Source organism: Dermacentor variabilis, chromosome 7 (assembly GCF_050947875.1).
Source record: "Dermacentor variabilis isolate Ectoservices chromosome 7, ASM5094787v1, whole genome shotgun sequence".
NCBI classification, from domain to species: domain Eukaryota; kingdom Metazoa; phylum Arthropoda; class Arachnida; order Ixodida; family Ixodidae; genus Dermacentor; species Dermacentor variabilis.
This window is the reverse complement of record NC_134574.1, coordinates 25,819,852-25,891,940: the sequence shown is the minus strand read 5'-3', so window position 1 is coordinate 25,891,940 and position 72,089 is coordinate 25,819,852. Positions and strand designations below refer to the sequence as shown.

The 72,089-nt window shown below is 44.9% G+C and overlaps 1 protein-coding gene across 1 annotated transcript; it reads left to right on the top strand.

Annotated features, from left to right (window-relative positions):
* Nucleotides 1–13,378: 13,378 nt before the first annotated feature.
* On the top strand, nt 13,379–60,947 carry Atg7 (Autophagy-related 7). The gene is made up of 4 exons (XM_075698329.1): nt 13,379–13,943; nt 38,872–39,163; nt 55,903–56,439; nt 56,799–60,947. Exons 1-4 carry the CDS (start codon nt 13,715–13,717, stop codon nt 57,757–57,759), a joined length of 2,019 nt encoding a protein of 672 aa, XP_075554444.1. The 5' UTR covers nt 13,379–13,714; the 3' UTR covers nt 57,760–60,947.
* Nucleotides 60,948–72,089: the final 11,142 nt, after the last annotated feature.

The window sequence follows — 72,089 nt, the reverse complement described above, 5'->3', positions numbered from 1 at the left end:
TCATTGCACATTTATGGTGACCAAATGCATATGTATCTCAAACTTTTTTATTGTACAGGTGAGAGACGACAAAATCTGGAAGCACCACTAGTGGCACCTGCTACAGAGCAGCCTCAACGAGTGGCTGCTTTTATCGAAGACGGTGAATGTACTTGCAACATTGTTAATTGAACGAAATTTTGATGTGAACCTATTTTAATTATACTTATTGTTGTCTGTGTCCCATTTGCTGCTTTAACACCAGATTTGCCTATGCCAGACACCTTAGACGATACGAAAGGATGCCAGGACGGCAACTTTGTGGCCACATCTGATGGACGTGTGAGTATGGTTGTTGCTCTCCTATACCACAAATTTATCGTTAGCACCCAAATTCAAATAAAACTTCAGATGGATGTTTTGAGCTCTTCACATGGATGTGTTATAAGCAGCAGTTGCCTCTAGTGCTGTAATACTAGTTGACGCTGTATATAGCAATAAACACCTCTTTTTCGCTTTCTTCCCCTTGTCTGGTGGAATTTTCGTCATGCCTGAGCAAGCGGAAAAACTGTTCAGAAATAAAAAGCCAAGCATCCTTGTGAGAGACACAGCCCAGGTGATCTGGGGCAATGAACTATTGGCAAAAAGAAGTGTCAGCGGCAGACTCGCGCCACCAAAAAGTGGCAGCAGCGAGCAGCCATCCAAGCAGCTGACGCCTGCAAAGGTGGAGGTTGTTTATGGTAGGTACTTATTGCTTAAGGTTTGTTGAAGAGTATGCATTTTTCCAGCTGATCACTGTGATCATCTTTTGAGATATATTATTTTCATTGTAGATTGTCTGTGGCACTGGGGTCAGATACACAGCCAGGACATCGGCGCTGCGGAGCGTGCTCTGCCAAGGACCCTCAGTGAAAAAATTCAAGATGTAAAAAGAAAACTTCGCCTTCCACACTGAGAAAGTGCTGTCAAGTAGAGTACCACTGTAAATATTTTTAAATATACGTACATTGACTGCTGGAGTTTAGTCCTCTATGCATATGGGTCAGTGATTGCTCAAAACAACCAGCTATATGCCCTTCTCCTTGGAAGAAAAGCACTGTATGGAAGTGTGAAACGTAATCGATCCTGTTAAACTTTCTTTCCAGTGCAGAACTCGGCTTGATTTAATTCTGTCTGCCAGAAGGACATTTGCAGCTCGGTAGCTGAGACTCCAAGTGGAAATTGCTTCATTTTCAGCTGGAAACGGCTTCTATTCCAGTTATTACAGGAACCCTTTCAAGCTAGATTGAGAGCATTCTCTGGGTGGAACAGGGACACTTTCCAGCTGTAATAGGAGCACTTTCCAGCTGGAAAGAGGAGCAATTTCCTGCTGGAAGAGGAGCAAGTTCCAGCTGGATCAGAAGTTCCAATCCCGGCTGGAAAGAGTCATTTCCAACTGGAACATTTTCCAGCTGGGAAGGATTTCCGGTTCAATAATACAACTGGAACTGGAAATTTTTTCCATCTGGGCAGTCATCGTTACCGGCGGCCTTTCAGCCACTTGAGTTTAACCGCGGTTGCCTTCTAGCCATATTTTCAATATATGCGGCCCGGGCTCCACCACGGTCGTTCCTGATCCCACAGAAACATCTGTGTACGAGGTACATCGCCAAACGCGCGAGAAAGCTACGATCCGCTACGACATAGCTGGCTGCTTCACATACTTTAGCGCCTAAGCAGCCGAGCGTAAACTAACTCGACCCCACTCCGCTTGCCGAAGCGCCTAGGGACACACGCCTACAACACGCGCGAAGAAACCTCCTGCGTAGTATCTAGGCAGGGCCATATATTCAAGGAGCAAAGCCCCTAGATTTTGTCTCTCGCGCCCGCTCTTACAGGCGCCTGCGCACGAAGGGCTGACGATCCCTCAAATGAACGTCTCGTATCATTCCCACCATTTTGTAGGAAACTCTATGATTCCCACCATAGAGTTTTTGTAGGAAACTCTATGATTCCCACTATGCATTCCCATGATGGTTGAACGATCGCAGCGCCAGATTTCCTTCTAGGTATATCAAGGGTATACTAATATGAAACTCTATGGTCACACCTAACGACAGCTCGCCTTAAACTAATATAAGCATATGCTATTGTGATCTGCAAACAGTGAATGGGGTTGTTGTACTTTTTTTGTTACCTGCGCTGCGGTCTTCTTTTATTTTTCTTTCCGGCGATATATGGAACTTATTAAATCTATCTGAGTGTTCCGGAGTCATCATCGTCATCGTCACATGCCCGGTGGCATATCGCGTGCGTCTAATTGTCGTACAAAATGCCTCACGTGACCTGATCCTAGGTGCCTAGGGACAGGATCGTTTAGGGACTTTTGAGAAGGCATGATGGTTGCGCCGAGCGACGCCGTGGCGTGTTCGTTCTCGGCGTGATCGTTCAGCGGCTCGCGCGGACCGCGCGTTGTTCAACGTTGCTTATGTGATTGTGCTTGCGTTGCTTGTGTGTTGGTTGTAGGTATGTACTTAGCGGAAAAGTCGCGAGTAGTGGTGGTGCGACAGTGCGGCTTTCGCCATCTGTGCTTTCGCCTCGGTGAGCTCTAGCAGTACAGAATCTGCGTTGTGTGACCCGTGCTTCCTTGACAATTGAAATGTCGAAGTGGCCTAGCGCCTCGGCAGCGAAGTTCTGCGAACCGCGATGCCGTGGCGTGCGTTGAATCTCCGGCCCACGCCGACCGCTGGTCGTGTGTCTCCGCAGTGGGTTCAGTATTTGTTGGCTAAAAGTCGCGCAGTCGTAGTGGTGTGGCATGTCGGCTTTAAGTCTCGATGAACTCTGGTGGTGTGAGATCCGTATTTCTGAAGAATTCAGTGGTGCTGACGATTGATATATTCAAATGGCGTGGCCCCTCGGCAATGCAATTTGCGAACCGGCGCTCTGCAGCAGCGTCGTCGTGTTCGCCCCTTTTCGGCAGCGTCATCACATCGCACATGCACTTAATTTTACTTGACGGGACTCGTAGGCGAAGGTATTGCACGTGTTTTTCGCCACGACTTACGTAAGCAATATAATGCTTAAGGTGGTGTTTGCTCGCAACTGTTCACGCGTCCTTGAAATAGGGCAGCGCATGTTTTCAATCGTGTTCAGCGCTAGTGCGACAATTATCGCGTAGTGCTGTGAACATAACGGAGCTTTAGTGATGTCACATGATCTGCCAGAATTCCACGAAATGCAGAGTAGATGTTTAATATTATTCGTACTAAGGGCGCGATAAGCACAGTGAGGTGGAGCTTAATACTGTGCCCTGTAATCTTCAGCTGCATTTGCGCCCGTTTTTCGCGCTCTTAGTTTTAGCAACGGGACGCAGGGTTTGGTGCAAAGTTGGGACGAATGAATGTGTATATACGTCTGCAATAACTTCACCGCAACAAATTTGTTACCCTGAACATACTGCCCCGCCCGCTTTACTATAATCTCAGGTGCTCTCGAACTCTCTATTTGCCGGTATTTTTATTTTCACGTGCTGAATGGCCCTACCGCAATACATATATATAGTGAGGTGAAGCTGGTTAATGTTGCCAAATGCTTTGACAGTGTCAGATGTAACAGTTATAGAATGACATGGCCAATACAACAGCTCACACCTTCACTTTAACAATTCTATTAGGACTGTCAAACTAATCTTGCAGCACAGAAAAGCAACGTAAACACCTCAAGAGTTGATTAGCAAGTAATACTGGAAAGTTCAAGTCTAGTGACCAAGGGTGTGGTGAAGTGCTTTAAACATTCAACCAACACACCTTAAGTGCTTAAAAATTTCTAGCATATTGATGCAGGCTGATCAGACTTACTTTGATATTGGTTGTTTTACAATGAAAATAATAGTACTGCATAAGAGGACGCAAGCGACTTGTGTGCTGCTTGGTTATGCAAACCAGATGGGTGCCAGAAATACCCAAACATGGTGCTTGTTTACACACGCTGCTTGCGTCCACTAATCTAAAGCTCTCTAATGTCAGCAGTATAAAGAGAGGCTGTAAAAATATGGCTTTGAATTTCACAACTCCAATTTTGTTTCTTCTGTACTTGTACAACCTATGGTTTCGTGACAGCATCTGCCTAGCTCATTGCCACATTTGCGACAAAAGCAGTGATGATTCAGTCAGAGTTGCCTGTCCTAATATTACTCCAATAATTCTTTAAACAGCTCATTTTTTAAGCCCGAAGCATGTCATGCCCAACTACAAAATTAACCACGCAATAATCTACTAGAAGTGGCTAAAGAATCAGCAGTCTTCTGAAGTCATCTTGATTTGCAGCTGCTAAAATTGGCCATTATTGAATTAGGGCAAGGAAGAAACAGCTTGAATAAACATATGTCTCATCAGAAAGTTGCGGTGGTGTGCTGCAGGCTAAAAGCCGTTTTGGCATTGGTCTACCTCTGTCCCAAAACCAGGCACCACAGCCAAGGCGACTTCACTTGGCTTTGACAGCTTCAAATTCACTTTCACAAGCACGTGATACTCAGTCGAGGTGAGCTCAATGCACATCACCCACACTGGGGATGCAAAGACATATGGCCAAGAGGACGCCACCTTGATGAAGCAGACACCACAGACCTCGAATTAACAAATGACGCCAACTATCCCAACTGGTATACCCTCCATTCAAACCAGAAGGGCAGTACACTTACCTAGCATGGGCAACTAGGGCCTTCATCCAGAGTGTCGATGCGACTCTGCCCCAAGAGGCAGCGACCATTATGTGATATAATACTTGATGTAGGGGTGAAAATATGCCGCATATAAAAATCGGGGTTTCAGGCTGGGACCATTTCCGTGATGCACTTGAGTGTGCAGAATGTGAAGGTGTTAAAGAATCGCTAGAAACACGCATCCTTTACACACTGCAAAGAGCGACATGCTAACTAGAGCTTACTGGGCGCGTCATTTAAAAATATAGGCCTCAGTAAGCTGTAACACATTCTTGGCTATAACAGGATGCACCAGATACTGTAATACTATTGAAAACATGCTGCTCGATTTTCAGTGCACATCTGAGAAATTTGAGGAACAAGCTGCAGATGTTATCCCCGACCACCTCGCAGTGACTGACCGTCACCTGAGTTGTACGCACCTTAATGACCACTTGCCAAGGAAGGAATGGAAAGCCTCTATTTACGATGGCAGAACCTGTTGTTGCTCTCGAGCATGTCAAAACTTAAAGTGCACATGGCAAAGATGGAGTCATTTTTCAGATGTTGAGGAATCTTGCCGAAACAAGGAAGCAAGCACTATTGCTTGTAATCAATGAAATCTGGAATATTGGAATTCCCCACAGAGTGGAAACACTTGGTCATGATGCCACTACTAAAACCAGGCAAGAAACCTGACACCATAGACAACCTTTGATCAGTCTCACTCACATTGACAGTGTGCATATTGACTGAAGGAATGTGCCTCGCGAGCCTGAACCAGCATCTGGGAAAGACAAGACGATTTCCACCTGTGCCAGATTGGTTTCTGACCTAAGGTTGACATGTGCCACAATAGCCTCTTTCTGCATCAAACCATCGCCAATGCCAGCCGCTTTGGAGGAAAGATGTATGGGTTCTTAATCACAGTCCAACCAAGAAGGATGTTGAGCACAGTCTGCAATGAGGAGGTACTGGTGGCCTTTCGTGAAGCCTGCCCAGTCATTAGTGTTGCGAAAGCCTCTTATGCAACCATATGTTTGAATATGAAGTTATAGTAAACAGCCAAAGACTTTTACCAACTGCACAGGTGGAAATGCAGGTAAAACCCGCACCAGCACACTTGGTTGCAGGAGTGATTCGCTGATGAGGTAAGAAGGTGACTTAACAGTTGGTGATAAGGTACATCGAATGCAGGTATGCACAGTATGTATACATACTGTTAGGCTGAAATAGATTAATTTTCTCCAAAGCAATATCAAAAGCTCAATTTTGTTTAGGATGCCACTCGTGCTTTAGGCAAGTGTGGACATCATCATCATCAGTCTGGTTACACCCACTGCAGCGCAAAGGCCTCTCCCATACTTCTCCAACTACCCTGGTCATGTACTAATTGTGGCCATGTTGGTTCTGCAAATTTCTTAACCTCATCCGCCCACCCAACTTTCTGCCGCCCTCTGCTACGCTTCCCTTCCTAGCAGTGTGGACAGGGTTATATAAAGCGGCATAGGCAAATGATACAACTGGATACAGTTGTTATGCATAATATTTTTTCATGGACTAAATTCTTGCTCCTTGAACTCATTCGAGATCATTAACTGTAGCACCAAAGTAGTGGAACACTACCGAACAAAGGCATGTAGCGTGCACATCTCGATTCTTCTTATGCCAGACTTCTTTTTTACACCAATAGCTGCTATGGGCCAACTCCCCTGGTTCTGATGTCTACTGGTGTTGTCACTCTAATTCCCAAATTTATTGCTAGAATATTGCAGATAAAGTTCTCATTGTGATGTGTGGATTCAAACATATGATCAAAAGATTGGCAGTCCACAATTCTACATTTCAGCCACTCTGCTAAAGGTACAGTCGTGGCGAATACTGATCCTGGAGAGTGCGATCTAGCCAACAGGTGCCATGATTGGCTAATACCTGTTCAATGTCTGCGTGCTGTATATAGAGCTGGCGTCCACGCCTTCAAATTCTTACTCATCACTTTCCCCACTTGTGAAGGCAGTGCTATGTTAATTTTTCTTCTTACATGTAATGACAGTGATTGGGTGCATCTGCTTTATTCTAGTGCTTGGCTTCTCAGATTTACTGGATGGGGCTGGTTGATGGGGCAGAGCGCGAGACCTAGCAATGGGTAGCTCAAATATAGATTTGAGAAAACCAAATTAATTCAGCAGTAAGAAGCTAAAGGGTTGTTTTTCTAGAGACCAGAGACCAAGTCTGGATGTGAAAGAGGAGGAAGAAAACTAGTCTTTCCACTTCAACACTGGGAGGCACAACTCCCACTTATTTTACTTCTTTAAAGGAGATTACTGACTTGCACTGGCAAGTGTTCACTTCAACAAACACCGAATGAAGCAAGCTTCCTGCGCATATTTCACCATTTATTGCATCACTTTCACAGTATGAGTGAAACTCCAATTTTCGTTATGCCACAACTTGCCCAATCTTGTGTTTTGCAGTAGCATGTTAGCAGTGCTATTAAGGCACTTACATATTCGTGAATAGTAGTAGAGAAAAAAAAGTAAGAAAACAGTGGCTTTTTGTGCATCGACTATGCATGCACCTGGTGCTCTCATGTCCATTTTTTCCGCTATCTGCTAAACCATTCTAAACAAGAAAAGCTCATACACAATTATTGTGCAGAGTCAGACAACTAAACCAGTATCCTTGGTAAGCAAGGTTTATTTATTTGGTGACATTTTCTGTGGCCCTGCTATTGGGCTTTCTTTTCATCCTTTCCCGCTGTGCAGATTCATTAAGAAATGACAAGACAGTTTGACAATTTTAATCATTGAAATACTTAGTGAAACCTTTTTTGGGGTTGTTTTTCCTTGCTTTCAGACTCTGCACATTGCCTTTTAAGGCATGTTTTAAGTGTTTCTTTTTTTTATGGAGAGGGCATGTTAACATCTTTTACACCATGTCAATTATGTGGTGCCATAGTGTGTTCTTGGATGGAGTCTTGCCCTTTCATTCAGTACAATATGTCGTTTTTTGTGTCGTAGGCCGTTTTACATGTGAGTATGGGTGTAGCATTTCGCTAAGTTTTGCCTCTGTCACCCAAGCTTGCTACCCACTGCTGTTGGCATGTGACACACATGTGACTTTTGTTCAATAAAAGGAAGTCTGTCACTTATCCTGTGCACTGGTTGTCTTTTTGAATTACAATTTGTTGCCTATATTAGTTCTTTTGTTGTACTCAGATTAGGAATGGCTATCACAGTTGACATCATTTAATCATATTGCACACAATGTAGATGATATGTACTTGCAATATATGGCCACCATAAATAGAAGTTAATTCAAGAATAGTGCCTTTGCATGGTGGGGCAGCCATGAATTGTAGCTATAAGTTACCAGCACTGCAAGTAGCACTGTTTGTGCAGAATATAGTTCAACTCTACTACTTTCAAACATCATTGTTTTTATCTGCGTTTGTATAGCTCCAGTTCCTGTGAACAACACGCATCTGGCGGAAGAGTGGCTTGCACCTGCAGTGGGGCCCAATGAATAGCCAAATTTCTGCCTGTTTTCATGTTATTAGCATATTAGTTGAGGCAGTCGTTCTCATAGTAAACTGTTTGCGCAGTGTAGAAGCCACTGCGGGTGTCAGGATCTTGTACACATCTTCAGCTTTGCAGGGGACACAGCATCTGGCACATAGTTTGTCACAGGCCATGTTTTTGGGGCAAGTTGGGTTTACTCACTTGCAAAGAGAGAACCAAGCTTGTTGGATATGAATTAAACCGCCTGTACACTCGGTGGCCTTCTTCATTGTGTGTGACATATATGGTTATAGCTACCCTTGCTTTATGCACTTCTTGTCCGGCAACAGTTTTAATTTTGAAACACTCAGGATAGCTTTCAGCAAGCTGGATAGGAATAGCACTGAAAAACCAGCAGATGTTAATTTCCGCACTTGTCATGCGAAGCTTCCTACAGTATGATGAGGACGGAAATTAATGAAGGTGTTCCTCAAGGCCTTCTAGCTTGTCATGAGTTTGGAGCAACGTGATGTATAGCACTTTTCTGATCGCATACTATAGGTTCAGCAGGTGTGGCCATCGTTGAAGTGCAGTGCAACGTCAAGAAAACAGATATCTATGAGCAGCACACTGGTAAAGGAGACGCTGGGAAAACTAGTGGGAAGCCTGTTGAACATCTAATTGACCAAGTTGCTGGCTTCATCAGGCAAACTGTGATAAAGAGAAGGAAGTCAACACATCAGAAGGTTTTTGCGTATAGACACTGCTAAGGTTCTCAGGCACATCTCTTGTAACACGCCAACAAATCTTAGTGCGCAGGTTATGCATGACCAACTACATATGCCTTCTGTTTGGACAAAGAACTGCTCATTGTAACTGATGAAGACGGAGTGGACAAAAAAAACGGCAGCTCCACTAATCTGGTTTCACTGGTATCAGCAGTGCTTTGTAAGTATGCATCGCCATACTCCCCACTGCCTTCTTGGTTGACATCAGCATGGACCGGCTTGAGGCAAGAGACATCTTTACAAGCTAAAAATGCATGCATGCATGGAGAGCACATTGTGTCCAAAAAGTAGGCACTTCACAGGGGCACTGGAGAAGAAACAGATTATTGACAGTGGCCAAAGGCAAGCTTATCTGCTACTAAACACCCAACACTGTTGCCATGTGACACCTCTGAAACAATCCTTCTGAAAGAAGAAATCACCCTTGTGCATCCATAAAGGGGGCGGATAGGCAAAGCCCCTTCAGCAATGCTGCCAGCTTCAAAAGGCCCACTTGGCACATCCTGAATGCTTCCTTCTTAGACTTTGCTGGGTGCAAGCATTCTACTGTCCAAAAGTTGTCATTGAGAGCACTGTTGGCTTGGTGGCAATACAGTTCAGAAGCGATTGCAAGAAACCTTTCTTCCGAGTTGGTCTGGAGGCTCATGGTGCTCACAAAGCGACACCATGAGACAAGCAAGGTGACCGGATGCCTGCAAGCCCTTGTTCGTGTATCACACTGTTCTGTTAGTAGCAGCCATCAGATCTGAAACCAACAAGCTCAAGTTCAGCACTCGTGTGGTTACTGTGGAGGATCCATAATAAAAAGCACAAAACAGAAAACTGAAGGGAAAGGATAAGGCGCCATTATACACCTAGTATTGCTGCAGCCCACCCCCTTCTATTTTGTCTGGTCATGCTACATTTTTTTCTATAGATAGGCATGAACTTATCCTGTGCACACCTTACTGCAGAGAGCATAGGTGATGTTCCCAATCGGTGTCCGATTTTTATATACACTATATGCTGGCTCAAAGAGGCTCGAAACACTGCAATGGAAGCTTCTAATAGAAAAGGTGCCTGGAAGAAAAAAAAGCTGTTCTGCAACCATCTTGGCAACATCTTGTCCCCTTAATAAAAATTGTGCTTCTGTATAAACTTCAGCCCTCCAGTTTAGAGTAAAGTACCAGTGCACTTATGAACAACGAATCAATTCTCAAAGAGCATGTGCAGTCCAGCCAGAAGCATAGGTATGAATCCGCATTGTGCGCCTGCATTGAAGGTGAATTATGCATTACAAAATGACGAATGTACCTTAGTAAGCTTCCCTGCAATATGAATTTGTAATGTACAAACAATTGTCAATTAAGCTTACCAAGAGCACAGATGCACTTGCAAATTATATCACAATTGAAAATAATGAGCAAACCTATGTGCCCTTTCCACTATTAGTATGCTTTACTGCACGATGCTTATTTCCACCTCTGTATTGCGGTGTAGCAAGCTACGAAAGAAACGTTGCATAATTGAGCTTTTTAAGATTACCTTTTTTGCAATACACCTATGTTCTGCGGTGAAGCCTACGCAATGTACTGCGTTGAAGCATACTAAAAGTGGAAAGGGGCCACTGTCACTGGACATAAAAAGAGTTCTTTAATTATACCCTATGATTATACACTCGCGCAACCGCCGCCTCTCAGGTCGCCTGAGTGGACATACTATGCTGGGTGATAGCGGCCCCCTCCCACTTTTAGTATCCTTTACCGCGTAACTAAAATGCACTGCGGCGAAGAAGCAGTACATTTGTATTGAGTGAATAAACAAATGGTTTTTACAACAGTACAGAAATAAACGCGCACCATGCATCAGTCTTACCACATGGAAGAGCGTCGCAACAAAAGGTAGCTGATTCACACAGGCTGTGTAGCCCACTTATCAGTCGTAAAGGCTATTCTGGGTAATTCATAATTTCACACACACAGAAATATGTTTATATGTTTACGTTCGTATTCCTTGCATAATAAGACTTCCAGAACTTCCACAAAAGTAATTTACAACACACAAACGAAAACAACAGATACATATGCCTTCTTTTCAACTCGGTAGTCATGCAAATGACATATAGCACGGAAAAACGTGAACATGCTGTGTGTTAGCATCGTAAACTTCATACTAGGCAAGGAGCACACCACAATCCCGCGACAGCCGCTAATGAGACCAGAACGGGAGCACATATCTGTGAACGTGCAAATGGAGACCCTAAGCCATTCTGCTCCTCCACCACCCCCCGCTGCACGGCTGAACCCTTCGTTTCAAGCACAGCACACCTAACACACATTCAGCACTGAACAGTGGGCGGTCGACGCAGTCGCATTTACATGACTTGTAGCGAGCAGCACATCCCTCGATGTCCGTTAAGCAAAGTCGGACACGGCGACGCCATATCGCGGTTCGCAGAACTTCGCTGCCGATGCGCTAGGCCACTTCGACATTTCAATTGTCAAGGAAGCACGGGTCACACAACGCAGATTCTCTACTGCCAGAGCTCACCGAGGCGAAAGCCGCACTGCCGCACCACCACTACTCGCGGCTTTCCGCCAAGTAACGCAGAACCTACAACCAACACACAAGCATCGCACGTACTATCGCATGAGCAATGTTGAACCACAGAACACCTATACAAACTTAGAGAAGGGAAACTGTACCTTCCACAGTGCTACGGAAATAAGCGTAGCGGTGGCGTCGTGAACTAAAGTATGTGACCACGGGTGGCGCTGTACAACAGGAAACGGAAACGGGGTTTTGCACAGTATGGTCGCTTTACCTACTGGGTTCTGGCTAATGCGCATCGATCGTGCTCCCGCCAGTTAGGTTGCTGTGTGGCAAAAGTAGCGCCTACATACGTATGTAGGCGCTACGTTTGCCACACAGCAACCAAACTGGCGGGAGCACGATCAAGGCGCAGCAGAATATATGTAGCGCTGAGTCATATCGAGTTAAGGCACACTCTGAACTGACTTTTAAGGGCATCCCGAGCGGTTTTTCGTTTATTACGCCGCCGTTACCCCGAGTTGTGCCGCCGCGCTCCAGCTGTTGCATTTCGTGTAGGGCTACTGACAGAGTGCGGTTTCCAGGTGGCACGATGGCCTCGACTGGAATAAACGCACACACCAAAGATTGAGTAAGCTTGAAAATATTTTATTTACATTTTACAAGTACAACAAAAAGCACACATCTACGGATCCACACAAACGCGGTTACATAGTCAAGAACATAGTCAAGAAATGGCTCATTAATAAGGGTAGCACAGACGCACAAGAAAGAAGACCTAAGCTACAAAACGTACAGTCGGCTGCTAAACATAAATTCCCTGTCACCGCGTGTCACTTTTATACAGCATCTTTAGAGCACTACCAGGCCGGGTAATTTGGCGAAAAGAACGCAACAGCTTACGGCCGTCAGCTGCCTCTTCCTTACGGGTGTCATAATTATCCTAATCTCCGCATCAACGTCGTGCAAGTCCGCATACAGGTATCTGTATCTGAACAACATATGTCAGCTTAATACATGTGTAGTGAAATTATGATAACCACTGCGTCTTATCAAACGTATTGGTTTTGCAAATGCGCATTACAGCTGACGGAACGACATACTGTAAGTGAAGCACAAGAGAACAAGGACAAAAGGAGGATGAAACACTTGAAGAAGAAGTGAAGAATTAGTAGGCGTACAGCAAACAAGCGATGACGGAGAACACACAATGATGCATCGAGTGTTCTGTGACATCGGTTTGCGTACTTACGGTGTTATGGAGATCAACGGCATAAAAACGTACCTTCAAGCGTATTCCGTCAACCTCCGCCGCATTCATTATGATAATCAACGCCTAAACAAAATGAGGCACTATTTTTTGCCAAGAGTAGACCTCTTTACAGCAAGTCTGTGTAACGACTCGCAGACGAAACCAGCATGCTTTCGAAAATGTTTTACCGCCGTGGTATTCGAACGCCAACGGCCAGGAAACACATCGATACCAATAGGCTGTCGGCTGTCGGTGGTTAATAAAGTGCAAAAACCTTGACGCTATGACTAAAAAGCAGCCTCAACAATCAAATTGAAAAAAAAATCAACTGCCTATTTGCCTGAGGTAAAAAAACATCCTTAGATACCTCGATTCTTTATGTCAATGGTTTGTGTAAAGTAAAAAAATCAGCATGTTCAGCGCCCCTAGCAGAGAAAGCACCAATTAAAGTATTCGACCAAATTACAGTAGCTCCACTTGCGCGCTTACGCTGAAACGCGCCTCGATTGATTTTTCGCCCTCTGTGGCCATTTGTTGAACTTGAGAGTGTGCGGGGCCTGGTTGAACAACGCGGGATCCAGAGAACGATCACGCCGAGGACGCACACGCCACGGCGTCGCTCGGCGCCAGCATCGCGCCTTCTCAAAAATCCCTAAACGATGCTGTCCCTAGGCGCCTAAGATCAGGTCACGTGAGGGATTTTTGTTCGACAAATAGACGCACGCTGGCATATCCCGCTGGCTTTGTATTTTGATATTACAGACGATTACAGTTCACTGTTTTGATATTATCAGCTATATTCGCTTGTCGCTGAGTGGTGTGGTGCGGTTTTGCCGGCGCTTTCCTACGATATTATGCATCAGCTGTGAAGCAGGAAGACTCAACGATCGTACAAAACACCGTTTGTGCGCGTCCTTACTGCGTCGGATCAGTGGATCACACCGCTTAGGGCCTGATCGGCTGTTTACGAGAACTGCGCCGGATCATCATGTCGTCCCCGTCGTCTGCGCCGCTGCAGTTCGTGCCTTTCACGTCTACCATGGACGGCACCTTCTGGAATGAACTGAGTACTCTGAAACTCTTCCATTACCGGCTCAGCCAGGGACCCTTCGAAATCAGCGCCGCGTACAGCTGTGGTTCGGCCGCCGGTCTCCCAGCGCTGGCCAACCTCGACATGGGATCGTTGAAACACGCCGACGGAGGCCTCAAAACTCCAGGTTGGCCCTTCTGAACCGGACTTGTAACGCACCGCGGGCGCGCATTGCGAGACTTGCAAGGTTCAATAGCGAATTGTCTGCCAACTAGTATCGAGCTGTCGTCGTGGCAAACGCGCGTGTAGTTCGCCGGTAATGTTCAAGTTATGGAACGCAACGCCGTTTCGCGAAATCGCCTAGCGCTTGAAAATGTTGCCTACAGCCGCTTCGACAGGGGAGCTTAGGGCCGTCTCGTGACCGATGATTGCATCCTCGTTGAACGTTGACTTCTATGATCTGACCCGCCTGATCTCATTAGCACTAGGCTCGAATCCAATTAGGCGACGCTCAAAGGGGGATGTTTGTTTCAACAATGCAATGGATACGCGCCAGTTGGGCGGGTGCTAGGCAGTCCGACAGAACGCCCTGTCTAATTGTAATTACGTGAGACATATGTACGAGCATGTTTATTCAGTTGAGCGTTATTGGAGCTCCTGAACAATGTGCAGTAAGTGGTTAGAAGTATTTAAAAGTACCATCTGAAAAAATTACGGCAGAACGAATCTTGACTTTAATGCTATTAGTATTAGAGTAAACACCCTACGTGTTGCCACCGCTGATACATGAAGTCGCAATCTCGCTGCTAATCACAATACCAAACGATAGACAACACAGTATATCTTCTTGTAGTCACTGACCCGCATACTACTCATTGCAGTGGTTCTGCAAGCGGCCGCGCTCAACACAGATGTGTCTGTTGTGGATGTCCCTAGCAAAAATTGTTCTGTTGGCCTTATAGGTCTATTAACCTAAAAGGCTCTCTTAGTGTATTAGTCTAATAACTCTATTGGTGTGCCGGTGTGAATGTCTCATTTGCAACATTGAGCCTCAGACCAATACACTAATTGTCCTATGTATAAATATCAGTATCCATTGCCACTTGGGCTACGTAAACATGAATTGCACAGCAAAACCACCTGAACATTACAATACAGTCTACTGAACGCACGAGATGCATAAAAACAAAAAATGGGTAGAATTGCAAAAATTGCTAGAAGCATTTATTAGCACAGCGTGTATTTTTACCCATTGTTTTTCGAGGTCTTTGTCAGGTCGGCAATCTTGATTGCCAGAGTCCTCGATCCCCTTCAACCCAAGGGTGTCCTTTTGAAGTGGTTAAAAAAACCTGGACACAAAAATACACATATGTACAAACATTTAAAAGCAGGAGTGCTAGTCCTGCCACTAAAATTGTGCTGAGAAAATACTAAGCTCGCTTCCAAATTGCAAAAATGTGGCTCTGCAACTACCAAACTAATTTAGGACAAAGTGTGATACGCTAGCTCACAATTTTTAATTAAAATGAAGTGACGGTGCCTGACACGACAGAATAAATATAAAGCACACAAAACCAACATAAGGTGTCAATGTATTACATCAAAACTGTGTGCAGATAAGGAATAACTATATAGGCGGAAATTTTTCACTTCATTGTTGGAAACGTGTATGCCATTGCTGCAACGTGCACAAGAAATAGACCACTGCACTGCACTAGAAGCATAAGTAGACTACCTCCAAATGGTGACATCGGCACAGGGGAAAACACCGTACAGCGATGCACGCTGATGGATCAACAAAGCCACGAAGCAGAAAGGTAAAAAGAGTTGCCTTGCATTGTTTTGGAGTCGTAACAGCATCCACAGATGACACTATAAAAATTTGCTACTTCACGAATGAGATTGTGCAGGCACTAACACCATGGGTGCCTTAAAAACACATTGTTTATTCACTAACAAACTTGCACACCTCGCCTTGACATGGCGGCTGCCAATGCACACATGCTGTTTGAAACTACAGCTGACTGCAGGTGCAGTTTTGTGTTCTTCCTGACCAACGTGTTCCCTTCTCTGTGATGCCGCTCTTCGTTGTCAATAAATATTAACGGCCTTTTGTGTAAGGTAACAAATTAGCAATTTAAGTTATAAGGGCAGCATTACTGTACGCTCTCTTCCCAGAAGAATGTACGGTACTAATAAAACTTAATCTGTAAACCATGATGGCAAATATTACGGTGGCTTGCAAATATGGTGGACGCTCTTCAAGTTCATTACGTACATTAGGAATGTTACATAGTTGTGTATATACAGAAGGAAGTCCCAAGGTTTAATCACAGTTGGCGGGACCTCCTCTGCAAGCAAAAAGAGTAAAACTACAAAGTAAAGAAGCAAAACAAACGAAAGAGTGCATATATGTTACAAAAGAAAAATACGTAAATAAGTGCATTAATTACATTCATTTCTAGATGGACAGATACATAACATTGGTTCAAAAACAGAAATTGTTTTAGGTTTTTTTTTAACATATGCAAGGATGATACGGATTTCATATGAGTGTAAATTATTCCAAAATGTTATTGAAGAAAAAAGAAACTACTAGGCAAGATCAAGTTACGATGGGTAGCGAAGCAAGTAGAATTACAATTAGAGAGCGGATGTTGTGGGAAAATGTCTAAAGTGAGGTCATGGTTATAAATTATAAAGAATATAATGGCTGTATTATAATAGTAAAGGCTAGACAGAGGCGAAATATTAAGATCAACAAAAATGGAAAAGAAAGGTGAAAACCATGCAGTGAATTTCATAATGCGAACTGCTTGTTTCTGGAGTTTAATCAATAGGGAGATTTGAATGAAGTATGTATGACCCCATGGTTAGATGCAGCAGTTTATATGGCTGCATATAAAGGCGTATTATAGTGTTGTGAGTGTACGGAGGCGGAAGTAGAATCTTGTTTTAAGGAGGGCACGTATGCCAAAATATATTCTAATGCAGGCTGATGAAATGTGTTTCTGAAACCAAACATGGGTGTAAACAATTACTTCAAGAAAAGTAATATGATCAGATGGAGTAAGGGCCTGGTTGTTGATGAAAAGTCAAGGAGACATGGTCTTCCTGTTTCGTGAAGGAAAAAGCATAAAAGACGATTTAGGAGGGTTCATTGATAGCCGGTTTGCTGCACACCACTGCACAAGGGAATTTAAATCTGCTTGTAAATTATAAATTAAAACATTATGGTCAGGGCTGTGACAAAAGATGGTAGTGCAGTCTGCATATAAAATACACCTAGAGCGAGAAAGGCAAGAAGGCAAGTCATTAATGTATGTTAAAAACAAACGGTGTCCTAAAATTTGACCTTGGGAAACACCTTTAATAATGTATCAGAGATTAGAAAAACATTCATTAACAAAAACAAGCTGTTGTCTATTAGATAAAAGGCTCTTTAGCAGTGTTAGCACTGTCCCACCAATACCATAAAACTCAAGCTTCAAAAAGAGAACGTTATGTCAATAGAATCAAAAGCCCCCAAAAAATCTATAAACACAGAAGCTGAAACGTCGCCATGGTCAATGTAAGATTTAATATTATCTGTGAAACATGTGATGGGCCGCCTCAGCAGACAACCCTGAGAGGAGTCAAAACTGAAAAGAATTTATTATGTTAAATTAGTGTTTTAGTCAATTTCTCTAAAAGTTTGTCAAGGAAGGCAACAACAGAAATCAGACGGCAATTTTTCAGCAAAGGATTGGACACCTTTCTTCCAGACACATATGACCTTCGCAACCTTGAATTGGTCAGTGAAAACACCAGAACTGAAAGTGAAGTTAAATATCTGGCTTAAAATGGGTGAGATTGTAGAACGAATTAATTTTTATATGTTTTGCGGAGGTGTCGTCAAGACCCAGGCCAGTCGATTTTAAACCTAAAATGATGGATTCAGTTTCTTTGGGGCTAGTGGGTTGAAGGAAATAAAGGTTGTGGTTGACGGGTGAAGGAAAGAGAAAAATCGCGATTATCAGGAAGGGTAGTGAAAAGTAATCGCTGAAGGCATTAGCTGTCTCATTTGGTGATGTTATGATCGCATCATTTATGGATAGTGATGAAATTGGGTCGTGTGAATCAGAATTATTTAAGAACTCATTTACAAACCGTCATTTTCCTCTAGTATTATTACTGCAGTGTTGAATTTGATCTTCATAATCACTGTGCTTTGCATTTTTACGAAGTGTAGATAAAGTGCTTGAATAAAACGTTTATCGTGCTTTAAAGGGCCCCTCGCCAGGCCCCATAGCAAATTTGGGTTTTACGCTGGTAGTTGTTACGTGTCCTCTAGGGAGCGTCTTGCCCCAAAAATGTTTCAAATCAGCTCATTAATAGCCAAGATAGAAATATTTCAGTGCTGCGAACCCATGATTTCAGCAAGCGGGCTCCACTGCCAAGCAAGACTCTCTCTCCACTCGTCCCGTCTAGCCTTCGCAAGCGAAATTACTTCCCTGCGTTCTCCCATACCAGACCTCGAGGATCGCATGACGTGTATGTCACAGGCCCCGTCATCATTTTTTTTTTTTTTTACCGGGACTACGCATTTTCGCTGACAGCGTCGCGCGCGAGCTGTTGTCTCGTTCGCACAGCGCACGATTTTGCACGCTGTGCACAAGGAAACATCACTTGCGGTATAATTCAGTGCTACACAAATACTGAGGCAGAACAAGCGGATCGCAGATCATGATCATGCGCTGGAGCATGGCAGAAAATGGCATAGTTTCGGTACCTATGCACGGGACCGCACAGTCGTGGGAACAAGCAGATGAAGCGGAAGTATATCTCTCTTGCTTCGGTGCGAAGTAAAACAAAAAACACACAGACATTTCATTTGTGTTTTATTATTTCTCTAAACTTCAATTCGTCAATTCAAGCAACAGATTGCACATATGACAGATGTTGTCTTGAATAATTCTCAAAGTCACGTGTCACCACAAGCGGCGTCACACTGTGGGCTTGAGTATGTAGGTAGGCGCAGGGACACGAGTACGTCATCCGCCGGCTTGGAGCGCGGCGGTCACAAGGAGAAGGGAAAATGACGTTCAGTTTGAAATTTCAGATCTTTCCGCAGCATGTAGCAATGTAATACTTTGCAGACACGATCACCCTTTAAGTTGCTTAGGCTGGCACTTTTTTTTTTTTTTTTTTTGTAGAGGTTGTCCTTTTTTTCTTAAACAACGTAACAGAGAATTTGATAGCCAGGGGCAAAGGGGAGCATGATAATGTTGTTTTGAGAACATGATGGTAGTGCATGATCTCGCGGCAGTATTAATAATGTGGCTAAGTTTAGTTAACGCAACTACAGGATATAGAGCTTCAAGCACAGGCAACCAGTCTGCATCTTCAATAATGTTAATGTACTTAACGTTATCAAAATATGTTCTGAATTGCAATTTATGTGCTTGGGAAATACGTTTGGCACTGCACAAAAATATAGGGTAACGGTCTGTAATATTAGTTTCAGTAACACCAACTATAGCAGGTACGGTGAATTAGAGATGATATGCTCAATGAAAGACTGTGAATCGCCGTTTGTAGAGCATGTAGGGTCAGCTATAAGACGGTGATAGCCATTGCTATAGATGCAGGTGAGGTAGTCTTTTGTCACAGTGTGAGAATCTGCTAAGCTTATGGTAATATCACCTAGAATTAAAACATTGTTTTTGCCAGACAGTTAATGTATATGAATGGTAGTTCCATGAGAAAGCTGAAAGAATCTGAAGGAGAATGATAGATAAAACCACAGACTCTGTGATGGTTGTTTGGTATGACAAGTGTATCAAATTCTACACGAACGGACTCACACTGAGGGATGTTAGAGTCGGGTCATGATGTCTCATGAATGATAAAACATAACACCTAGATGGCAGAGCCTCCATGTGGATCACCATTGTGATGGCAATACTCGCATGAGTAACCTGGTAGATCGTAGAGGTCTTTATGTTCAGGCAAAAGCCACGTTTCAGATAAACCAATAACCAAGAATGGGCAGTCAAAAGAGCTGAGGAAGCCCAAAACCTCGGTATAATTTACGCCAACTGCGGGCGTTCACATGAACTGCAGAAAAACCTGCAACATTAGATGTGATCACGTTAGCATCATGCCAAGATATGTAAGCCACCATGAATTTGTTTAAGAAGCTTATACAAACGACATGATCTTGGCATCTCTGAACACCTTAAGGTCTGTATGGCACAAAATGCAGCAAACCCACATTTCCTGCTTTTTCCTGCTTTGATAATGCCATTGTCAGTCCAGAGGAATAACCATTTTGTGTTGTCTTTTCAAGGCAAGTGCTTCACCAAATAGAACCTTATTTTCAGGGGTCAGATGATCATTAAAGATTGGTAATCCAAAGGAGTCAGCACTTTGCCTTTGACTTGCCTCATACAGCATAAGCGCAGAGGAGGAGGATGCACGAGAAAGGCCAAGGCAACTTGTCGAAAGGCGAGCCTCACTAGCTTTAGTAAGACAAAATGTGCTTTTGTCACGGAAACAAAAACACACTATCAAGTTGTTATGGTCAGTATTGTGCTTTAGAACCCTGTGGGCCGTATGAATGTTTGGAACTTTAACAGGACACCAAATTTTTTTCACCGAGGGCTTCAGCAATCTTGACACCGTCTTCTCCTTGTATGACAGGGATGCCTCTCATTTTAATTTTGTTGGAGCGAGAGTACTTTGCAAGTTGAAAAACTTTGCACTGGAGCATTTGGTTATCTTCAACTAATTTGTTGTTTGTGGTGGCCAGAGACGTCGTTTTCCTCCGTCGCGGATTCAAACTCTTTACTCATGTAATCTAAAGAATCTTTAATTTCATTTACTTCTTCCTGAAGCTGTTTCACATCATCCGGTTTGTGTCTAGATACTGCAACCTTTAGGGTTCCCAAAGCGTCAGACATGTCACAAAGTTTCGCATTGAAAACAACTTTGAAATCCTCAAAATCCTTACTTAATGAAATGACAGTGCAAACCATAACAGCAAGAATGGTCATGGATCTGCAGTCGGAATACGTCAGCCAGCATGTCAGTCAGCAGGCGTTTGGTGTGTTGCGACACCACGTACCCGAGCACACGAGGGTTGGACCCTCCCGCATGTAGCCGTGCGCGGCTTAGTCGTGTCTGGGGAAAGGGGGATCCTGGAGGTTGAGCCGATGCTGGGTGTTTGGACCTTTAAGGCCCCCCGGCGGAGGCAACACACCTCTTCGGCCTCTGCTTCACATAGACGGCACCCCCGGACTGACCCACCCGGGGGAAATCGGTAGTTGCCTTTTCCTGTCTCTCTCTACCTCTAGCCTTCATCTTTCTCTCACTTTTCATCTTTCCTATCTTCTCCTAGCTTCCGTTTACTTCCAATTTTTCCTGGCAGCAAGGGTTAACCTTGTGTGAATAACCAACCTAGGTTATCTCATATTTGGTTATAGTGATAACGTACAGCTGGCATTTGCAGGACCTGTTTTTACAGTCCCTGTAACGTCCCCTTGTAGGGCTCCACGGTGGGTGGCTGGCGTTATTGCCGAAAATTACATAATTCTATGGCTAGTTCCTTCCCTCCCCTCCCAGATCGCCCTCAGAAAAGAGGGCGCACCGAAGATGTATTTCAGTTTTTTGGACGACAAAGACGCAACTTCCCACGATTTCATGTGATTCACTCGGAAAAGTCACACACAAGTACGCACAATCTCCCCATTTCTAGTTTCAAAGTCTTTAACTGAGGCTCTTGGTCAAGGTTACAAGGCAACAAGGATGGCAAGTGGAGATCTCCTCTTGGAGCTCCATAATCTGAAACAATTTGAAAAGTTACCCAGTCTCGTGTCATTTGGGGACGTTCAAGTGACAGTGACTCCACACCGCACTATGAACACTACCCGCGGCGTTGTCTCAGACGATGATTTGCTTCAGCTGACAGACGCAGAGCTCTTGGAGGGCTTTAGTGAGCAGAATGTTGTCAATGTGAGAAGAATAAAGATGAGGCGGGATGGTAAAGAGATTGCAACCAAACACCTAATACTCACCTTCAATTCAAGTGTCCTACCCAAGACAATCGAGGCCGGGTACATAAAGCTCCGTGTTAGGCCGTACGTGCCAAATCCACTGCGATGTTTCAAATGCCAGCACTTCGGCCACAGTTCGCAGAGCTGCCGCGGCCGCCAAACATGTGCGAAATGCAGTGCCCACGAACACACCACTGAAGCTTGTGCGAACACTCGCCACTGTGTAAACTGTGATGGGGAGCACGCCGCGTACTCGCGGTGGTGCCATTCCTGGAAGAAAGAAAAGGAAATTGTTACAATCAAAGTCAAGGAAAACATAACTTTCAAGGAGGCACGCAGGCGGGTATCCTACCTGCCCAAGAAAACCTTTGCCGATGTGGCGCGCCAGGGGGCAGCGTCACAACGGCCTCCGGCGGCTGTCCGACCCACAGGCAGTGAGTCAGCAGTTACGCCATCTGCCCCCGCGGCGGTTGCAGCTAGCCCTGCTCCGTCAACACAGCAGAGGGGACCATCGACCCCGAAGGAGGGCGCAGCCGAGGCTGCTCCAACCTCCCCGACCCCTTCCAGCACTGGCAACAGCGGGCGCAGCCAAATCCCGCAGGGTGCCCCATCGACCTCCGGGCTGGTGGGAGCCGGGGTCTTGCCCTCCAAGGCAGGACTCTCCCTTGTAACTTCTCGCTCGCAAGAGCACGTGTCTGGCGCCTCACAAGAGGCAATGAACACACCTGTCCTCAAGGCGCACCAAACGCCTAAGGAGCGGCGAGGCTCCGTTGAACGCTCCAGAAAGGGCAGAACCCCCGTTACAGGGCCTCGTAAGAGCTCTGTAACCTAAGGCATCACTTCCGTTTCCATACACACAGCACTTATCTACTTTCAATATGGATACACAAATTATTCAATGGAACGTTAGAGGTCTTCTTAGAAGCTTTGATGACTTGCAAGAGCTTATCCAAAAACAAAATTCAAAGGTGCTGTGTCTACAGGAAACACACTTAAAACCACAACACACAAACTTTCTCCAACCGTATGTCAAGTTCCGCAAAGATCGCGATGATGCTGTCGTATCATCAGGCGGTGTTGCCATTTTTATTCATAAAAGTATCTCCTGTCAGCGTTTACAGCTACAAACGCCCCTTGAAGCAGTGGCGGGTCGAGCTGTTCTTCTAAATAAACCCGCACACTACAAATTAACGAAACATGAATTACAATCCTTTATAGATCAATTGCCAGAACCTTATGCTGTTCTTGGCGATTTCAATGCGCACAGCTCCCTGTGGGGCGACTCTCGTATAGATGTGCGAGGTCGTCTTGTTGAACAGTTCCTTTTTTCTTCTGGTGCGTGCCTTCTGAATAAGAAGAAACCCACTTATTACTGTCTTGCAAACAATACCTTTTCTATACCAATACCAATTTCCAATTTCAATACCAATTGATCTGAGCATAGTTTCCCCGTCCATATGCCTGAACTCGAATGGGAAGTTACGTACAATCCCTACGGAAGCGACCACTTCCCCAGACTATTAAGAACACTTAAAGAAAATGAATATCCACCACAGGCTCCTAGGTGGAAGATTGACACAGCAGACTGGGAGAAATTCCGAAACTTAACTAGTATATCATGGGATGACATGTCTTCTTTAGAAATTGATGCTGCTGTAGAGCACTTCACAGCCTTCATAATAGATGCCGCATCTAAATGCATACGTGAAGTAAGTGGCTCGGCATGCAAACGGCATGTCCCGTGGTGGAACGATGAATGCAGAATCGCACGTAGGAATTGGAACAAAGCGTGGGGGTTGCTACGCGCTTCGCCCACTGCAGAAAATCTTGTCAACTTTAAGAAAATAAAGTCCCAAGGCAGGAGAACCCACCGACAGGCTAGAAGAGAAAGTTGGGAGAAGTTTTTATCGAGTATAAACTCTTATACAGATGAGGCCAAAGTATGGAACAAGGTAAATAGAATTAGAGGGTGACAAACATATTCACTCCCTCTGGTAAATACACAGGGCGATACACTGCAAGATCAGGCAGACTCACTTGGGGAGCACTTTGAGCAAGTGTCGAGCTCAACGCACTATTCTCAATCCTTTCTTAAACATAAAGAAATAGTAGAGCGTAAGCCAATCATACGAAAGTCCAGGCAGAATGAACCGTATAACTGGCCTTTCGGTATTGCCGAGTTGAGAGCTGCCTTGAACACATGTAAAAGCACTGCACCGGGACCTGACAGAGTCATGTATGACATGATCAGAAACATACGTACTGACGCACAAGTTACACTTCTTACACTTTTCAATACTATTTGGGCTTCGGGATACCTCCCATCCACATGGAAAGAAGCGATTGTAGTTCCTGTTCTAAAGCAGGGAAAAGACCCTTTCTTGGCATCAAGTTATCGTTCGATAGCACTAACAAATTGTATGTGTAAGATTTTTGAAAAAATGATAAATCGCAGACTTATACATTTCCTTGAGCTCAACAATATGCTCGATCCTTATCAGTGTGGATTCAGAGAAGGGCGGTCGACAACCGATCATCTGGTGCGCATTGAAGGAAATATCCGCGATGCATTTGTACATGGACAGTATTTCCTATCGGTATTCCTTGACATGGAAAAAGCGTATGACACGGCATGGCGTTACGGGATCTTGTGAGACCTGTCGGAGATGGGCATCTGTGGAAATATGCTGAACATAATTGAAAGCTATTTGTCGGATCGTAGCTTCCGCGTGAAAATCAGCAACGTATTGTTGCGGCCTTTTATACAGGAAACAGGTGTACCCCAGGGAGGAGTACTCAGTTGCACTCTCTTTATCGTTAAAATGAACACACTTCATCCTTCACTGCCAGCGGCCATTTTTTTATTCCGTCTACGTAGATGATATACAGATAGGTTTCAAATCTTGCAACCTTACAGTGTGTAAAAGACAGGTACAGCAGGGTTTAAACAAGGTGTCCTAGTGGGCAGACCAAAATGGATTTAAAATCAACCCGCACAAAAGCTCGTGTTCTCTTCACAAGAAAGAGAGGCCTGGTACCTGATCTCTGTGTAGAACTAGGTGGACAACAAATTCCCATCAAGAAAGAGCACAAATTTCTAGGTGTTATTCTCGACTCCAGGCTCACTTTCATTACACACATAAAATATCTTAAAGAAAAATGTCTAAAAACCATGAACTTACTTAAAGTTCTATCCCACACTACATGGGGTAGCGACAGGAGGTGCCTCCTAAATCTTTACAGGAGCCTAGTTAGATCACGATTAGATTATGGTGCCGTAGTATATCACTCTGCTGCACCGAGTGCGCTAAAAATGTTAGACCCCGTTCATCATCTAAATGCGCCTGGCCACTGGCGCATTTAGAACAAGCCTGGTGGAAAGTCTGTATGCAGAGTCAGACGAATGGTCACTACATTTTCAGAGAACGTACATCAGCTTTACCTATTTTCCCAATGTGCGCTCCAATAAAGAACATCCGTGTTTCAAGACTGTTAATGACTTAACGTGTCAAACACTTTTTAATAATAAACCCTCCATGAGACTTCCTTTCTCACTGCGTGCAAGAGAACTTAGCACGGAAATGGATGTCCCTGTTCTTGAACATCGACTAATGCCTCCAACTAAGCCATTACCGCCCTGGGAGTGGCAGATGATAGACTGTGACGTATCCTTTGTAGAGGTCACAAAACACGCACCTGACATCGAAATCGCTATGCATTTCCGCGAACTTCAGTCGAAGTACAGGTGCTCCGAATTCTACACAGACGCGTCTAAATCACATGCTGGTGTATCTTATGCTGCTGTTGGTCCCTCTCTTTCTATATCTGACTTACTGAACCCGCAAACAAGTATCTTTGCTGCAGAAGCTTATGCAGTACTGTCTGCAGTAAGACATATACAGAAATTAAAACTCGACAGAGCAATTGTATACACAGACTCACTAAGTCTCGTAAAAGCGTTAATTTCATTACAAAAGCTTAAAAATCCTGTATTCATTGAACTTTACTCCCTCTTATGCAGTATTTATATATCACATATACATGTAGTAATATGCTGGGTACCTGGTCATAGAGGTATCGAGGGTAATGTACTGGCTGATATAATGGCCACATCACTCACATCACTAAACACTTTTTCTGCAGCTGCTGTCCCGGTCACAGATCTGAAGCCTTTCTTGCGTAAGAAACTGCGACAACACTGGCAACGCATGTGGAACGCAGAAATAAACAATAAACTTCACGTTATAAAGCCACAGCTAGGTTTTTGGCCCTCCCCATCAAAATCACGGCGAACAGATGTCCTATTCTGCCGCCTCAGAATAGGGCACACATTTGGTACACACAATTTTCTGCTTACTGGAAATGAACCGCCAACCTGTGGTCGATGTGGTGAGAGGCTGACCGTCCTCCACGTCCTCTTGGAGTGTCGCAAAGCCGAACCTGAGAGAAGCATTTTCCTCTTGCATATCGTTATTGCATACCTCTTCACCCAGCTATGTTTCTTGGTAAAGAACCATTTTTCAACACCAAAGCAGTCCTCAATTTTTTAAATGAGGTTGTCCTACATGTTATGAGCCCAATAAATTCGTAGCGCATCCTCTCTCCAGAGGATGCCGCTGTGATAGCTGTTTTATATAGCACATGCCTCCAGGCCCTTGTGTCTCAAGGGCTCTAACGAGGCCATAGTGCTCTAGTTAATTTTAGAAACCTATGCATTTTTTTATATATCGTATCATTATTTTACAATGCACCTTAATGCTCCTAGTACACGTAATTTGTCACCGCCATAATTTTATTACACGTACATTTTACGTACTTTACAGTGACTATATTTTAGGCCCCTTTACAACCACCACATCAACTTCACAGAATTCATAACTCCACTGCGAAATCACTAACACTTGCATGGCGCTCTTTGGCCATACCTGGCCCTTGTGCCAATAAAAACCACACATTCATTCATTCAATCGGAATAGAAGCACAAAGAAAAACAGCGGCACTTTCTTCACCTGTGTACGAAGAATAGTCGAGTTAGATGCAGGGGCCGAAGTTGACCGTAGACTGTGATCACATGCTTTCAAGTGGAGGCTAAAGTTTGGCGGGTGTTTTCTATGCCCAGGACCTGATGATCCCAGCACCACTATATGGAACCTGGTGTCACCAGTGGTGCGCAGTAGCCAGAAAAGCAGTCGGGATCGGGCACAGGTCCCAGGACTGTCTGTCAGCAAAATCCATCCTAAGAACAACCAAACAGCAGAAACCATGCACAGAACACCAGCGTCCTCTATGTACAAATAATAGTCGACTAAGATGCAGGGGCCAAAGTTGACCATAGTCTCTGATCACATGCTTTCAAGTAGAGGCTGAAGTATGGCGGGTGTTTTATATGCCCAGGACCTGATGATCCCAACAGCTCTATGTGGAACCTGGTGTCACCACTGGTGCGCAATAGCTAAAAAAGCAGTCGGGATCAGGCACAGGTCCCAGGACTGTCTGTCGGCAAAATCCATCCTCAGAACCACTAAACAGCAGAAACCATGCGCAGAACACCAGTGCCCTCTGTGTATGAAGGATAGTCGAGTTAGATGCAGGGGCCGAAGTTGATCGCAGTCTCTGATCGCACGCTTTGAATTGCGCCATGGTTCATGAGCTTACCAGGCACCATGACTATGCTTTACAGAATATGGCTGTTCTCTTTTTAGTGGGAAAGTTTTCGCTGAGCTGTAAATACTAGCTGTTTTCTGAACAATTCATCATGACGAAGCTGCACATAGGCCTAGTTAGGCGCACATCCCTTTAGTGCACATCACTGAGAGATAGGGGCCACTTTCACTTGCTTAGTATGCTAAAACTAATACAAACATGCGAATGCAGTGTGCTGTGCATTTGCACTGCAGAATTCCTGATGATTTGCCGATAAATTAGAAGCACTCCATGCAAAAAAGCGGTCCCCAAGCCTAATTTTTTCAGCACCTTTCAAGCTCACATTAAACAAGCAGCAAACAAAAGCAGCAGAATCCAGCAATAAATGTTGTCTAACAGACCAGCAACAATTTGTATAAGGCCAATAGGACCTAATTGTCCAGTACAGAAGCTAACATAAACTAACAAGTTTAATGCATAACACATACTGGTATCATAGGTAAATCAGTACAACTAATAGAAATTTGTATTGGTCTAATGCAGGACTTCTATTAAAATTTTCGCTACTGGTGGCACCACTGGTTTAATACACTTAAGGCTACATGCATCTTGGGTCACCTTGGCCGGTCCTTTCGGCAGGATTGCCCAAGAATGGGCATGTACCAATATCACGGGCATGAGACATACTCAACCAGCACAGTAAATACGTGGCACGAAATCAAGAAGCACCGTGTGTGTCTTTTTATCTTGTCCCAGGTCCTTTTTCACTCGCATGCCACATGCAGACATTGTGGCAGCGCCGCTAGGTGGCACCGCATGTCCAGAGCGATGCATGAGAGAGAGGAGCCCGACTGCATACACGCCTCGTGCACCGTGTATTTCAGGGGTAGCAACACAGTGTGGCGTCGCTACAGGGCCTCAAGTCTTATCGCATTAATGTCGACATTCGTCGTGGGGTGGGTTGCGCCAGAACTTATATTGCTATCAAATACTGAATAGGTTTACTGTATATCAGCAACCTATTTCTGAATCAACACAGAAAGGCATGTTAGGAAAATTGATCTTTTTACGCCCTTAGAAAGCACAAATGCCAAGGATTTTCACAAATACACCATGTTTCTTACCCTAACTTTGCCCATAAGTATGCAACAGTAAAGGAGGACAAAATACAAACATATGAGTAATTGATAAACACTGTTCGTGTTGGAAAAGGCACCACAGACAGTTCACGAAAACTGTTGTTGCTAATCGCACATTTTAAAAAGTAATATGCAAACTACAACAGTCATTGCGAATTGCAGCCTTTGATGTTTTGAAATGTGTGCAAAGTGGAGAGATACTGATTGAAATGGGGGCTTTTTATCAATAGCACTCTACACCACCTATGCCAATGAGATTACTGGAGCATTGCATTGATCAGACATGGTTAAGTATACATTTAAGCTTCACTTTTTGATGGATATAACAAGAAAATGCATTGATGTGTGTTTAAAGCATTATGAACAAATTCTTGATCAGGTATTGGTAGCAAAAGTTAAATCTGAAAGGAGATAAAGGTTCTGTATGAGGGGAAAAAAAAGTGGGACAGTGAAGTTAGGAGGCCAAAAGAAGCATATACAGTGCTAAATAGCGGGCACGTCCTGTGCTACCGGGGCTTAGCGGATAGAAGAGAACTAGGAGTCGGATTCCTGGTTAATAAGAATATAGCTGGTAACATACAGGAATTCTATAGCATTAACAAGAGGGTGGCAGGTCTTGTTGTGAAACTTAATAAGAGGTACAAAATGAAGATTGTACAGGTCTACGCCCCTACATCCAGTCATGATGACCAGGAAGTCGAAAGCTTCTATGAAAATGTGGAATCGGCGGTGGGTAGAGTGAAAACTAAACACACTATACTAATGGGCGACTTTAATGCCAAGGTAGGCAAGAAGCAGGCTGGAGACAAGGCAGTGGGGGAATATGGCATAGGCACTAGGAATAGCAGGGGAGCGTTATTAGTAGAGTTTGCGGAACAGAATAATATGAGGATAATGAATACCTTCTTCCGCAAGCGGGATAGCCGAAAGTGGACGTGGAGGAGCCCGAACGGCGAGAGTAGAAATGAAATAGACTTCATACTCTGCGCTAACCCTGGCATCATACAAGATGTGGACGTGCTCGGCAAGGTGCGCTGCAGTGACCACAGGATAGTAAGAACTCGAATTAGCCTAGACTTGAGGAGGGAACGGAAGAAACTGGTACATAAGGAGCCGATCAATGAGTTAGCGGTAAGAGGGAAAATAGAGGAATTCCAGATCAAGCTACAGAACAGGTATTCAGCTTTAACTCAGGAAGAGGACCTTAGTGTTGAAGCAATGAACGACAATCTTGTGGGCATCATTAAGCATTGTGCAATGGAAGTCGGTGGTAACTCCGTTAGGCAGGATACCAGCAAACTATCCCAGGAGACGAAAGATCTGATCAAGAAACGCCAATGTATGAAAGCATCTAACCCTACAGCTAGAATAGAACTGGCAGAACTTTCGAAGTTAATCAGCAAGCGTAAGACAGCTGACATAAGGAAGTATAATATGGATAGAATTGAACATGCTCTCAGGAACGAAGGAAGCCTAAAAACAGTCAAGAAGAAACTAGGAATTGGCAAGAATCAGATGTATGCGTTAAGAGACAAAGCCGGCAGTATCATTACTAATATGGATGAGATAGTTCAAGTGGCTGAGGAGTTCTATAGAGATTTATACAGTACCAGTGGCACCCACGACGATAATGGAAGAGAAAATAGTCTAGAGGAATTCGAAATCCCGAAGGTAACGCCGCAAGAAGTAAAGAAAGCCTTAGGAGATATGCAAAGGGGGAAGGCAGCTGGGGAGGATCAGGTAACAACAGATTTGTTGAAGGATGGTGGACAGATTGTTCTAGAGAAACTGGCCACCCTGTATACACAATGCCTCATGACCTCGAGCGTACCGGAATCTTGGAAGAACGCTAACATAATCCTAATCCATAAGAAAGGGGACGCCAAAGACTTGAAAAATTATAGACCGATCAGCTTACTGTCTGTTGCCTACAAAGTATTTACTAAGGTAATTGCAAATAGAATCAGGAACACCTTAGACTTCTGTCAACCAAAGGACCAGGCAGGATTCCGTAAAGGCTACTCAACAATAGACCATATTCACACTATCAATCAAGTGATAGAGAAATGTGCAGAATATAAGCAACCGTTATATATAGCTTTCATTGATTACGAGAAAGCGTTTGATTCAGTCGAAACCTCAGCAGTCATGGAGGCATTACGGAATCAGGGTGTAGATGAGCCATATGTAAAAATACTGGAAGATATCTATAGCGGCTCCACAGCCACCGTAGTCCTCCATAAAGCAAGCAACAAAATCCCAATAAAAAAAGGCGTCAGGCAGGGAGATACGATATCTCCAATGCTATTCACAGCGTGTTTACAGGAGGTATTCAGAGACCTGGATTGGGAAGAATTGGGGATAAAAGTTAATGGAGAATACCTTGCGATTCGCTGAATACTTGCGATTCGCTGATGATATTGCCTTGCTTAGTAACTCAAGGGACCAATTGCAATGCATGCTCAATGACCTGGAGAGGCAAAGCAGAAGAGTGGGTCTAAAAATTAATATGCAGAAAACTAAAGTAATGCTTAACAGTCTCGGGAGAGAACAGCAATTTACAATAGGCAGCGAGGCACTGGAAGTCGTAAGGGAATACATCTACTTAGGGCAGGTAGTGACGGCGGATCCGGATCATGAGACGGAAATAATCAGAAGAATAAGAATGGGCTGGAGTGCGTTTGGCAGGCATTCCCAAATCATGAACAGCAGGTTGCCGTTATCCCTCAAGAGAAAAGTATATAATAGCTGTGTCTTACCAGTACTCACCTACGGGGCAGAAACCTGGAGGCTTACGAAAAGGGTTCTACTCAAATTGAGGACGACACAACGAGCTATGGAAAGAAGAATGATAGGTGTAACGTTAAGGGATAAGAAAAGAGCAGATTGGGTGAGGGAACAAACGCGAGTTAATGACATCTTAGTTGAAATCAAGAAAAAGAAATGGGCATGGGCAGGACATGTAATGAGGAGGGAAGATAACCAATGGTCATTAAGGGTTACGGACTGGATCCCAAGGGAAGGGAAGCGTAGCAGGGGGCGGCAGAAAGTTAGGTGGGCGGATGAGATTAAGAAGTTTGCAGGGACGGCATGGCCACAATTAGTACATGACCGGGGTTGTTGGAGAAATATGGGAGAGGCCTTTGCCCTGCAGTGGGCGTAACCAGGCTGATGATGATGATGATGATCATTTGAGCTCTGTCCTGTCACCTTCTTCCCTTCCATCTGAAATATGTGCTAAATAAGGCTTTTCCTCGACAAACTAAACAGTCGAGGCGACCACTCCACTTCATTATAAATATACAGATGATTGAAAAAATAATTTTTGATCAAGTACCAAAAACATGTCTACATAGAAAGGTTCAATTGCAGTTGTTATACATCACCACTAATGTTGCCTCTAAAATAGTGGTCGATGTGTTCCACTGTCGATTAAAGGGTTTAAGGGGCACTACAGAGAGAAATAAGCTGAGCTGTAGTGCAGTAAATTACACTCCTGCAATACTGAAAATGCCACCATGAGAAGAGGTGTGGTAAGCCCAGAAAGGTGCAAGAACAGGCAGGTGGCGACACTGCCTTCAGATTTCCACTTCAGGTCGCTGCGACATCATTGATTCTGACAGTGCCTGCTCAGGCCTAGTTAATGTTTTATCGCTACATTGGGTTCTACGGGAGTGAAAAACTGAACTTAGCAAGTTGTGAGCGGAGACAAAATTTACATAAATTCTGAAGCGGGAGAATTATGGAAAAAACATGTTTTCTGACTAAAAAAATATCCTAACATTTCTCAGCATGCAGAATAAATGTAGCAGTAGACAAGGGGGGGGGCATGCACCGATGTGTTTTGAAAAAAGTCAGTTTTGCCTGAAAAGGAAAGCATCGATTGTGATAGAAAATTAGCAGACATCCATACAAAGTAAAGATAGTACTTTTATCGGCCATATCAACTTGCAAACACTTGGTTGCTAAATAAATTAACAAGCATGCTATCAGCGCACACAGCAAACATGAACCCATAACACTCCATGATTGTGGACACTCGCTCTGGCTTGAGGAAACGTGGCATTAGCGGCGAGTGAAGTGATCTTCATGCTGTCGGTCGCTTCAATTCAAAGTGAGCACCGAGCAAGCACAAAGCTACAAGCCACCAACACATTTAGACTGTGCCCCCAACGCAGATTGCTCTCAAGCTACGGCCACGTGACCGTGCGCAGTCACCACATGCGTAGTTGCAGCCGAAGTAGAATGCCGCCCCCCCCTCCCCCCGGTGCCTCACATCATTGGGTGCTTCGCATTCCATGGAAGACTGTGCACTTCCTCTTCACTCTCCCCACTTTCATGTGGGTGAGAGTGAGCCGCGATCGTCGGCACCCCTTGCATACTTTCACTCACATACAGTGTAGGGTGTGCAGAAACGGGATTATCGCCCTTGGACTTTATACGGAAGCTCCCGCCAATGCCGATGGCAGAAATGTACTTGGAGTGTCTGCATAATTGCTATCACAATAAAATTTATGGCAAGATATTGACATTTTGTAACAAATAACCCTTTTTTTCATTCACTCAGACGTTCCTTGTATCTTTCAGAATTCTTGCCTACTGACCATGAAAGCTCCGCTCCTTTACTCTATGAGGGAAAAAAAGGGTGGTGCACCAGCTGCACACTTCTGGAAGTTCAGTTTCTCGGATTGCTAATGCTGCGCAATCAATTACGTGTCACAAGTTCACCATGGCAAGAGCTGTGCATCAAATTTGTAGGCGCGTTTAGACATACTGAACGGTGGGGAAGGAGCAGCCGTAAGTAAACTCTTTTTTTGCAAATGGCTTCAAGCTAGTTAAGTATGGTAAAGCTTTCTTTCATAACTTTTTCATTCATTGCGTAGGAAAAACTTTAACTTAAATACCAGCTGAAGAAATAAAGACTGAAGTTTCCTTTTGGAATTTTTTGTAGAAACCTGAAAGCCATCGCATAAATATCGCCTTACAAATTTCAACTTATGTTCTCTTATTTGGGCTGTTTTGACACCAGATAACTTTTAAAAACGTGCTAGGCTGAGCTTTTGTTTTATTCAAAATGCAATGTAGACTGTAGCCCTCCTGTAATGAAAAACTGTTTAACTATAGATCTGTGTGAGCACTGTCGAAATCCATGACATCTTGGCAAGCCAGTGCAAGGAATGTCAAAGTGCAACTCAGATTTCGTTTTTGTGCTACATTTTTCTGCCTTGCTACTCAAGGTAAAAGATGGCTTTTTGCCATGTGTGAAGCATAATGTACTAATACCACCTAATATTTTCCTTTGGGGTACCTGTGAGTTGAAATCGTCCGCCTGACACAGCATCTAGTGAATCAATTTATTTGTCAGAAGCATCGCCTCCAAATTCTTGCTCTAGAATGACATCTGTTTATTTACGCACCCAGGCAGTTTTCCATCTTGGCATATGACAGCACATCTATAGAGGTTTGCATCGAAATTGAGGGTCAAGGAAAAGAAGGAACATCTGTCAAGGCTTTGCTTGTTATATGAGACAGAAAGTCAAACCATTATTTTGCAGAGAACAGCTGCTGGCAGAATAATTTCTCTAAATACAGCGAGGCAAAGGGAGGAGGCTGTGCTTTTGGTGCCAACACAGTGAAAATTGGATGGAGATAAACATTAGGATGGTGCACTTTCTTTGACACCAAGAAATGCATGCACAGAGTAAGTACTCCAAAATGGTGCCCTGAATGGCCAAGCCTCAGCTCACATGCACTGATTCAATAAGACTTGTTGGGCAAGATGGTTCATACTGCAAGGAATAAATGTACTGCACAAAATTCAACACAAGGGCGTAGTAAGGGACACGGACAAGCACTAACTTTCGACTACTTTTATTGTTCATCTCGTCAATATATGTCCTTAATCGCACATGCACAAAGCATGTAATCACATTGTCACAACCACAGATTAGAGCAAGCCACGTGAAAAACACTTCTCAATATCCATTGAAGAAATAGATATGTCACATATTCAAACCTTCCCTCTATATTGACTATCTATATATTGATGAGTGACGAAGAATAAAGGTAGTTAAAAGTTAGTGCTTGTCCTTGTCGTTTACCGTGTCCTTGTGTTGAATTTCGCGCAGTACATTTATTTCCTCACATGCACTGGTTAAAGCAACGGCAAAGTATGTTGTGCATGCTGACTCGAAGGTCCATTGACCGACTAGGCTAAGCATCTGACGTAGCTTTCAAAGCCGATTTTTCTTTATCATTATGAAAAAAGCATCACTAAGACAGTTCCCATTGATTTTTATTTATAGAAAGTTCGATGCTGGTGTCCCGCTGTATGTGACACATGTCGATATTGCATTTCTGAACAACCAAGGACAGAGAGGCAGCACGTGACCACCATAACAAGTGTTGCACAAACTGGAGGAAACAAAACATCACCTGAATGTTGATACTCATAAAATTACTTTTTATGTGCTAGGAAAAAAAAATGCCTTTTTCCAATATACTATTTTTCAGCCCTAACATATCTAGTGTTGAGAACAACTTCTTATGCCACAACCCCAAGTACAAGGAATTCCGTGATCACACTAATGCAGCAGTGCTGCGGTTTCTGCGTGAAATTTTTTAAAAATTTGTTTGGCCTTGATTTACTTTTTTCATGAACAACCTTTAGTGTGAAATTAATGACATGAGTATTGAAAAGACTATTTTGTCGCTATGAACTGATTCGTTTGTTTGTTTGTTTGTTTGTGTCCAAAGTGAAGTACGTTAAATTTTTCTTCAGTGCTCTTTTAAAATGCTAATATGAGTACGGCTTCATGATCACGCCTTAGTATAACCATTACAGAAATGTGTTTCTGTTTTAACTAGAGGTGGGCGAATATCAACTTTTTCAAATATGAATAGTGAGTACAAAATATCAAATCAAATATCAAATAGTCAAATGCAGACACGTATATTTACAGAAGCAATACCTGTTTCAGTAAGATTAGTTACCCCGCCTATACTTACTAGTGCAAAAAATAGAGCTGAATATCAGGGACAATGGATTAGTTTAAAACACATGACTAATTGTCATTACAGAACTGCATGAATAGCCTGTCAACAGCAATAGCAAAGAAGCCTTCCAAAAGTGAATGGTGACTGCATGGAATGCAGCAGCTTTCCAAGAACCCTAAATAGTTACCGAAAAAAGGTAGAGCATTGCTGAAAAATGAAAAAAAAAATTAGAAAGGCTACTTGATAACGTCTGTGCCATAAATAAATGTAAAAGCGCCCATTGCAAGAAAACCATCACTAGTCATAGCTTAAAAGATAGAAATGTTACATGACTAGATCACCAGGAATATTAAATGAGACTACAAGCAAAATCCACTGGTTGTCATGTAGGCTTCCACCGTGAAACTGAAAATAAAACTCGTTTCTGTATTGCTTCAGAAACTTTTGACATTTTTTTCACTTCTGTTAATTTCTGATGATTTGTTTAGCAGGTAGAAAACAGTAATAATACTTTAACAGTCGGTTGTTGTGATAGATTTAGTTCATTTCAATATTTGAACATACTGAATAGCTCATTTTTTAGTATGAATAGTTAGATTGTAATATTCAATCTGTATTCGAAACTTCGAACATTCACCCACACCTAATTTTAAAAATTTTCTCACTTAGGCAAGACAGAGCCCTGATTCCCAAGCAAAAGCCAGGCTATGATAGTTTCATGAATGTGCGCTGTGTTGCCCACTGGTCACTTACATGGCCTGTAGCTCAGGCCCTTTTCATGAGTTGGGCTTCCTGCGCCTGACAGTGCCACATCAGGAGCTAAGTTCACAAAGGTTTGTTGTTGGTGAGGCTTCTTTGTGTTGACTGGTTGCCTTCAGTGATATGTCCAGCATCACAGCTGGCTGGCTGAACTGAACTGCTCTTACGAGCACTTCCAGCGTAAAATGTTTTTGAATGTGGGCCTTGGGTCTTATTTGTTGCTTGCAGTCGGGGCAGGTATAGCTGTAGGTGGGGGGCAGTTTGTATTTCGTTGTCAGCAGATGCACTTTAATAACTGCCTTGTCCTGACATTTTCAAAAGGTACGCCGCTTCTCCAACATGTCTGGCATGAGGGAAAGCCCAGACTGAAGCTAGAATGGAAGCTTTTATTTGGTGCACATCAGACTAGGATGCAGCGGGTGCAGATTTTGGGGCACAGCGAAGATAAGAGCACAGCTATTAGCTGGTATCAGCTGATGAAAGCAAAACAGGTAACCAACATGAAAGATTTCACCTGAATGGAAAGTACCTGCTACAGTACTAGAGGAATCCACAAAACACAATATTTTTTATGGCTTTAGGCTGTTGTAATCCCATCGGAGAATGGAGAAGGGCTCAGCTGTTGCTATGCTTACTAGGACACAGGAAAAAATACTTATGTACAAGTTGCAATCCAGGCCACACTGTACAGCTCTGTTGATAGGCACTGGCAGAAGGATGCTCAATTTTTCTGGCATCCATTTCGTGGACCACATTGAAAACTCAGAGTATAGCTCACTACTTTCGTAGATCCGGATAGTGTCTCATTGTATTGTGACTCAGAATTTCACTGGGTGGGTTTGCGTGCAGTTTAGTGGCACAATGTCAAGGAGATGATGTCCTCTGTGAGCTCGTTGGGCAACAAATTGCATACAGGCTCCAGGTGAGCCCTGCTCTTGCACAGAAGTTATTTTCATAACAGGTCATTGTCATTTGTCAGGAAAAGTTACAGTGGAACCCGTTTGATACACGTTTTATGGGACCACGAACAAAGGATGGGTGACCCAGGAGAATGTAACATCTGATAAATAATGCTTTCGGCAGCACTCTTCATGAGACAATAGATACTCTCACACAAAACTTTAGTTGAAGTTGAATGGGAAGCCAGCTAAATATTGAAAACCTGCTTAGTAAAGCTGGTTATTGCTGACTGGCAATTAGATTTAGCATTAGCCACTTTTTGAAGTACACATAGCTCACTAAATGAAAGTTGTCAATTTCCACTTGTTGCTTGGGTCAAATGTCGGTAACAGCCTTTTTTGACTACTCGCACCCTTTTTTCAGTTTCTCCAAGGCTTTTGTACAGCGAAGTAACTGCACAAGGTGTTCAAGGTCACGAAACATCATTTGCAAATGTGGATCTGGGGTGACTGCTTGTGCCTTCATCCACCTCCTGTTAGCTCTGCGCTTCAGAAACTCTCTTGCGATCAGTGACAATCAGAACACAGCGATAGCAATTCTTCTATGCAACACAGCAGGTTCTATAATGCGACCATTTTCAGGGGCGACTTATGGCAGTCAACATAGGCACCATCACCGATGATGCATCAGTGGTGCACTTCCACAGTTTTTGGATGTAACAACCAGAAAGAGGAGTGTGACGAACAGTAAGCTAGTACACGTGATTCCACGCAAATTAAATGGGATCAGTGCTTCAGAGTGTAAGAGCTGCGGAAGCATAACAGGAATACATTGACCAGGTTCTGCTGTATGTCAATTACATACTAGCTCAAAGGTGCAAGCTCTGTCAAGTATCTTCATGGAGCATGGGGGCATACATTGTCTACAATGTGGCATTGTTCAATGCATCCAGCAATCCCTGCTAGGATATGCGTGTGACAGCTGTACTGAGCACATCTTGTCCCTGCCTTAGCTCCTCTAGATGATGACACTCATGGGATGCATCGAGGTGTTGACCCTGTGGCAGAAAGATTATGTGATGCTGTGTGTCTTTTCAGTGCCTTTAAAACCATGTGCCTGGCATGTGGTTACACAATTTCAGTGTCAAAAACTTTGTGGTCGTGGCAAACTGTGGTCGTGGCAAAAGCTGTTCTGCAAGAACAAGCTTGCAGAAGTTGCCGGGGCGAGCTTAGTTTTGAACCACAGTGTATCCTTCGCCATGCTCTGGCACTATCAAAATTAATTTCAGATAAATATTGCACTACTGTTCCCCGTACCATGGTATCGTATCCCAGCATCAGGTTTATTCAGAACTGCATCGGTGCCCAAGGTGAGCACGACAGGTGCGTGTTAGATTCAAACATTCTTTCATACCGCTGCACATACAAAATTGTTAAATTAAAAATCTCACAAAGACATGCATCAGTAAACAGGGCAACACTGTTGGCTCATTTCTACTTCATTTCTCATTTTCATATGGATGCTCATATCTTCGCAATCTGCCAATTTTTCCAACTTTCTAATATTTTTTTCTGGCTGTGCTACTTTTGAAAAAACATCAAACTTCACATTCATGCTTCACTCGGACTCCCCTGCCTTGCAGATTCGTGTCCTCTGCAGGGCCTGCTGTACCTGCCCAACAGCCTCGCCCACATGAAGAAAATGGACAAGTCTGAAGTGCTGAACACATCTGGCAAGCTCGTGTGGGCAGCCATGCATGATGGCCAGGCCATCAAGGACCCGAGCCTCCTGAACCGCTTCGTGGCGCTCGTCTACATTGACCTGAAGAAGTTCACCTTCTACTACTGGTTTGGATTCCCTGTTGTGCGCCTACCCGAGGAGGTGACCCTTGCCAAGCCACCACAGTGCCTTGGGGACGTCTTTGATGACAGCAGGTTTGAGAATTCACTGAATAACTTGAAAACATTTGGGCTTAATATTGTTTCGAAGTTCACTCTGCATTACAAAAAATGGACATAGACTCTCTATTCAGCATTTAGATCATTTTTTATTCTATCTATTGTCTTCCTATATCATTTATATATTGTAGACATTTCAGTCACACTTCACCTTTTCCATCCCCTCCTATGTAGTGCCCTACCGAGCCCTTTTGGTACTCAAATAAATAAATAAAAAGACAAGGCAATTAAATGTTGTCCAGCGAAATCATCTAGCCGTTGAAAAGTCCGGGGGCATCTTCTGTTGTTTTGGTCAAGAAAAATGGTTGGAACTCTGTGTTTTTGCGTTGATTATCATCACCTCAACAAAGTCGCATTGAAGGAGGTACACCCTCTCCCATGGATAGATGACGCAATGTTGAGTATTTTTCATTGATGGATCTCAAAACTGGCTACTGGCAAATCGAGGTCAGTGAGAGAGACAGAGGAAAGACTGCTGCTATTATGCCGAACGGCATCTTCCAATTTAAGGTCGTGTCAATTGGCCTTTGCCCAGCACCTGCATCATTCCAGCTTGCAATGGACACGGTGTGTTGGTAGGCTTAAAGTGGCAGACATGTTTCGTCCACTTCAATCAGTTTGTCTTCTCCACAAACTTCGACGATCACCTGAGCCAACTTGTAACAGTACTAGAAGCAACCAAGTCATCCTGACTCATCCTGAAGCTGTGACAGCTAGCGCTGCTTTTTGTATGAAGAGCACATGTTTCTGGACCACATCATTGGCAACTCCAAAGTCCATCTAGACCCACGGAATATAGCTGCCATAACGAATCTCGCACAACCTGTTGGCAAGAAAGTAGTGTGCAGATTCGTTGGCCTCTGTACCTACTATAAGTACTTTCTCAAGGACTTTTCTCACATTGCTGTGCCACTGACTCACCTCACAAAATCAGACATCGAGTTTTAGGGGGAAACTTTGCAAGTCAAACCACTCCAAGACTTTAAACAACACCTGCAGTCCCCACTGGTACTTGCACACAGTGGTGGTCCAATTGCACCATTTGCGCCATTTTGCTACAATTCGACTTGCCTGCTCCTCACTGCACCTACTCAAGTGCCGTGTGCGCCAACTGCGCGAAAGTGCGGCATTTTCATGTACACCATCCGGATTGTGCTCGCAGCAGCAGCAGCGCCCGCCGTGCGGTTGAAAGGCAAAAAAAAGAGAGCAAGTAAGCTCGCCTTCGTGCATAGTATTAGCCACCAGTGTTTGCAGGTAAACATTACGGTTATATACCGTATCTACTCGCATAATGATCACACTTTTTTGTGAAAAAAATTGATGCAAATTTAGAGTTGCGATCATTATGTGGGTTAAATTTTCCACAAGAAGAAACATTTTCTTTTTTCATCCCACATTTGCTGCGGGATGGCAAGCGGGCGGCTGCCACTGTCAATGCGGGACACCAAAACAAAAATGGCGGCCGGAGGAGCAAGCCGAATGCGCCGAACGCAATTCTTTTTTTTTCTTGTGAGTACATTACGCGCATTGGTCAAGCTCCTCCCATACAGTATCAACGGTCATGAGCTTGCTCGAGTTAAACAACATAAATACCTAGGTCTTATGTTTACACTCGACTTGCGTTGGAATCTTCATGTAAATGAAGCTTTGTGCAAAAGCTAACAAAGTATTGTGGGGGCTGAGACGTTACCTGCACTGTGCCTCCCCTGAAATTAAAATTATAGCTTACAAAACCTTGCTAAGGCCTATAATTGAGTACGCAAAAATAGTATGGGATCCCTACGCCCAAAGTAACTGTCTAAAACTAGAGAAGGTCCAGCGCCTTACTTCTAGGTTTATATTTAATAAATACCGCCGTTTTCACTCTCCTACTGAATTATGCAAACTTGCAAAGCTTCCACCTCTGCAAAAACGTACAGAGTATGAAAGGCTTAAATTCCTGTTCTTAGTAATTCATAACCATGTCATAATAAAATACAACAAGTACTTCCAAATCAAGACACAGGAAACATCACGGCACAGACACAGTATGTATATACCTCCTCCCACAGGGCACAATGACTGCTTCAGGTATAGTTTTTTTCCCAGGGCAATTCAGCAATGGAACTCTTTGCCTGACTCAATTGTCCAAATAAAATCAGTTAATGCATTCTTGGAAGCAATACATTGTCTTATGCACCCTGATACACCCTGATGTTCTGTAGTAATTTTGTGACATAATAAGTCAAAATGTGCTCTGTAATTATATTGTTAATGTGTTTCATATCAGCAGTGCTACTTCATTTTCTAAATTTTTTTAGTGCATTGTTCAATCGCACTAATGCACTTCTCTGTTTATGTATGTTACATCCACTCCTGCTATGTTACATCCACAAGTGCTACACAAACACTGAGGCAGACGCAAGTGGATCACAGAGCATAATTGTGCTCTAGAACGGAGTAGGAAATGAGTTTCATCCTCTGCATGCAAGATGGGAACAAGCAGACAAAATGGAAGTACATCTCTCTTGCAACGATATGAAGTAAAACGAAGACACGCAGATGTTCAGTTTGTAGATTTTATTATTTCTCTAAACTTTAATTCGTCTATTAAACTAACAGATAAACAAATAACTGCTGTTGCATTGAATAATTCTCGAAGTCATATATCACTGAGAGTGATGTCGCAGCACTGCAAACTACGTAGGCACACTTGTGCGATTGACGTTGACTCTTAGGATGGGAGCACAGTGCATGCAAGGAGAAGGGCACAGGGCGTTTGGTTTGGAATTTCAGCTCTTTTTGCATCGCGTAACGGTGTAATACTTTGCAAGCATGATCATTAGCGGCATGATTGTTAGATTGCGCTGGTCAGTTCAAAATGGCCTGACCTCGTGAGAGGCTCTTTAAGGGGGGCCGTGGCTTTCACTTCGAAAAAAATGCCCAAAAAGTAGATTTTTCGAAAATCACGTTTTCGGTTTCTACAACTCTTTTCCTATGCAATTTCAAAATATTGTCACTGAAAAGCACGTAGAAGTGCTCTAGAAATTTTGTTGCATCGGCCATGGTGGTGAAAGTTTTCCTGGAGAACCGAAAGAACAGCATTTGTGAAGCCACAGTAGGTCTTTTAAATTCTCGCATAGTTCATGGAACTAGTGCTGAAAAAGTTCAGGTGGTGCTGGTGCCGTGCAAATGCAGTCGAGGCGGTGCAGGTGCAGTGCACTTGCAGTGCCATCCAGTCCCTCTCTTTTTTTTCTTTTTTTTTTTTTTCAGTCAAGTGCGTAGGTGCAGGCCTGTCGTCTGCCGTGTCCCCGTTGTATCTACTAATACTATCTGTGCTGTTTGTGTGCCTTTGTGCGCCTTTGTGCATGATCTTCTGCTGTCATGGATGTGTTTCTTTAACCGTTATGGAGCTCATCAACTCTGACAGTGAAGACGAAGTGACCGACACATTGTTGTGCCAAGTTAGAGTCCATTTCGTTTGTAGCAACCGAAACGGGGTTCCTAACTATTGTGAGTCGCTACTATGAGTTTAAATTCAGGAGACTGTTTCGTCTTTCTACAGACACTTTTGAAGGCTTCACAAGAAGATTCAAAAGTTCAAATTTTTTTCAAAATGCCTTGCAGTGGACACCTGAAAATTCTCAAACCCAGCATCTCTGCAAAACCCAGTATCTCAGCTCCTAATAGCGCTGAGATATTTGGGTTCGGAGAAAAGCATGTACAATATCACTGACACATTTGACATGTCTGAATTATCCATGTCACTGTGTCTGATCAGGTTGCTGGAATGCTGGAAGCATAAGCACATAAGCAGAGCGTGAAGCATGCAAAGCAGGTTTCTTGTCACGGTGTCAAGGCAAATGTCCTACTAATATAATCAAGTGCCTGGACGGCAGTCATATTCAAATCTTGAAATTAAAGGAGTCCTCATCGTCGTACTTAACAGGAAAAAAATTTCTTTCTGTGATGGCATTTGTAACGCAAGGAGGCGCTTCATTGATATGTTTGTGGGCTTTCCAGGGTCAGCTGACGACACTCTTGATTTGAGGCGCAGCACTTTTTTTAAGGATGGTGAAGTAAAGTGTGATAGAGATTACATGATTGGTTGATTGATTGATTTTTTATTGGTTTATCACAGTACATGTGATAGAAGGCAAAAGGAAAAGCCATTCAGGGATGGCTTGAGCGAGCCCTTCACCCCATACCAGCAAAGACAGCAGCAGAGGCACACATTTTGTTTACATTGTCGTACACATTGACAAAACCTTCATATTAAACACAACATTGTCATACACTTTGAAAAAACCTAAAAATTAAACACATCACTAGTTACTGCCCTACACAGGGCATCCTCCATTGGCATACATCCCATCAGCATCGAATGCCAGCACATTTCATAGCATATGTGTAGTAATAGTTACATTAAACAATATAATTAAACACAAATCATAAACAGCTCTAGAGGTCAATGTTAGGCTAGAAAGAATGCATACAAGTCAGATAATTTTACTTCATGAATATCGATTTGTTTTTTATTATAGTCATTTAGTAAACTTGGAAATTTGTTGTGAAGGATTTGCCGGCCATAGCCAGTGCAACGATATGGAACATTCCATATTTCTATTGTTCTTCTGTTATGTGATACTTCCTTTGGATGGAGATTTGCTAACCCCATGAAGAGAGAATTATGACAGTCATAATTTAGGCGATATTCACGCAACAATATATATACATGTGTCTTGTGCTTTAGTTATTCAAAATTTTTAAAAAACTCTGCAGTAGAATGCCAAATGGGCACATTCTCGGTTATTCTCAAAACTTTTTTCTGCAATACTAATAGCTGCGAGAAGTTCTGTTGTGCTAAGTAATCCCCCAGATCAAATGACAGTAATTTTGATACGAAGCAAAGAGGGCATTGTAGATAGACAATTTTATTGACTTCGGAACTAAGTAGCAGTTTCGGTTCAGAATTCCCGTTATCGCACCTAAATTTGTAATATCACATTGACATGCTCATCCCATTGCAGTGATTCTGAAAAATGCACACCAAATACCCTAATAGAGCTAACTAGCTCAATCTTGGAGCAGCAAAAAACTAGGTTACCTCGTACAGAAACCTGTCTACCTATAGAATGAAAAATCACAGCCTTTGTATTTTTTTTTATTTGCATGTAATTGATTATTAGCTTTGCTATGCAGCTTATCCTTTGCTGCCATGGTTGTTGACCGCTACAAAGATTGCAGGGCAACTTTTCAACCTTTCAAGCAATGCTTCAACAGAAGCCACAACCAGCAAACGGTTGGCCATTGAACGTGCCTTTGGCATATTAAAACAGAGGCTCCGATGACTGTACTTCTGCGAGGCTTACACAATAAACCAGTCTTTTCTCATAATCCTTGCAGCATGCGTGTTGGACAACATGTGCTGTGAAAGTATAGATGACCTCGATGACATTTCGGACAGTTTCATTGACGGTGTCACAGACAATGAGGACAATTTTGCCGTCGCAAGCAGCACCGCCATCCACGAGGCTTGCGAGAAGCGAAGAAAAACAATTGCCAAGATGTAGTGCTAAATAGACATCATGGTTGTGTTTCTTCTGTGCAGTGTTTCTCTTCCGCATCTGGTGGAGATGTGCATCCAGTGAAAATGCCCTGGACACGATGAAAAATAACAATGCTTGCCCATTTATGGTTTGTTTCACAAGCGTAAGCTAGCTGCTCCAGCAGCTGCATTTTTTTCTCTGTGGCGAGCTGCTCTATTTTGTTCTAGCTTGTCTAGTTTGGCTAAAGAGATTGGCTAAAGCCTAGCCGTCTTTCTTCTTGATGGCTTTCTGGGCCTCACTGCAGTGGGAAGGCGCTGCTCTGTCAGAACCCATCGGCTCGGGTTCCTGCACCACAGGTTCTGGCTGCCTGCAACAAAACATAGCAGTACCTTGTAGTTCACTTATAATATTACGTGACATGCTTTAAGTGTTCCACTTTAAGTGTTGCACTTTAAGTGTTGCACTTTAAGTGTTGCACTGAAAAGTTACTCCATCAGCATTCAAATGCATGCAAATATTTTATTGCACTCCTCTGCGTGTGTGTAAATTTTACTCTAGCAAGTAACTTTGAGTGGGCTACAAGTGTTCATGAACACCAACAGGGCTACCACTGCATTCACATGGTACTCGCATCTCTTTGCCTTCATGCATAATCCTCTGCCCAGCAGGGTAAAGTACAATGGGGTTTATGTGGTGCTCTTGCACCAGTACTTCTGCAAGCCCCCTGGTGATGAGTCAGTAGTGTGAAAAACTGCAGATCTATTGGCACTGCAAATTGCATCTTGTTTGTAATATGACATCTAAGAAGCATCACCACAGCTCTGTGACATGCTTATTACTGCTCACAGTTAGCAATATGAAAGATAACAGCAATATTTTGCTTGAACGACAACCCGTTATGCGCTGGTTTAGATCTATAAACTTGATGCATAACAATTAGTTTTCATGTTTAACACTTGTTCTAACAGAAAATTCTTATAAAGGGTATGTGTGTTCAACCCCTACGGGCTCTTGGAAAAAATTTGGTGCTCCCTTGCATATTACTGATAACTACATCCTCTTTGCAGGGAACTGTTTAAAATTTTTCAAAGAGCATATTGCAGCCCACCACATCTGTGATAAAGGGTAGTAAGCTATTACTGTTTGCAGGATATGGCATGCAGATTCTGGCTGGCAATAGTGCAGAGAAATAATGCGACTCAGCAAAGGCAGATAACAGTACATTTGTACAGCAAGTTGGCCAGTTGGTTGGTATTCATGGTAAGGGCTGTAACAGCGCACCCAAGACAAGGACAACAGAAAGAATAAAACGACGACACGGCGCTGACATAGCGACACGACGCAGCACCATGTCGTCGTTTTATTCCTTCTGTTGTCCTTGTCGTGAGTGCACTGTTACAACCCTTACCATGAACAGTACATTTCACTTAACTAGAAGAAAAGACAACTGCTAGATTACAGCAAAAAAGTTGCTAAAAAATGTTTCAGGAACTATATGCTGAACTCGAACACCATTCAAAGACTTCTGCACGCAAGATTTCTAATACACAACACTACAGCAAAAAGTCCGAAGTTACACACTCTTCAAATTTGCAGTACCTGGCAGCCTCTCCTGACTTCTCTTTTTTTTTTTTTTTTTTCCTGTGCCTCCCCAGCGATTTCCATTTGTTCTGGGCTTGCAGTGGCATCAATTATGCCGAGAACTCTTCGTTGAGGGCATCGGCAATGAGCTCATAAGTGCTCTTGTTCCTGCATTCAAGGCAAGCATGTTTTACACAAACTGGAATGTGTTAAAAAAGTTAAATTTGGTTTACCTTATACCCCCTTTCTAGTACAGTCGACTCTTCATCTTATAAGAAACAATCAAGTATCTGGTCCTCCTACTGCTCCAGAGAGCTTCCAGCATGTCAAGGCTGCACGAAGGTGCCAATGCAGCAGACAGCAGTGGCAAAGCTTCAGACAACGGTAAGGGTTATTGCAGCTGCTGAATGCACTGCAGGTGCAGCTTCCGATTGCCCTACTCGCTACTCGGGGCTCGCCCACCTTGTCCGCTACATGGCACAGTGATGGACAGCCTCCAGAGTCTTAGTGCAGAGACACTACGATTCTGGAGCAGCAGGCACTGGCAACTGCATTGCAGCAGCGGAAGGCGCTGAATGCACTTCTGGCATTGCTCCTGTGGGTTTGATGGCTGCCAGCAGTCTTTTATCATCAAAAAACGCACAAAAACAAGTGCCATCTGAAAGAAAGAAGCAACACGTGCTTACCACCAAAGTTCATCACCGAATGATAAATTCACTCACCAGGTAATGCGTGAAGCTCTGTGCTCTCATCACTAACAAGGACTCCATATTCATCTATGACAGGGAACAATTCTTGTTCGGCGCTGTCTACTTCAATGATTAACACCGTGATGCATGTTGTCTGCAGGGTAAATGTGCACCACGACAGCACGACCTCGCTAGTAAGTGCCAGTGTTCACCGCACCATGCAGGCACCGTGCTGCAATCTAGGGCCGCTGCACAGGAGGCGCTCCTTGCACAATAGAATCGAGAATGGCAGTGCTGCAAACCATGAACTGGTGCAGGAGGTGCAGGTGAATCGAACAGACCTCATATATTAGTCTGGTCGGAAAGCGCATTTCTCCAGCTTCAAATTTGCTGCTGCAGCTATCTCCTCCGTACATAAACAAGTGCACAAAAAGCAAATGATTGAAGGTCATTCTGAAATCTCCGATTGGCCATGCTCACCACGCGACTCTAGCACGGTTTGCCATTAGTCCGGTACTCGCTCCTTAGTGGCGTTGTCTGCTCAGCTTTTTTCCAGTCTTCGCACCTCGCAGGCACTTCACGGTCGCCATAATCTCGACGAGTCTCAAAACGGGCACTACATGGACATTGCAGTAGCATGGCTGATCCCTCCATTCCTGGACATCAAGCACGGACTTCTGGGACATATTTCATGCGTCGGCGCCTCTGACTGCATTACTAAACACATTAAGCATCGACTCCTCGAGTCCACGGCTAGGCTTTTGGCACATCGGCACCTTGGACTGCGTGAATAAGCACATCAAGCCTAGACTCCTCAAGCCCGCAGCTAGGCATTTTGTGCAGAGGCACTTCGGTCTGCACGACTAAGCACATCGAGTGTTGACTGCTCGAGTCCGCGGCTAGGCATTTCACGCATTGGCGCATCGGACTGTGTGACTAAGCACATCAAGCATCGGCATTATTATCATATTGTGACGATATCTCTTAGCAATATCCATTATACCACCCCTTATACCTTAGTTATTGGAAGAAATTGTAGTTTCCAAAGGCGAAACTTCTATTTAACACTTAAAATTAAACAAATAAAACAATGTTTTGTTTCTACAGAACCTGTTTTGGTCTCTCATTCCAATGGTTTACAACGTACTCATTCTTTTGAGCCATACTCCAGCTGGTCGCAGTTTGAACATTATTCTGGCTATCCAGGAACAAAATGTGTTACATTCTGTCGGCTCTTTCAAGATGTTACAGTCTCTTGCCAATTTGAATCCTGGACACGGCTTTCATAATCACCTTGTCTGACCGCGTCGCATGTCTCTACCACCTCGTCTTGTCCTGCCACCTTGTGCTCTTTCGCACTGCATGCTGCACCCCAAAAATCACAACGGGACGACGAGGAACATAATTGCCCTGTGCCTTTTGTCCACTTTCACGCAGAATGTGCTTCTTGGTCTCTTTTTGATTGATGGCTCAAGCGCGCTTGATATGAAAAGGACAATGACGACTATGCCTTTCCTTTCTTCACACCCTGCCTTTTTGCGTCTGTCACCGTCTTTGGCTGCGCTACACCACTCACCGCATGCAGACCTTCGCAGTGCTTCTGTCTACAGCGCTTCTTCATAGTGTTCACTTTTGAACCATCTGCTTGCGCACCGTGCTGAACATTACACATCTCCTTGGTCTGGATCACTGTCTCACCCGCATAGTCAGTGATTTTCATTTAAATTATCTTTTTCTTTGCATAAACTGGCAGTCAGCTTAACCGATCCCTGAAAATGCAGTTGTGTTCCTTTGAGCTACACAGCTTGCAATCCAGCGAACTCCCTCAACTGCATCGTCCGGCTGGCACTGCGCTTCAGCACGCAGATCTGACTTGGCCGTTATCTCGATATGCGTGCTTGTGTCTGCCAGGTCAGCAGTACTCTGTACTTCGTGAACCATCTGCTTGCACCTCGTGCTGACCGTTACACATCTCCTTGGTCCGGATCACTGTCTCACCCGCACAGTCAGAGTGATTTTCATTTAAATCATCTTTTTCTTTGCATCAACTGACAGTCAGCTTAACCGATCCCTGAAAATGCGGTTCTGTTCCTTTGAGCTACACAGCTTGCAACCCAGCGAACTCCCTCAACTGCATCGTCCGGCTGGCACTGCGCTTCAGCACGCAGATCTGACTTGGCCGTTATCTCGACGTGCGTGCTCGTGTCTGCCGGGTCAACAGTACTCTGTACTTCGTCAACTATACCTGCGACGCGTACACACGGCGACTGTGCCAACTCATTCACAACTGGTCTAACTGTCTTTAGAGTGCTCTGTTGGCACAGCACCTCGTCACTCTCACTACAGCCTTCAACGGCCTTTGTTGCCACTAAGGCATTGTTAATGGCTAACACTTATGAGTTCACCTATGAACGTGCTGCTAATCTCACCAGTGCTACTCCTTTCTTCGGCTTTCGACAAAAATCTACAGATTTCTCAAGCCGCTGTTTTTTTTGTTTGATTGCCTGCTCCAAACCTTGAAGCTCTTTGTCCAATGCTGCAATTAACTGCCTAGTTACTTCTCTTTCTTCGGGCCTATCACTTTCCTGGTGAATTATTTTCCGCTTCTGGTTCGTTTCTTCCTGTTCTTGTCTAATTTCTTACTGTTTTTGCCTAATCGCTTCCTGTTCCTGTCTTTTGTTTAGAATTCTGTTACCTAGATGTTCGATGAGTTTCAAATCATTCTCACTTTGAAGAATGGTTTTACGAATTTCTGCTTCTGTTCTCCTCTAGTCCTCCTCTACGTCTACCTCGAGCTCCTCACACAACACAAGAGGTTAGCTCTCGTCAAACTTAATAGGACCATGATTACTACTTTGGCTCTGCTGTCGCACAATACTTGCTGCGGTAGCCACACAAATCATAATACAAGAGATCCCCAGCGATTCAATTCTTCTAACCCAGAGAAATTAAATCTCCGTGAGGTCGGTCTCACTATTGTCTACCACTTGTAGAAGCCAAGTGTCGTGGCCTCTGAGTCTGGCGTCACACAGCGTGTTGCTCTCTAGCCTATGCTACCAGGGCACCACACGGAGGCTAAGCGGGCCCATGCTGTCATCCAAGTTTTCGTGACGAGGGTTGCTTCTTTCGGGAAGATTATGAGGTTGAGAGGATGACGAACGGAACAGAGGGTTGATTCACATTGGAAAGGTAAACTTACTTACATAGAACAAAGGGTACTCGTACTGGCCGGAGCACAGAGAACAGTACATCATTCTATCTTTAGGTCGAGTACACATCAGAGCACACCTCGTCCCTAGATCCACCTTGTCACCCTAGATCTCAAGGCCAGGGAAACCCGCAGTCACTCCATCTTCAATCTGAGCACTTGTATTTGCCTGGAGGGCAAGAGTGCGCACAATCACTCCGGCATTTTTTTTCACGGAACACCCTCGGAGAAATGCCCCCCGGCACACACGGCTCATTGTCCCAGAGAAAGAAGAGGATGTTTGAAGACAGGGATGTCACACTTGGCACAACTACCAGCAAGCCATACCAGCAAGTGGCACAACTTCCTGGTGTGGCTTGTAGAGACCGTAATGAAGCGGCGTATGCCGTACTTTCACAGGAGTTCCTTGGTCTCTGCATCGCATTCAGCTCCCAAGTGCCATTCATAAATCTGGTAGCCATCAAACGTGTCTCACTTTGCTGTCGCCGCTGGTCTGTCTAAGGCCACGTATTGTGAGCTTAACGAAGCACTTCATCACAATAGAGCAAGAGAGGCTAGAAGGTCGCTTCCACTGCTGACCGATCGTAACATTGGCTTATAAACCCTCGCATGCTACCTAATGACATCACAGTTGTCAGATTCGAAACCCTTGCAATGAGTAAAGAGGAGAAGGGGAACTGAGGGGCTAGATGTTGTTAATCATGACCACATAAAGCCAACAGACAATGAAGCCAAGGAAATCATTGGGGAAATTAACTGTGGTTTAAATTGTAATGTAAAAAATAATGAAGAAAAGGGAAAATGAAAGTTTTCAACACCGGCGACAAGTTATCTTTTCATCCAGTTTCATTTTTCCTTTTCTTCACTATTTTCTACATTTCAGTTTAAACCACAGTTAATTTCCCCAATGATTTCCTTGCCTTCATTCTCTGTTGGCTTTATGTACCGCCCCTCGAGTGTACTTTACAGAAAATAAAAAAGAACTACATGTGTGGTCTACAACATATACCTTTCTCATAGTGCTAATTTATTCTAATATTGTAACCTTGTTCACAATCATTACAAAGTGTACGATCAATATAACATTGCAATAATAGTTTGAAATGTTGACCAACTAAAGTCTATCAGGTTTACAATCCAAGTTTACCCGTGTATGCAATGGCACCCTGAACACTGGCATGTAAATAAGCACTGTACAAGCTACGAAAAACAACTATGTTGCATTATGCTGGTAACCCTAACAAAAATTTCTGGGAAGAACATTGACCTCAATTCTGTTACTTTGAAAGAGCTACGAAATATATTTGTGTTTTTGAAATCGAACTTTTTGTTTATATGCACACTGAATTTTGTTCTGTTCTTGTATATACTCAATCATTCCTTGTTTTATTATTCAATTAGTATAATTGTGCCTGCTATTTTCTTGCCACTGCTATTTGCTCCATGTATACAGGAGGAAGACAGGCTTTCTCAAGCTTCTTCCTTGGCTCTCCTTGAAACATATTTGTTGTGAATAAAATATTTACTGAAAACAGCCACCTGCCAGCCCTCTAGTCACCAATATGCTGATCCTCCCTGCACATAGTTAAATCGATGCCATCCCAGGCAATACCATTTTAGGGCATTGGACGGAGCGGGGCATAAAGAAGGGACATCAGGCCCAAACAAAAACTAGATTTATTGTGCCTGTGTCAGCAGGTGCCTAAAGGCCGGCAAATCCAAGCGCAAGTGCATGCAGCGAGAGCCTGCGCATCTCTGCTGCTGTGACGATGGCACTGCCTTGACGGAGGTGCAGCCGCTGCAATGGTCTCCAGAGAGGAGGTAGCACCAATGAGCGATGGAGCCCTCGTCACACATCATGGTACCACAGTTGGATGTGCTGTGCCGCGCGCAGCTTGTACAAGGTAGTCGTTCAAGTTTATGGGTTCGTATCTGGGACAAGGTGGTTATACTGACCGTTCATCAATATGAGCTGGCTTGAGGGCGTTCAAGCAAATTGGTGTCCAGTCGTCCATCAAATGACATGACATAGGTGTTGCTACACTGTTCGAGCACGGGGTAAGGGTCCAGGTAGTGCAGTTGAAGGGGCTTACGATGGGCAGACTGTCTCACAAAGACGTGTTGCCACCTGAAGCTCCAGAGAAACATAGGGCATTCGTGGTGCAGGTGCTGTGGTGGGAACTGGGCAGGCGGATCGGAACGTGGTATGCAAATGCGCAAAATAATTTGTGGTTAAGAGCAGTGCAGCTGTAGCTTCGAAAGAAGTTGCAGAGAAGACTAAGGGTGGTGCCAAAAAGAAGCACAACACTTGAGCAGCCTAAGTCAGCTTTCAACACTCAATATGCCAAGAATGATCAGGGGAAGGTTCTGAACCCACTCTAAAGGCAAGCCTTGAGCCTTGAGCAGTCTTCAGGTGACGGTGAAAATGCTCAACGAGGCTGTTGGGTTGTGTCTGGTAGGCTGTTGTACATATGTAGTTTAGAAGAACTTGTTGTTGGGTGAGCTGGTACATATTAGCGAAAATTGTTTAACTGCGCGAACAAACGGACCACAGAGACAGCATGGGACAAGGACGGGCGCAGTTAAACAATGTTCTGCGCCCGTCCTTGTCCAATGCTGTCTCTGTGGTCTGTTTGTTTGCGCAGTTAACCAATGTTCACTGCTGTACATAGCCGCATGGTGCCAAGGCGTGGTGCCGAGAAGACGAAGCATTTCATTGAAGAGGCCGGCCTTAAATTGTTGACTTCAGTCTGTTATAATTTAAGATGGGCAGCCGAAGCGTGAAAACCCAAGTAGAAGAGAAAGCTGCCGCGATGGTAGGTGCCGGGATGTCCGGGATTGCTGCAGGTTCTGGCCATTGTGTATACCTATTGATACAGGTAGGGAGGTGGCGATGCTCTGGTAGGGAGGAAGTAGACCGACAATTCCCAGATAAACCTTGTCAAACTGGGAGTCATTAATAAAGGGGAAATCAGACATCCACCCGTTCATAAGGCCGGAACAGGTAGATGTCTGATTTTCCTTTTATTAACCCTCTATTGCATGAATTATGAAAAAGTCATTCTAAAATTTATTTTTTCAGCTTTCATTATTGATTGAATGAACAAACACATGTTCAAAAAGTTTCAGAGTTATAACGACTGTATTAATAAAGATACAGCTTTGTGCCAATTATGGCACACCACGAAGATGGCCGAGCAGACTTGCTGCCATGGGTGAAAAACAAAGCTTCACAGATGGTAGTCTTTTTAGCTTGATGTGTGGAATGGAATGAAACAGTTGTTTGCTGCGTCCAGGCACAGATAAATGTTGCACTTCCTGTATCTTGCTGACGACTTCTTTGTGCAAGATGGCCGCTTACATCTTTCTCTTCTCATCAAATTCTGGCCAATGGCCAACTTGGTCAGATCGGACGTCCTTGGGTGGCATTGCGACAGCTGGTCCCCGTGCTTTTTTGGCTTGAACCTTGAATTCCATGTCTTGACTAGAAGGCCTTCCTGGTTGCTTGTTGGGTAGGCACTTGTCATGCAAGGTAAGGCCTTCTACAATTTCTGTTTTGAATTGAGCCAGCAGTAGTACTTGTTTCATCCCAAGCTGCTCCTGCACCCTCCTGTACAATAGCCATGCTGCTACTACTGATATGTAAGTCTAGCATATGCATAATAATTCGAAAGTGGCATTTCTTTGACCTGACATGTATGTGGTAAAGTCCAAACAGTGAGTCCAGCAGGTCAACCCCATCCATATGTCTGTTGTAGACCTTTACTACGCTAGGGCAATCAATTTCGTGAAAGTCCTTGGCAGAGGTAAACCAGCGCTTAGTCTTTTGGACTGGATCTCTCCCAGCAAAGCTCGACAAAAATGTCACTGCGCGGTTATCGTACCAACGTACACACGATAACTCCACGTCATCTATCATGCTTGTGAGTTCCTCTGAAGCACCACGTCCTTTACATGTCAGTTCCTTTTCGCTTTTCAGGTGACAGTTTGGTAGATGATTCGCCCTCACCGTACTGAGCAACAAAATTCCATTTTGTGATAGTGACCCGCAGCTTCGGGCTATTGAACAGATGGCAGCACATTACCATTTTTTGTCTTTCAAGTTTTCAGGTTCTCTGCTGTAGTTGCGGACGAAATTGAGAAAACTAATAACGGGCTTGAATTGATAAGACCATAAAATATGCCAAAGTAATTTTTCTGTTTCTGTGGTGAAAATGTTCTGAGAGAGAAAATACCATTTGCTCGCGTTTGCCCCTTCCGAGTTTGACATCACTTCCCAAAATCTACTTCACCGCTGTTTTGCGTATCGCTCAAGAGATAGCAGCACTTGCCCATAATAAGTGCGCATAACTATGAGAATTACTCTGACGGTATCACATTCTCAACTGGGCATCTCACACACGCAAAAGAAATGGTAACCGGTATGCTCCAAATACGGGACGCCATGCAATAGATGGTTAATTCTCTCCACCTTGCGGGTTTCCACAGAACTATTATGTGAAACTGGGAGTGCAGGTAGAAAGAATTTTTTTTGATGGAGGGACAGGATCACGTTGGACCTTAATCATTGGCATGGTAGACAGGAACGCGCCCAGTCCCCAACTCTAGTTATAAGTTGAGGTCCAACAAAACAGCTAGACAGGAGTTTCTGCATTTCCCTAATGTCAGGATGAAAGAGGTGAGCATCTTCAAAAAGGCGACGATGCAGGGGAAGAGGCACGAATGGTCAGTGCGAATCTGTAGAGGTTTCACAGACAATGGTGAAACCATCGGTCAAAAAGGCATTATCAAGCTGCAGTGATATGCGCGACGAACGGAGTAGGTCGATGTCTGTGTCATCATGCTGCTGGCGAGCTAGAAGATCTCCATCCATGTGAGGTGGTGTAGAGGTGACATTCTAACAGCATCTTCCCAACTCATTACATCTGCAGGAACGTTTTCTGTGCCCTTGACATGGCAGAAACCGTTCGTAAATTCTTAGCTGAAAGAGGGTTGACATATTTCTCTCGGAGTGCAAGGTCAATGCTGACCAGTTGACTGCATAGACGAGCGGTTTGTGATCAGTAAGAATCGCAAAGTGTCGATCCTCAACATTGTCTCTCCAGCTGCAAATGGAGCGCCCGCAGGGAGAAGGGTACAGGGCATTTGGTTTGAAATTTCAGCTCTTTTCGCAGCACGTAATGGTGTAATACTTTGCAGGCACAACAGTTGGCACACATTGTATGCACTGCACTGGTCAGTTCAAAATTGCCAGACCTGGTGAGGGCCCCTGGTGAGGACCCCTGTAAGGGGGACGTGACTTTCACCCCACGAAAAATGTCCGAAAGATTTATTTTTTAACAATGACGTTTCCAGTTTCTATAACTTATTTCCTATCCGATTCCGAAATGTCTCTGAAAAGCCATAGAAGTGCTCTAAAAAATTTGTTGTATCAGCCAAGGTGTTAACTTACTTATACACTGGTAAACAATATATGCTAACAATCAAGAAAAGCAAATTTCTTCTCATAAAACATAACAGAAGGATAGCTGACATGAGCATCCCCTCTTTTTCTAAGATGGAAGGTTTCTTCTGATTCTCATATTTGTCCTGTCGTGCCTCTGTCTTCCATCATTTTGTTTGCTATATAATTGTTTTCGTCACGATAACGAGCACGCTCAGTTACCCAGGTGGCGGAAGTGTAAATCACAGCCGTTCTTTGTTGTCAAGGATGGCTTGCCTGAACGACGCATATGCTGACCTGGAGACACCCGAGAAGCGGGCCGCCTTCCTCGTCGTGCCATCGGGAGAAGAGGTGGAGATTCGTCCCTTGGAACAGCTGCCCACGCTAGTGGCGGACTGTCGGCCCTTTTACCTGGCCTTCTCGGACCCGTCAACGTCCGCCAGCCACCCAGGCTGGCCACTCAGGAACCTCCTGGCGCTGGTCGTCCACCACTGGGGTCACCTGGTCTCGCGGTGCGACGTGCTCTGCTACCGGCGTGAGGCTCGCCACGGACGTGTGGACAGTAGCCACAGCCTTATCCTCGACGTCCAGCTGGGCAACAACGCTGCCGCTTTTGACAGCAGCGCACCCACATTTGTCGGCTGGGAGCGTAATGCCGCGGGCCAGCTGGGTCCCCGGAGTGTGGACTTGAGCGTGAGCATGGACCCAGCTCGGCTGATGGAGAATGCACTCCAGCTGAACCTGCAACTGATGCGGTGGCGGCTGGCACCAACGCTCAATTTGGAGATTGTGGCATCCACAAAGTAAGGAGATTTCGTCTCTCGTTGAAAAAGTGGGTGCATCATGGATCGGTGCATGGAATGAGATTCTGTAATAATGTAAATGTGGAGGGCATGTTCTGACCAGTGCTAGTTTTTACAAAGGCAGGGGATGATTGCGTTATCCAGATGAGATTGGCATGCTCTTAGGAGCAGGTAGCAACAGTAATACTATATAAGCTTGGAGTTCATGTTAAAGTAACTAAAGATCAAGAATAAGTACCGCAAAAATTTATCAATAGAAGCATGCATGCACATCACAATCAATAGCAGCACAACACATTCAGGACAAAGCACGAGATTGCACAAGTATAGCACGTGTTCAAACAACCTCGCCCATGCAGGTGCCTTCTGCTGGGCGCTGGCACCCTGGGCTGCAGTGTGGCCCGGTGCCTGGTCAGCTGGGGCGTGCACACCATCACGTTCGTCGACAATGGCGTTGTGTCGTACTCGAACCCAGCGCGCCAGTCACTGTACACAGTGCGAGACTGTCGTGACGGCGGCCGACCCAAATGCGAAGCCGCTGCCAATGCCCTGCGTGCTGTTTCGCCTGCAGTAGACGTGCGGGGCGAGAACCTGACGGTGCCCATGGCCGGCCACAGTGTGCCCTCCCAAGCCGAAGACCTTGTGCAGGCCGACGTCGAGAGGCTGGAGGCACTGGTCGCCGAGCACGACGCCATCTTCCTACTGCTCGACACCCGTGAGGCCCGCTGGCTGCCGACGGTGGTGGCAGCTGCACAGCGCAAGATTGTCCTCAATGCGGCGCTGGGCTTCGACACGTTCCTCGTCATGCGCCACGGCGTTGCGGCGGGCGAGGCCGGAGACGACACCGAGAAGCTGGGTTGCTACTTCTGCAACGACGTCGTCGGGCCAGCCGACTCGACACGCGATCGCACCCTCGACCAGCAGTGCACCGTGACAAGGCCGGGTGTCGGTGCGATCGCCGGCGCCCTGGCCGCCGAGCTGCTGGTGGGCCTTTTGCAGAGTCCCCTGAAGGGCCGGTGCCCTGCACTAGACGATGCGGAGGCCCCCTGCGAGAACCCCCTGGGGCTCGTTCCACATCAGGTCCGAGGTTTCCTGGCCCGGCACGTGTACATGACGCCCGCCTGCATGGCCTTCCCCATGTGCACGGCCTGCTCGCAACCGGTGCTCGAGGAATATGCCACTCGGGGCTGGGAGTTTGTGCTACAGGTGCTCAATGACGCTGCCTACCTGGAGAAGCTGACGGGACTGAGCCGGCTGCATGAGGAGACGGACCTGGACCAGGTCTGGGCGCTCAGTGACAGTGAGGACAGTGCATCGTGAGGATGCATTTGCACACCACAGCAGCACACCTCAGCTGGAATATTTTGTGTGGTAAAGCAAGTGGCATGAGAACAGTAGAAGCTTTACGGTGTATGTAATGTGACTGTTCACACTTGGGTGGAGTACTCTCTCTTTTTTCCCCACAGCATGGCAAATGCAGCTGGCTAGCTGAGTTTGATATCATACTGCGTAAGATCATTGCGAATGTTCACAAAGCTATACACAACTGCTGTCGCATCTCATCAGCACACGGCATACAAGTGTAGGCGTGTGGTATGAATTTTATCTGTGGCACATTGTTCATCGCTCATACACTGGCCATTTCAGGTATGCATTCTGCCTCAAATGTGCACTTTCTCGCTGACTGTATCTGAAGGTTACTATTTCACGAAGTCACGAGCTCTTGTTCTTAGTTAGCGTTTACCTATTAGAAATATGTGCTTTATGCAATAAATGTAACCTTAGGATGCATGAAGAATAAAGAAGACTGGCTGCTTGTTTGCAAAATATCATGTGATCACTCAAATTTCAGGCACTGTAAATAGTTTGCTATGAAAGGGGTTCTTTTCTACTCTGGCTGTGACGAACTGACAATGGTGCACAAAATGAACTGTATTTGGAAGGATGGCTTGTCATTTTGAAGTAGTGTTTCTCGACAAGGCACGACTGGGCTGTGGCGGATTGCTTTATTACCTTTTCTTTTTGTCCAGTCATGAAACTTCTATGGTAGAGCTTGCTATGTTGCCCAAAGTGGACACAATGTGGTTCAGAGTCATTTACAGGGCTCTTGCCATTACTCAGGATAGGTTAACTCACATGCATGTAGGCCGGCAAGCTGCGCAACCTTTCCTATTGTAGTGTTGATGGAGAACGCAATAGAAACTGCGCATTTATGCAAATGCCACTAACCACACAATTCCTTAAATATACAATTGCTAGAAGCACACTAAATCTGGAGATTTTAGTCCAATTGCTTATTAGCAAGAAACATGTGCGCTGTGACTTGCACTTCAGCAGGTAGGCGATTCCAGTCTTTCGTTCAAACAGCAAAAAACTGGAATCATCTTCTTCCTGCTGAAGCGGTGCACTATTCCAGTCATTCGTCGTTCAAAGCATTAATCAAAAATATAACCTACTAGATATGCCCACCCCTCGTGTAAAACCACGAATGGGGTATTTGAGGCATGAATAAATAAATAAATCAGTAAATACCACGTATACTAGTGTAAGGGCCATACTTTTTCTTCTAGAATCTGGGCTGGGTGCGGCCCTTACACTAATCAGGCCAATGACGGCCCGCTATAGGTTCATACTGTTTCCGCAACTGTAGGAAATGGTGAGAGAGGCACAAATGACATAACGCTGCAGTAAACAGCCTCAGATGAGGGCCCATCGTCCCTCACCGGCGCTGACCCAAACACCCTTCTCTAGAGCTGAAATGCCACCTATCCGACTGCCAACACATCTGAGATGACACGCCACGCAAAGGAATAATGGTGCGGTGGCGCCTGCCTGAGCAGCGGAGATGGAAAAGTAGCTATCTTCATCTAGCGGCAACGGAAACGATTCACTTTCTGGCGGTTCGTTTCGAATTTTTTCCCAAAATTTCGCCCTCCAAAGTGGGGGTGCAGCCCTTGCATTAGTATATGCAGTAAATAAATATAGGCAGTTATCGTGGACCGCGAAAAATTCCCTACCGTAACACTGCCACAACTGTTGACAACACCATGGTACTATAACAACTAAGTTTATAGAACAGGCATTTAGTGTGCTTCCAGTAGATTCTTTTTTAATTTAAATAATTTTGCAGTTAGTGGTAGTCACATGAATGCAATGCTTCATTTGCATTCTCCTGCAAAAATTGCAGTAGGGAAGGTCGCACTGCTCACAGCAATGTATGCATGAGAGTTTGCCTACCACGGCTGGTGGCTAAGTCCCCTCTAAATGGCCGCACATCAATTTGGACAACATACCGAGCTTTCTAATAAAAGATTTGCAACTATAAAAACAAGGCAGGACTTTGGCACTGGTACGCGCATTTCTCCATTGCACATCCTTAGCATGCTGCTAGTCCCGAGAGTATGTATGTATATTAACTACTTTGTTTTAACTGTGTAGATAATTTTTGTGGGGTTATGTTTTCTTGAGGAGGGAGCCAAGGAGGGAGGTTGGAAATATTTGAATATAAACGAAACACTCCCTTGCCCACTTTGTATTTGAATTGATAATTTGGTACTGGAGATTTTTGAGCATTTGCTAGTGGCTGAATATACTATGCTTTGAGCCTACAAGTTTGAGCAGCTTTGCAAGGCTGCTTGAAATGTTACTCATTTTTTAACTCAACTGTATATACTCTAGGCCATTTCTTCAATCATCGCTACAAAGCACTACACTTCAGGGACCATCTTCTTCGCAGTGCAGAGGTGCTACTTTCTGGGCTACAGGTTGCAGCAAATATGCGAGTTGCGTAGTGAAGCGACATTATCCATATCCAAAATTTGTACGAGCGCACAAATTAATTGCGTAGCAAACAGAACGTGTGCTTGCTGTTTATTCGCTTACTTTCGTTGAAGCAAGCCGGTGACGTTCTCGTGTTTCCTAGCTGATCACTGGGCGAGCAGGCTCCTCCCAGAATGGCACACCAGCGGCCGAGCTTGCCTCGCAGCAAACTTCACTGTTTGGCAAACTCCACATGTTGTCCCAACTTTGCTTGCCTGACATTGATGTGAAAGCGCTGAATGTTCCAGTCAATCAGAAAAGATACAGAATAGCGATATTCGTCTTGGGGGAGAATAATTATAGCGGGCAGCTTAGTATGACACAATGTAAACAGAAACTTCACCCCCAAACTTACAAGGAAGTAGGAAAAATCTAGGACTTAACATACTCCATAATAACTATCATCACAAAGTCTGCACTCAAAGGCAGAGCCAACATACATACCTCAAAGACTAAATCAAGCGTCAAAAACAAGAGAATTTCCTTGTGAGGATAGTGTGTTTTGATATTATTCCTTTGTGCACAATATTGGTGAGTGAAATAGCCTTCCTTTCCAAGTTATGTCATATTCAGCAGATAATGGTTTTATGTTAGTTTTGTTTCATTTTTAATTCCCCATTGCTATAATTCTTGCATGGGTGATGCATGTATATAAATAAATAATAATGAATAAAACATTGTTATCTTGTCCTGCTGGTTCACAGTGGTATCGAGCGTCAACAAGGTGATGACTGTCTCTGGCCAAGTCAATTTGCTTCTTCTCGGAGTACTTCCAGCCTCTCTCGGAACAAGGGTGCCTTCCACTTTTGAGACCTTGCTGATGAACATGGCTGTTCGAGCTTAGCTACACAGTGCACTCTACGAAGGAACGCCAAGTGGTTGCAGCAGTTTGTGATTCCTACCGGTAGAGCTACTGTATCTGATGATGATGACGATGGCCGCTTTTCCTCCAACCGTGGTGGTGAAAAGTGTCGCTCCAAAGCACGGGGAGTGCTTGTTTTCTGCCGGGTGCTTGTTTGTTTACATGATGCCTTGGTACCCGAGCGCACATGCAGCAGCTCACTTGTTTGTGTCATCCATCACAGCTTCCTACAGCATTCGCATTATCCAAAAGTATTGTATGTACATTGTATTTGGGCCTGTACTGCAACAAATTCATACCACCCCGAAATTTGCAATAAGCGTGAAGGATTTTACTGTAGTTTGCAGTCAGTTGTTGATTATTGGGATACAGAAGGAACCACAAAAAGTGTTCAAAGTATCACCAAGGCCAGAAAAATTAATTCCGAGGAGGAGGAGGAATAAATGTTTCTCTAAACAGTTCCGAGGGAAAAAGTAGATTTCATTCTCATTTACAGTGCCAGCAGTGTACTGTGCTCACAGAATGAAATTCATCAATTTAGGGCTAACTAATTCGCATACTTTCATTTCGACCAACTGTAGTTGCTTTTGCATAGATGTAATTTTGGCGCGTACACTTATATCGAAGTCTGCGTCACCTATGCTGACCAGATTCCTAGCGACATAACGTGGTACTCTCGGGTACTTCGCACATGTGCGGGGTTCTACTAAATGTTCCCTGTTGCATTTCACATGAGCACTGTACATTGACATTCATTTAAATACATACTTTTGCTCAATATTGCAATTCAGTCATTATTTACTTCAAGTTATATTATGGTTGAGGCCAGGAGAGCATTATGCCACGGAATTGAAAATGCCACACACGACCTTGACTGTGCATGGCTAATTCAGAAAGGCAAATTTGCATTCCATCCAGAAGGAACAGAAGAATGCTTCTCGGGTGCATTCACAGTGGTTGCCAGTGGGATGCTGAATTAGTCCAGCTCGTGCGCACTCTTGAGCTTAATCGTCAATGAGCCACTCTTGAGAACGTAAGGAGTGGCAAACACCCTACGATATCTTGCCACCTCACCAGCCAGTAAAGGGTTTTTATTACAGGCACTTCCACGCTTATACGCCATATCCTAAATTGAAGGCAACACTGCTAAAGGTTCAAGAGGCTTCGCTCACTGCCTGCAATTGCGACCAATAATTGGTATGTCATTTATGAAAGAAAGATACAGGTATGCATCATGTTATTTTGTGTAAATCCTCACACCTTGATGTCGCAAATAGGACACAGTCTTTACACTGAAGGCATTGGAGATATAAACCTATTTACTATTGAACAAGCAGAGCGACTAACTGCCACAGCACACCACTTGCTGTCGTAACCAAGAACACACATCGCTTACTGGAAGCACAAAGGGAACACAACCTTAAAGTTAGTTGTAATATATATATTGCCACATCCTATATGGTCACTGCGGGTATGTGCCAGGCGATGAGAACGACGCTGAAGTAGCGCGCGAGTGGAAAAACAGAGACGACAACGACGTCGCGTTGACTGCTCTGCTAAAGTGCTTCCATACGTCCTCTACGCCGGCTTTCCCGTCTTCTACTAGGCTGCGACACTGGTGGAGGTGCTGGGTAGGATTGCCTCATGCTCGGCACCCCTTCGCGGAGCCATACCTCGAAAACGGAATCACCTTCGTTCGTCGAAACTCCTGTTCACCGGTACAGTCGCCGCCTACTAGGCCTGACGCCCGAGTTCAACCCTTTGCAGGACCCCGCTGGAACGCGTCTACCTACTTCCGCCATGGCTACTGCAACTCCATCGCAGGTGACGCTGCAGAATCCTAAGATACCAGAAAGCTTCCATGGCGACGCTTTTGAAGATGTCCATGATTGGCTTGACCAATTTGAGCGTGTCGCCAGCTATAATGACTGGGGCTCCCAGCAAAAGCTGTCTAATGTCTACTTCGCGCTTCAAGACTGCGCGCGGACGTGGTTTGTGAACCGGGAGCGAAGTTTGACCACATGGGATGCCTTCCGCACCCAGCTGCTAGACACGTTCACTAGTACCGACAGAAGAGACACTGCGCAGCGCCTACTCGAATCCCGTATTCAAAAACCAAACGAGAGCGTAGCCATGTATGCAGAAGATATGACCCGCCTTTTCCGCAGAGCAGACCCTGAGATGGCCGAAGAAAAGAAGTTACGCTATCTCTTGCGCGGAGTAAAGGAGGAACTGTTTGCCGGACTCGTGAGGAATCCACCGACGACAGTGGTCGAATTCACCAAGGAGGCTACCGCTATAGAACGGGCACTAAAGCAACGGTACCGCCAATATGATCGCGCGAACTCACCGGTGAATGCTTCAGTTCTACCTGAGAGCTACGGCCCATCTCTGCGTGAAGTCATCCGGGAGATTGTGCGAGAGGAGATCCGGCAGCTAGGGATTTCTCCTATGGTACCAGCGGTGGCTTCTGTCGCTGATATCGTTCGGGAGGAAGTTCGACAGGCCTTTTCGTCCTCCGACCGGCAGGCGGTGCCGCGACGGCTAACCTACGCGGAAGCTGTCTGTCGTCCACCTCCCGTGACTTCGATGCTGCTGACACCGTCGACCACTACGACGCAGCCAGCACCGCCACCCCCGACGCCATATTTTCGCCAGTCACAGCCGCCGCCAGCTATGCCGTATCGCCGCCAGCCGATTGGTGCACCTCGGTCTTACGGCGAATCCCCTGTGGGCTACCCGCTTCGAAAGACCGATTTGTGGCGCACCGCTGACCGCCGGCCACTGTGCTTTCATTGCGGCGAAGCTGGACATGTTTATCGCGCGTGCCGCTACCGCGCAGCCGGGTATGCAAGGTTTCCCAACTGCAATTACCCTGTGTTTGATGCTGCACGTACCTGCGACGACAATTCTACAAACTTTCGGCCAGAAGGTTCAGCGACGCCTCGATCACGTTCCCCTTCTCCGGCTCGTTATACCCCACCGACCCGTCGCGATTTTTCTGACGCCTCTAGGGGCAGGTCCCCTAGCCCACGCCGGGGAAACTAGAAGCAGCGACCTCCGGGGGTGAGGTTGCAAACCGTCTAGCTTTCCAAGAGCCCCCATCACCGACGACCGACGCCTCTAAAACTCCGACGTCTCCAACCGCACCCCCTGTAACCGATGCCGTCAGCGCCGATCTTGTCGTTTTCATTGACGGCCACCAAGTGGCCGCTCTCGTCGATACTGGTTCGCATTTTTCGATAATCAGTCAAAAGCTGGCCGACAGGTTGAGAAAAGTGAAGACGCCGTGGACCGGGCCCAACATCAGAACTGCCGGCGGCCAGTTGATGACGCCGATCGGAAAATGCACAGCCAGGATAGTAATCGCCGGTGAAACCTTCGTCGCTACCCTCGTCATTCTCTTTGAGTGCTGCAAGGAACTTATATTGGGCATGGATTTCTTGAGAGAGTACGGTGCAGTGATTAATGTCCGTGACCTCGTCGTGACATTTTCTACGAGCTCAGACGACGTCGACTCCGCGGAGCACCAGCGACCCCGCTTACGTATCGCCGACGACGACGTCACGCTTCCGCCGCGAAGCTGTGCCCTCGTACCGGTTATCTGCGACATCTTGAACACCGGGACTGGTGTCGCTGAACACATCGACGCACTGGTACTGAGCCAAGGCGTTTCCATCGCCAGGGCCGTAATTAACGTACACGACGGACGTGCTGAACTCCTACTGACGAATTTTACCAGGGAACGTCGACACATTGTTAGAGGCACGGCTGTTGCGTACTTCGACGAATTTACCTCAATACAAGACTGCCTCTCAGTGGAGCACGTGACGGCCACCGTGGCCATGCCGGCCCCTGTGGTTGATATCAGTCCCACCTTGTCACCTGTCGAACGTAACAGCCTTCTTGAGCTCATCGATGAGTTTAAGAAATGCTTTTCATCTACGTCACGAGTCAGCCAGACGCCGCTCACTAAGCACCGTATTGTCACCGAAGCCGACGCCAGACCAATTCGGCAGCATCCTTATCGTGTGGCACCGAAAGAGCGCGAGGCGATACAAACGCAAGTGAAGACGATGCTTGAGGACGGGGTTATTCGGCCATCTAAGAGTCCTTGGGCATCGCCTGTCGTGTTGGTGAAAAAGAAGGACGGTAGCCTGCGCTTCTGCGTCGACTACCGAAAACTGAACCAGATCACAAAGAAAGACGTTTATCCGCTGCCACGTATCGACGATTCACTGGACAGGCTGCGAAACGCACGTTACTTTTCGTCGATGGACTTGAAAAGCGGCTACTGGCAAATAGAAGTTGATGAGCGAGACCGTGAGAAGACCGCATTTGTGACGCCCGACGGACTTTATGAATTTCAGGTGCTCCCCTTCGGTTTGTGTTCTGCGCCAGCAACGTTTCAGCGACTAATGGACACGGTACTCTCAGGCCTCAAATGGCAAACCTGTTTGGTGTACCTCGACGACGTGATTGTTTTCTCCGCCACGTTCGAGGAACACTTACGGAGACTAAAGACGGTCTTTGAAGCAATACGCTCAGCTGGTCTAACTTTGAAACCTGAAAAGTGCCATTTTGGCTTTGAAGAACTTCAATTTCTCGGTCACGTTGTCAGTCGTGAAGGTGTCCGACCTGACCCTGATAAAACCTCTGCCGTTGCTAATTTCCCAACGCCATCAGATAAAAAGGCCGTGCGACGTTTTCTGGGCCTTTGCGCCTACTACCGACGCTTTATTGCGGACTTTTCGCGCATCGCATGGCCATTAACGCATCTAACCAGAGAAGATGTCCCCTTCGTGTGGGGTGAAGACCAGCAACGGGCATTTCACGACCTACGGCAACGCCTGCAGACGCCTCCCGTGCTCGCACACTTTGATGACGACGCTCCTACGATTCTTCATACCGACGCTAGTAATGTCGGCCTCGGCGCAGTGCTTGTACAGCGGCAGGACGGCGCCGAAAGAGTGATTGCTTACGCCAGCAGGACGCTATCAAGAACGGAGGCAAACTACTCCACGACAGAAAAAGAATGTCTCGCACTGGTGTGGGCCGTCCTGAAATTTCGGCCATATTTGTATGGTCGGTGTTTCACCGTTGTCAGTGATCATCATGCACTTTGCTGGCTGACTAATTTAAAAGATCCAGCTGGTCGGCTAGCGCGCTGGAGTCTTCGTCTCCAAGAGTTCGACTTCACGGTTGTCTACAAATCAGGGAAACGACACACCGATGCCGACTGCCTTTCTCGGTCTCCTGTTCAGACTGCAGTGCACGACGATGATGACACGGCTTTTCTAGGCGTGCTAGATACTGTCGCCGTTTCACGCCACCAACGCGAGGACGCAGAACTGGTTCCTCTTTTTGATTACTTAGAGGGAAGAACAGGCAGCGTGCCGAGGTTATTCGCCAGAGGGCTGTCTTCCTTCTGCTTGCGCCACGACGTTCTGTATAAAAAGAACTTTTCACCTAGTGGCAGCAGCTACCTACTCGTCATTCCCGCATCTCTTCGCGACGAAGTCCTAGACGCCTGTCACAACGAGCCGACCGCTGGTCACTTGGGCTACACTCGGACATTAGCAAGAATTAGGCTCAAGTACTATTGGCCGAGACTTGCGTCGATCGTGAAACGTTACACACAGACATGCCTGGATTGCCAGCGCCGCAAAGCCCTACCCGGCAAGCCAGCTGGACTGCTGCATCCTGTTCAGATACCGCAAGCGCCGTTCGAACAAATTGGCATGGACCTTTTAGGTCCGTTTCCTCTGTCTATTGCCGGAAATAGATGGATAATCGTCGTCACGGATTATCTTACGCGATACGCCGAAACAGGTGCTATCCAACGTGGAACAGCAGCCGAAGCAGCGCGATTTTTTGTCGAAGCCGTTGTCCTAAGGCATGGCGCTCCCGCGGTGGTCATAACAGACAGAGGATCTGCGTTCACGGCTGCGCTTCTGGATACCGTGTTGCGACTAAGTGGTACCACTCACCGCAAGACCACGGCTTACCATCCCCAAACCAATGGGCTGACAGAACGTCTGAATAAGACTCTGGCAGACATGATGAGTATGTACATCGACGTCGACCACAAGAACTGGGACGAGGTTTTACCATATGTTACATTTGCATATAACACGGCTCGCCAAGAGACAACACGCGTGACGCCTTTCAGCCTTGTTTACGGACGCGAAGTGACAACCATGTTGGACGCAATGCTGCCTCACGAGTGCGGTGACAACGAGACTGGTGCCGAGGAGTTTACGCAACGCGCAGAGGAAGCCAGGCAGCTTGCGCGTTTGCGAATCAAAGCACAACAGGAATACGATGCCCGACACTACAATCTTCGACACAGAACCGTCACGTACAACGTCGGTGACCAGGTGTGGGTCTGGGCTCCGATTCGTCGGCGGGGGCTGTCTGAAAAGCTCCTGCGAAGATACTTCGGCCCGTACACAGTTCTGCGCCGCATCAGCGATGTTAATTATGAAGTTGTCCCCGACAGCCATAACTGCTCCAAACGCCGGCGGCATCTGCCCGAGGTTGTGCATGTGCTTCGTATGAAGCCATACATTTCCTCATGACCTCAACTTTGCACCGTCTGTGCACAGCCTTCGGACGTTGGTGCATCGGGACGATGCCCCTTTTTTTTTCAAAGGGGGGGCAAATGCCACATCCTATATGGTCACTGCGGGTATGTGCCAGGCGATGAGAACGACGCTGAAGTAGCGCGCGAGTGGAAAAACAGAGACGACAACGACGTCGCGTTGACTGCTCTGCTAAAGTGCTTCCATACGTCCTCTACGCCGGCTTTCCCGTCTTCTACTAGGCTGCGACAATATGAAGTCGTTATTCTTCAAAAGGTGTCACAGGTCAAAACAACTGCACTGTGAAACGTGCTGGCTGAAACTTCTATGACTGGACCAATTGCATAGCTTACACAACATTGCTTGCTAAGTATGAAATGTAGTAGCTTTAGCCTAAGCAGTTCTAACTATGTCGGTGGTCTGTCCCCAAAATTAGCTTTGCACCAGGTCAATGCCAACCTATCTGCGGCGACCGCGTGGCACTGAAAAGCTGAGAAACTGCCTTACCAATCGAGGCAAGGGTATGGGCTGACCGACAGAATGGTCCCAATTTTGTCCCAAGTCGTCAAACTGATGGTGTGACACTGCTTCGAAAACTCGGCAGTTTCACATTGGTTCTGTGAAAATGTCAGTGCTTTAATGCTGGGCTGCCATTTTGTGCGCTGGGCTCTTAAGAGGAATACAGCCTTTACTCGAATGTGTCTGGTGCTTTGCTCCTTTTTTTTTCTATTTATTGTGTGTGTGTGTGTCTGCGTGTGTGAACTTCTGTTTTCTCATCACAATTTCGGTGTGCATATGACCTAGTAGTATATACCTTATGCTTGCATCAAGTGCGCAGTCATCCTGATGAAACGTGATGTAGTTCTTGCAACCATCAAAATTTATTCTCGACTTATGGTTGATACATCATTGTTTTCGTGCCCTCAATAAGCTGGCAGGCGTATTTCTTTCTGCTAGAAAGGACATAACACATGTTGGTCATTTGCCTGTGCACAGCATTCGTACATCTCCTTGAAGTTTTGGAAAACCTTTAAATTCGAAATGAGAGATTTAAAGGAACTTAATACTCCTTGAAAATAAATGTCATCCTTGAATTCCTTGAGAACTGTTGGGGGGGGGACTTTGAACATTCAAGTTAACAAACTCTGCATCAGTTCTATGCCATGGACACTGCCTATGGGGAGGAAGCAATCCTAGACATTTGCAAGTGATGCAATGTGGCGTGTCCACATCCACCAACGATGGCTTGTTTACAGTATTTCCATTACCATTGTGGAGCTATACGAAGCCAGATGAAGTGACCAAGCTCTACCACTATTTTTGTGGTTTTGCTGGTTGGTTTACAGCGAAGCCATCATGGCCCCATTTTTGAGCTCTAGGTTCTAAAAATTCCTGGCGGAAAGTAAGTTTCAGGCAGTCAGCTTTTACCCAACAACTATCTTTGGCTGAAGCCACCCACTGCTGATCATCGTGCTAGAAGGCTACTGACATGATTATAATGGTAAAATCAACCTTGAAAGGCCCCCTACAAAGCTTCAGGCATATGTCCAACTCAGCAGCCGCTCAGCTGCAAGAAATTGCAGCTCAGAAGGAGATTTTAGTATATTTCAGTGTTAAGTGGTATGAATAGGGTTTATTTTTCCCTCCTTGATTCCTTCCTCTAGCATCCTTGAATTGTCCTTGAATTTTGAATTGAATGTTCTGTATGAACCCTGCTATGCAGTCGAGTAATGGCACTGTGACTATTCAGGTATGTAGACATTGGGACACTGGCTGCAGGTGGGTCAATGTGCGGGGATGTCAGCATAGCATGGCATTAAACTGAACCACCATTGACTGCTATACTGTATTTCATCATTTCATTATTTGAAAGACTGTATTTTCATTAAGGAAGTACTGGCACATTACTTCAAACTCTTGCGCCAGTGCTCCAGCAGACAGCACCTCGTGTTCGACACAGAAACACAGCGTGTGGTAGATGCCATAGAGTTTCCTACAATAATTACAGAGGGAACTCGGGCGCAGCGATTGTTACAGCTACCATGGAAATGATGAGATTCGTCTGATCTTTGTGCTTGGAGCTTCGGACGTTCTTGTGCTTCATTTATTTGCTCTTTATCTTAGCCTTAAGTGGACTAAATTTCAAAGTAACTTACACTTATTTTAATTCAGAAGGTAGTAAGACTCTGCAAGTGCGCATAATCGTTGTTAGTTGCACTGGTTCAGCTTGTCCATCTATTCATGGTGTGATGGTTTCAATATCGTGCTTCTGTTCTAGAGGTCCTGTGTTCGAATCCCGCCACCAGACAATTTTAATAATGTTCATTCAATTATTTGGAATTCAGTACTTCCTTAAAAACAATTTGCCAACTCCCAAAACCGTTTAAAGCCAGAAGGACAATGTTTAGGCAAATTCATGCACTACCCATCCTTGCCATGCTGGCTGGATGGCCCTGCTTGCAGCTGCCATAAACACTGGTGCCACAGTTCCCTCTAGTAATTGTACGAAACTCTGTGGTGTATGCGGGATGACAATTCTGCATTCTTTTTCACTGCCCAAAGCTGGTTGCAAGTGCCTGGTACAGCTTTTGTGTGTGTGTGTGTGTGTGTGTGTGTGTGTGCGTGTGCATGTGCGTGTGTGTGTGCGCGCATATAGGGAGGTCTTTTTTTTTCTTTGCATTTTAAGTTTAGCAATATATTTAAGAATTGCCTGCAGCAACTAGCAGTATGCCACTTCTTGAACTGGGCAATTCTAAGCAGAAATTATTTGCACAAGAAATTTAAATGCATAATCGACTTGTTACCAAAATTTATTTAATTAGCTTTTAACCCTTTAAATGCTCTGGACAAGCCCAGCTCGTCAACACGATACTAATAAACTTTGCTTTGGACAGCAATGCTCGCGTTTTCAAACAGATCTGGACAAATGAATGCATCCATTTGGTTTGTCCTCTTTACATAGATGGCAGCACTTTCTCAGCGCCCAAAGATCGCACTTCCAAAATTGCGCTCCTTTAGCAGGATGTTTTTACCAAAAACCAGGACCTGGTGGGAGCCCTGTGTGTTGTACCGTGCTTCTTCAAATGTCATACACTTTGCGACCTGCCTTAGCAGTGGCAGAATGGGTGAAAAACTTCCTTGGGTGCAGCACTTTGCTTCAGAGAATAGTTGATTTTGAAGCACTGTAAAATAAAGCACTTTCCTTGTATCCGACCGTATTGTTTGTGGCAATGACAAGTACGCGTGTATTTGATAGTGAAGAAGTAAATTAGGTTTGCATGCGTGAAGTATGAAACAAATTGGTTGAATGCACTTTAGAAGTTTTGAGAAAATAAAGAAGTTGGAAAATATGCCATAAAGAAAGGCAAAATAAGGTTGCTTTTGGCCAGAATAAATAAAGCCTTAAGAGGTCCCTGATATAGTTTTTGAGCACGGTAAGAAAACATCGCCGATCTGTCATAGAGGCTTCCGTAAGAATGCAAGCCAAATATTACTCCACTGCACGCAACAAGTAATTTACAACCTGCTGTCAAACACACCGAAAGATCACTTGCTCTTGCTTCTGCAATGTCATCATGCAACACAACCGAAAGCAGCTGGCCGAGCAATGCTGCTGGTTGATCATGAGAGCGTCCTCAGTAATACATCATTGTGAATTTTGAGTTAAATAAATTAAAAACATATATATCTTTGCACTCTGAGGTTTGCCAATCACTCTTACCACTTATGGAATGAGCGACCTTTCTCGTATTAAGGAAGTGTAATTTGACAATGTAGCTTCACATTAAATGTACATTTTTATATTTAATGCATGCACATGACGGACACATACAGTGTGCACCGCACAAAGTTGGGTCACCAATGATTATTCATTGTAAGCATTCTTTCACCGCTGTAGTCGTGCAGCCTGTGCAAGAGACTGACGTGCTTTCTGTAGAACAGCGTTTCGCTGTATACACTGTTTGTATTCCTTATTGTGTTCAAACATATACATACCACTTGTTTGTTTGTTTTCAGCTCATTTAATTTTTCTTTTAATCGCCGCTGACAGACAGCATTGTTCAGCTGCATTTACTGAAAGTGCAAATGTTGCTTGCATGACAGATCAGTGTGCAGGGAGCAAATTAAGAAGAATCACTAATGAATTTTTAATTATATTCACTTTCAGGCACGTGCTGCAATTACCAAACTGAAGCCGAGCAGTAGTAAAGTCTTATTTACTTAGCAGAAGTCTAGCATCATTTTCGAGATATCTTGTTTCAAGTATGGTGCTACAAGATACAAGATACATGGGCATTCCAGCTAACAGCTAGTTTACCAGAAAGCATGGGCCAAGCTGTTCAGAATACTTTTAACCATGACGGCGAAGTATTTTTTAGCAGATT

Excerpts from the sequence above, each read along its gene's own strand:
- Atg7 (XM_075698329.1), top strand. The coding sequence starts at position 13,715 with ATGTCGTCCCCGTCGTCTGCGCCGCTGCAGTTCGTGCCTTTCACGTCT. Across the intron at positions 13,944-38,871 it reads CGGAGGCCTCAAAACTCCAG|ATTCGTGTCCTCTGCAGGGC; the intron begins GTTGGCCCTTCT and ends CCTGCCTTGCAG. Across the intron at positions 39,164-55,902 it reads GACGTCTTTGATGACAGCAG|GATGGCTTGCCTGAACGACG; the intron begins GTTTGAGAATTC and ends TTTGTTGTCAAG.